At 35.2% G+C, this 60,948-nt stretch overlaps 3 protein-coding genes and 1 long non-coding RNA gene across 6 annotated transcripts; 2 read left to right on the top strand and 2 right to left on the bottom strand.

Moving 5' to 3' along the window:
• Nucleotides 1-4,048: 4,048 nt before the first annotated feature.
• On the bottom strand, nucleotides 4,049-6,218 carry LOC108203589 (uncharacterized). Of its 2 annotated transcripts, XR_010284182.1 has the most exons (5): nucleotides 5,896-6,218; nucleotides 5,351-5,715; nucleotides 5,141-5,230; nucleotides 4,696-4,761; nucleotides 4,049-4,512 (listed from the first exon to the last, which is right to left on the bottom strand). It is a non-coding gene; the product is annotated as an uncharacterized LOC108203589 (long non-coding RNA). The 2 variants fall into 2 exon arrangements; XR_001803441.2 differs by having other exon boundaries at nucleotides 5,351-6,216.
• A 2,053-nt stretch (nucleotides 6,219-8,271) lies between these two features.
• Nucleotides 8,272-16,496, top strand: LOC108192938 (uncharacterized). The gene is made up of 17 exons (XM_017359476.2): nucleotides 8,272-8,411; nucleotides 8,627-9,373; nucleotides 9,467-9,548; nucleotides 9,688-9,754; nucleotides 10,080-10,265; nucleotides 10,406-10,466; nucleotides 11,119-11,634; nucleotides 11,717-11,798; nucleotides 11,924-11,993; nucleotides 12,226-12,420; nucleotides 12,521-12,584; nucleotides 13,886-14,293; nucleotides 14,383-14,464; nucleotides 14,578-14,644; nucleotides 14,871-15,044; nucleotides 15,148-15,211; nucleotides 16,054-16,496. Exons 2-17 carry the CDS (start codon nucleotides 8,662-8,664, stop codon nucleotides 16,263-16,265), a joined length of 3,042 nt encoding a protein of 1,013 aa, XP_017214965.1. The 5' UTR covers nucleotides 8,272-8,411; nucleotides 8,627-8,661; the 3' UTR covers nucleotides 16,266-16,496.
• Nucleotides 16,497-16,614: 118 nt separating this feature from the next.
• Nucleotides 16,615-17,484, top strand: LOC108192939 (psbQ-like protein 3, chloroplastic). Its single transcript, XM_017359477.2, has one exon. The coding sequence runs from the start codon at nucleotides 16,763-16,765 to the stop codon at nucleotides 17,294-17,296; it is 534 nt and encodes a 177-aa protein (XP_017214966.1). The 5' UTR covers nucleotides 16,615-16,762; the 3' UTR covers nucleotides 17,297-17,484.
• A 21,395-nt stretch (nucleotides 17,485-38,879) lies between these two features.
• On the bottom strand, nucleotides 38,880-41,234 carry LOC108226512 (transcription factor TCP5). Of its 2 annotated transcripts, XM_017401478.2 has the most exons (3): nucleotides 41,135-41,234; nucleotides 40,891-40,983; nucleotides 38,880-40,400 (listed from the first exon to the last, which is right to left on the bottom strand). In XM_017401478.2, exon 3 carries the CDS (start codon nucleotides 40,360-40,362, stop codon nucleotides 39,238-39,240), a length of 1,125 nt encoding a protein of 374 aa, XP_017256967.1. In that variant the 5' UTR covers nucleotides 40,363-40,400; nucleotides 40,891-40,983; nucleotides 41,135-41,234; the 3' UTR covers nucleotides 38,880-39,237. The 2 variants fall into 2 exon arrangements, with proteins under 2 accessions (XP_017256967.1, XP_017256965.1); XM_017401476.2 differs by lacking the exon at nucleotides 41,135-41,234 and having other exon boundaries at nucleotides 38,880-40,390; nucleotides 40,891-41,116.
• Between the last annotated feature and the right edge of the window lie 19,714 nt (nucleotides 41,235-60,948).

The following is a 60,948-nucleotide window of genomic DNA, read 5'->3' as shown; positions in this document are numbered from 1 at the left end:
TCCAAGACGGTGTATGGATGGTTAGTGTGAATGATAATCGGGAACAAGAACGAGAATAAGGGGCACGAGAGAATGGGTATCCAGCAGAGTGTAAGGAAAAATTTACACCTACTTCAATGGGATTGAGATTCCCATTCCACGTCACAAAATTGCTAAGGCAAAGACCAACACATAAGTTTGAGATTTCAATTTCCGTTGACCGGGTTCATTAGTCATGAACGAAGCACCTCCTAAATTTGGGACGTTAAGGCCCTGCTTCCGAGTCCTAAGTGTTTTTAGAATAGAAAGCATGCAAGTGAATGTAAGAGAAAACAAATAAACTTTCACTTTCATTCCACCTTTGGAGTGAAAGTTTTGGAATAAAATGTGTTATAATTTCATCCATTTTCACTTGGTTCCGTCCTTTTTTAAAAAATTGGGGAGCCCAAATAGGAGGGAAACTTATTTAACTTTACTTGCTCTCCACTTATTTTCCACCCTATTTATAACTCGGGAGCCGGGCCTAAGGTAAAATACCCTAATATGTAATATTAAGTTGGAGTATATTAAAATGCAAAATATATAAATTTGTATTGTCATATATAATCCGGAAGATGTTAGGGATTCCAAATTAGTTTTCAATAAAATTGCCGAATGACACATGTCACATTCTAGCTCGTTTATAAAAACAGTAAATTAGATTGATCCTCTCATATTTATACATTAAATTTGTTTTTTTACCACATCATCTTTGCCACATCATTCAGAGAATTCTTTATGAGAACTGATTTAGACTAACTAGCACTTACTCATAATGATCTTGTCCATCGATATAAAATCTCACAAATTTAGATATAATCTATACAAATTCTTTTAAAATTCGTTTGACCTAGGCGGTTTTTAAATATATATATATATATATATATATATATATATATATATATATATATATATAAAAGAGAAAAAGGGTATTACCTGATATAAGCATATTCCTTAAATCAGGTTAAACGATAAAATGCAGGCCTATTTGTACTAAAACACATGTCTTGATCATTTTTTACATTTGAGAAAATATATTGGGGCCGTTTGGGTTAGATTAAAAGAAGTGACTTCTTGCTTATAGTAAAGAAGTGGAGTAGAAGTGAGAAGTAAAGAAGTTAATAAAGTGTTTGGAAAAGAAGCAGAAGCTGTGAGATAGAAGCTAGCATTCTGAGCTTCTTAAAAGTGCTTCTACTTCTTTACACAAACGGGTCAAGAGAAGCAGAAGCCAGAAGCAGCTTCTGCTTCTATGAACCAAACATGCCCATTATCTTCTCAGTCACTTTTCCATCAAAACAAACAGATCCGTACATCTTTATCATGTAATACAGTTGATATGCAAAATCTGGCCACAAGCCAAATAGAATAGGGAACTTTTTCAGTATGAAGATATGTTTTTTTACCAAGATATGTACTACATTACAGTTACTGAACATTGTTACTCCTTACCAGTATCCTGCACTTCTTCATACTTTCTGACTCAACGTGATTTCTGCTCCTAGTTCTTTTGGTATTGGTGAATTGTTTTTTTGTACTGCAGTACGTCTATTAGTGCCGGTTTTGTAGTACTATAGTGGATTCCTTCATGTCATCTAGAAAGTTAAATATTGTTCTGCAATACTTATTCATTGTTCTTTTTATTTTTTTACGGTCACTTTGATCTATATTCCTTTTTAGCATCATGCACTTCTTCATACTTCCTCACTTAACGTGATTTCTATTCAGGGCCGGCTCAAGAGATTTTGGGGCCTTAGGCCAATCATTAAAGTGAGGCCTATTTTTTCAGAAAAAATCTAATATTTTATTAATAATATAAATACAAAATTTTGCGATATTTAAATATTACAAACATAAAATCACCCTCAACACATTATAATATATAATATTTTATACTATTAATTTTATTGATTATGTCTCTTAGTATATAAAATTAATATTTTTATTTATAATTTTAATATAAAAATGATTTAGATAATATATTAGAATTAGGCATTAATAAAATAAATAAATTATTCTAAATAAATATATATAATTATATTGAAATCAGATGCAAACACAATTAAATACTATATATATTAAAACTAAATTGATTATATAGTATTTATAATTTATATAATTTATTTAGGATTCCATTTCAAAATAAAAATTTGTATTTAATTATTATATTTTAATATTCAAAATTTAATTCTAGGGTTTTGATGTTAGTTGTTAAATAAATATTAAGGTTTTTTGAAATTAATAAATAAGATGTATAAATTAAAAAAATAACTTTTGGAGATAATTTTATTAAATATTTAGATAATTTCTAATAATGAATATAATTATGTCATTAAAATCAAAATTTAAAAGGTAAATAAACCGAAGTGAAATGAAATAAAATCTCTAATTTTTTTAACACCTATAATTAGATTACATCACATAAAACAATAATTTACATATTTTTAGGTTTTAGATTCAAGTCAAGTATTTATTAAGTTAGTACAGGAAACAAAACATGATTAATACTACTAATATTAGTATTTTAATTATTTTTTGATAAAAATTGATCACATAATTTTTTTTCTACAAGATTTAAATATAAATTTTAATTTTTTATAATATTATGAAATTATTTTTTTCTTGCATATACATAATTACATACTAAGATAAATTATGGGGCCTCTCACCCACGGGGGCCTTAGGCGATCGCCTAAATGGCCTTCAAAGAGCGCCGGCCCTGTTTCTATTCCTAGTTCTTTGTGCATTGGTGAAATGTTTTTTTGTGTATTGCAGTACGTTTATTAGTGTCCGTGTTGTACTACTATAGTAGAATCGCGTTTATGTAACCTAGAAAGTAAATATTATTCTGCAATACTTATCCATTGTTTTTCTCTTTTTTTTTCCTCACAGTCACTTTGATCTATATTCCTGTACAGCTAATATCATTGTTATGGGTATCTTCCAAATGATCCGGTAAAAAATGTAAGTCTTCTGGTATAGAATCACTGGATGATTAAGGTTTTCTAAATCAACAACTATTTCTCTGATTGATTATCTCGCATGTGTTGATCGTGGTATGGGGAACTGATATGATGTGAAAGTCATGTATTGTTTTCATAAAACATGGGTAGGTATTGTTTTTCATAAAACGTGGGTGGCTCGGAATTTCAATATAAAACTACATGTTTTTCTATCGTTTCACCTTATTTAAGAATATGCTTAGATCACGTTAATCTTATATCCTTTTTTCTCAAATAATATGTACTTCATCAAAATTTAATTTTTTTATAAATCTAGTAAATATCAATTAAATTCAAAGAATTTAATGTCCTAATTAAATATTTTATAATAAAATATTAAAATCTTTATAAAATTTTCCGATATTTCAAAACTTTCATAATATTCATTAAATACTACCGGATTTTAGCGGATATTTTCGAGTTATAACTAGTACTCACTCCGTTTCTATTTACTTCTCTCGCTTGATATGTCGGGACTATTCATAACATGAGATAAATTACTAATTTACGTATAATCTATAAGATTAAATATCACTACACCATATGTGGCCTATTGTAACAGCCAAAAAAGTGTGAATAAAGGCCAGAAAGTGTTGCTGAAAGTGTAAAAAAGGGCTATGGTAACACTTTTTCATCAAACATGATCGTAACTAAAATCGGTGCTACCATAGGGGTCTAGGGTAACACTTTTTCATTTTTTGGTGACACTTGGAAAAGTGTAACCATATACCTCTATGCCTACACTTTGTTTTGTTTTGGTAACACTAAAAGAGCTGTAACTATAGCTCTATAGTAACACCACTTGTGCTACTGTAACACTAAACTTTGAAAAACTAAGTTATCAATGGCAACATCTTGTTAGTTATAGTTACACTTTTATATAAACCTTTTCTACCTTTACCTACATTTTTTAAATCTTTACCAACAGTTTTTGATATTTAGCAACAGAGAAATATGAACCATTAACAATAATAGCTACACTTTACAGGGCTCTTTGCCAACACTTTATTGGAAAAAAAGGCAATATAGTATTTAAAAAATAGCTTTTCCCATTTCAAATTTACCAACCAATATTCAGCAACAAACACAATCCAAATACCAAAAACAAAGGTCCAAGCCTACCAACTAGCAACCATACCAGAATAAGTACTAGTGCATGAAACTAAAACTAATGTAGGTATTACTGGCTAGGTAAATATAAAACTAACTATACTTGGAAATTGAAATTCGGGCTTGCTTCCTCAATGTAAGAAGATTGCAATGTGTTCTCGACAGGTGTCCTCATCCTCTGTACATGTTGTTGCTGTTAATGTGGCTGTCTCGTCATAAACATATGCTCAATTCGCGTATTAGAAGAAGACTCGAAAAGAGCGAGAACTCTTACAGAAAAGGCTTCCTTTATGTCATAATAATCAACTGCTGAAGCCTGTAAACCAGCATTGGTAATAGCTTTCGGTATGGCTAGTGATGGAGCCGTAATAAATACCTCAGGGGCCTGCAAAGTTAGGGAGAAAAGTTATACCACCAACTTACAAGTAACAGGGAACTAATGCAGCTTCACCATCACTGTTTATGATGAAAAACTATCAAGATAGGTTGAAAAACAAGATGATGTCTGGAAGTTGCCCTTGAGACATCAGTGACAATGTAGAAGAAAACAGATAGGCAGAAAGAGAACCTTATACTAGAAGCATTTCCAGCAGTGACAGATCCCCGTTTGTCTTGAAACTTGGCCGTTGTGTGCCTTTAGATAAAATAAGGTTAGCAGTATTCATTTTATGTTAATCCAATGCAGAAAACAAAGTACATATTTCATTTAATCCAATGAGTTTATCTTGATTATGTGCGTTTAGATAAAATAAGGAACTCACAGAATTAACGTGTAATGCAATATACGACTGATATCAACTGGCATTAAACTAAACACACAATTTAATTCCATGGGATAACTCCATGATATAAATATATACATGAATGGATCTTATGCTGCAAACTTGTAAAAAAATCTGTTAGATATTTTAGTTAGATTTGGACTTTACTTGCTTTGGAACACATGTTTGCATCTTCTATTATGACATGTCAGTAATCGAAATTTTAGTCACTCGTAGTTTAAGTAAATGAACCTGCGAGTCAACATCTATGACATATGGAGCTTCCTGGCAGGTCCCAAATTGAACCCCGAGTTCAGAAGAAAAGGAGGACATGACAGAGTACTGTCAAATGGAATTTTTTAAGTTAGACATAACTAGAGCCTGTGAAAGCTACGGAAAGAAAACCATACAACAAAACTTAATCTGTTCAGTGCATATCAACGTGTGAGTGTGTATTTATACCTTATCTTCACTAAATCTATCGGCATTGCAAATTCATTCAAAAAGTTCCCCTTCTCCAGCATATTCCATGACTATGGTTAGATGGGTCGGTGTTAGCAGCACCTACATCTGCTAAGAATGAAAATTCAGCAGCTCACTTGGCCAAAACAAAAATAAAAAAGAAAACTACCTTTTCAGTATATAGTGAATTCATGAAACATTCAAGCAAAATTTATTATTGACCTGAAGAGATAACAAGAGTAGAGAAGATAAGAAAACAACACTTAACCACCGCCTTTCACATGTCAACACATACACACACAGCACACCTCAATATTCCTTTACACAATCACTTGACTTAAACCCCTGTAGCTTTGAAACAACATCTGTAGCATTTGCGATGTTATATGTTAAGCAATATTAGATGAAACAATACAAATGACACACAAATCACATAACCAGCAGGCCTACACAACATCATATATAATTTGAAAAAAGAAAGGAAAAAGTAAAAATAAATTCAAATGCATTTATTCGAAACAAACATAGGTGGGTGGAGTGTTCACCAAAAAAATGTTGCCGCTTGAATTGCATCTGGCCGGAGTCCAGCCACCGACAACCCCCTCCATTCTCGAACACTACCGCAGCTTAACACCGACGAACCCACCCCCTTATTCCTTTGTCCCTCTTTGGCATCGACTAATATCCACACCTTAGTTTCTCTACAAGTCAGCGGTTCTAGCTTGGTCGACTACCGAAGAACAGCCTACAGGCTCCAGCCATCCGCTTGCTTCTCCTTTAATTACACACCCAAATCTATATCCAAACCCTAACCCCCAAATCTGTTAAGCTAGACCCGTTCCTTTGTTTTTTCTCTTTTAAATCCTATAGTGCACAACTTTAGTTTTAAAATATCTATCTTTAGATTTCAAAAACAAAATATCTATCATTATAAATAAAATTCTGAGTTGCAAATTTCGAGGTATTAAACTATTTTTATGTGTAAATTGTGTTTAGAGTTTTGAAAATATTTTTCAAAATTATAATATATAAATCGTTTAAATGATTAAACAATTCCAAATCTCTAAAATATCTAAAAAGATAATTCTTAATATATTATATTCAAATTTTTTTTATTTTTCTATTTGAAAATTCATATTATTTGAAAAATATTTAAAATGATCATTTATAACATCTTATATATTCTTATAAATTAAAACAAATTTTTTAAATTAATTTAAAAACTTCAAATATGTTAAATAAATAAAATTTAATATTATAAAAAATTTTAGTAAATAATTGCTTGACCATTCTTTTTTAGCTCCAAATAATTAAATTAATCATATATAATATAGAAATATTTTTAAATAATTCAAAACATAAAATTTCACAAGTTGGATTACCTATAAATAATAAAATAATTACCTATAAATAATAAAATAATAATTTTTATAAAATCAAATTTATTACACAAACATATCTAAATCACATAGGACAAGGCACACAGCTATGTATTATTTCCCTGACATATATATTTTGTGTTCGATTATTTCCAATCTCCCGCCCGCTTGTTTTGATTCTAGCCGCTCAAACATTTCACTTTTCAGTTACACTTTTTTTTAAACCAACGGTAACACCAAATAAAATGTTACCATAGATGTCTCGTTACATCTACGATTACACTGACGTTTACTTATGGTTACACTAAAAAGCGGTGTAGGCATATGTAGATAAAATTCATTCTAAGGCACCAATGGTAACATTTTATCGTGTAACACGAAAATTATTTGTTACAATAGGCCACTTATGGTGTAATGTATATTCATGAGTGATCTTGTTGGATTCATATTTACGAGTACTTTAATACGTTGAATTTTTATATTAATACTAATACGAAATTAAAGATGTTAATAATTAAAATTTAAAAGTGTGTGATGACAAGTGTGCTAAAAGAAAATAGGAAAGGTAACTAAAAGAAAATAGAAAAAGTATTATGGGACGGACAGAGAGAATATATCAATTATTAGAAACCCAAACCAAATACACCCGCCGAATTTCAGCTTTAACATATTTAAAAATAAATTAATAATATCATGGACATTCTTAACAAAACAAACAAACAAAATCATGGACAATTGGACACCACCTTCAAGAACAGAACGGATTTCTAAGCATCTCTTGTAAGACAAGCAAAGTCACAAGTACTCGTGTACATCACTTTGCTTCATCACCCAAGATCTTTTTACTCTGACAATTTCAGAAGATCATCTTCATACATTTATCCCGCTATCCCCAAACGTAGAAAATAAGCTTAAAATAATGAATAAAACTCAATTATTTGCTTAAAAAATTAAAAGGAAGTGGTCCCACGTGTGGGCTAAGATATCTCAAAAATAATTATAAATTTAAAATAAATTTCATAAATATAAATTTTCACAAAAGTAATGTTTAGTGGATATCCCAAATTTTACTAAAAAAAAATGAATATCCCAAACTACTTTTTGTCCAAAATAAAATAAATATAAATATAGTTTATAAACTTTTTTCTAAAAATTAGCAAATATTAATTATTTAATTAATTATTCGATTAATCTCGTCTTCTCTCCGTCTTGTTAGAAAATTTATATACACTGTTTGCACGCATTTTAAGACTCTCGTAAAGCATAGTTCTATAAGATATATTTAATATTTTTTTTTTGAATAAAAATTTAAACTTCAAATTTTTTTCCAAGATCTCTTAAAAGATATATATATATATATATATATATATATATATATAATATAAGTATATTTTACAGAAATTTTAAAATAAATGTCAAAAATTAACATAAAAACACCAGACGAGAAGTATTACCATTTGTTGGTATTTATTTTGCATGTTAAATTCGATTCCGCTTTTTACAACATTGCTGGGCGATAAACACAATAACAACAGTATATACATATACCGTGAATTGTCATCGGACGGACGGAAGTCGATACAGGCCGCAGGTGTAACCGATTTATTCCAAATCAAGCGATATATACACACAGCTTCTTGTATCTACAATTACCCTAATTTACATTACTGCCGCAGCTCAAGGTACTAATCACTTGATAATTACGTTAATTACTTATACTAATGGTCTATATGTTGTGATTGAATCGCTGTTTTCTGTGATTTTGGTGTTGTGTGAATCTCTTGTTGCTCAATTGCATCAACGTTTATTTTCTGGCATTGACAAGTTCTGTATCGAGTTTTTGCTTAATTGATTGAAAGGGAGTGTTTTTGCTGAATTTACGGTGTTCAATTTGCAGTTATTTGTTGTTTTTGTCGCGTGATTTTCGGTAGAATGAGTGGGAAGGAAAGAGATTTTGAGATAGAGCATGCTGGGAAGAGGAGGAAGATGGAGGATACAGGTTCCGTGGTGTGCCGTGATATTGATCACGGTAAATGTAAACTGGTAGAGGATTCGTATGTTGAGAATGATGAGGACTCGGTCTGTGGGAGTGAATTGAAGGGAGATGGTGAATTAGTGCACCGGGATGGAGATTCGTGTGTATCGGGGAATGTGTGCAAGGACATTATTCCGTGTGGCTCGAAGAGTGATGGAAGTATTTGCGGTGATGGAGATCATAGAGTAACCTTCATTGATGCTGCTCGTGATTCTACTGTGGAGGTGAAGTCTGTTTCTGAAGGTTTGGGGAACGGCGGTCAGGTAGATGGTGATGATGTTTCTAGAGAAAGAAACAGTTCTTCGGCTGATCAGAGTAGCTGTATAGTCTCTGAGCAGACACATTTAGATAGTCCTACTAATGATTCGGCAGATCAAATCTCGGAAAGGAAGAAGCGAGAGACAATTACGAAAGATGAAAACAATGCCCAAGCAAAATTTGTTGAAACAAATAAAGATGGTAGGGAAGAAAAGCCTCATCTTTGCAAGGGAATAGATGTTAGAAAAAAACTTCTCGTCCTTGATATAAATGGACTACTTGCCGATGTTGTTTCCGCTTCGTCTGTGTCGGATGATTATAAAGCTGACATCGTAATTGGCATGAAAGCAGGTTACTCTTAATATTTTTTTTCCAAATTAGGTAAATGATTATATATATTTTTTTTATTGTTAAAATTTTAACGTAACTATCCTGTTTCATCAGTTTTCAAAAGGCCTCATTGTGACGACTTTCTGCAATTTTGTTTCGAGAGATTTAATGTAGGCATATGGTCATCAAGAACAAAGTATGAATCCAACCTTCCCTTGTTGTAATTTGAAATTTGTTTATCTATGTACTTGTACATTTGGAATATACTCAAAATCTTTTCAAAATGTCATTTTCAGTAGGTTGTAGCATCTTAATGTGGTTAAAAATTACTGCAGGAAAAACATAGATCCAATTCTTGAGCTTCTTCTGGGAGGGCACAGGTCAAAATTGGTATTTTGTTGGGTAAGACACACAATTGTTTTTGTTTATAATCTTTCTTCGTTAGTTAATTTTTTTTTCCCCATATGTTGCTTAGGACTTAATATCTATCTCATACCAAACTCAACTGTATTTGTTTTCTTTCCCAATATAATGAAGAAAACCTTTCCAGTAGCGTACATAGTTACATTGACATAATTGCAAGATACTGGATTGCGATGTTAATAAGTTCCTTTCAACTATTAAAACTAAAATACTTTGTCAAGTGTAGACAAAGTGTAAAGCAGATATGTTCTTTTAACTTATCTAATTTATACTTTCTAAGATATGATAAAAATTGCTTGTGCAGGATCAGTCCCATTGTACTCCTACCGGTTTCAATACCATTGACAATCAAAGAAAGCCTCTAGTATTAAAGGAATTAAAGAAATTCTGGGGGAAAGATTATCCTAGTCTGCCATGGAATATTGGAGACTATGATGAATCAAACACCCTTTTGTTAGATGATTCACCTTATAAAGGCTTGAGAAACCCTGTAAGTTTCAGTAATATATAATTAATTTTTTTTTTCCAGCATACGTCAAGGTATAGTATCGTAGTTTGTCATACTGCACTCTTTTAAAAATGATCATTCCTTAATTATCGTCTTGTAATTTCTGAGTTCTTGTTTTTCAGCCAAACACAGCAATTTTTCCCAATACATACGAGTACAAGAATTTAAATGATGATTCTCTAGGTGAGTTTGTGTTTCTTTGTTTTTTCTTGGGAAATATAGATGGATTTGCATCAGGTCAGTGAAGAGCCACATTGTACTAAAGCCCGATCTTATATTTTAAAAAATTATAGTATAATAATAATAATAATATACGTCTAGCCCACAATACCTTTTCTTGTTTAATAAGGGAAGGAAAAAGAAAGCGCCGCCTCTGAATATGTCTTTATTTTTCTAGATTAAAAGTTATAAATGAGGCGGCGAGTCTGTTCCACATTTAGCTATGTCTCTTGGAGAATTTTGGCATATTTAACTGGTTATCTAGTATTTTCTTGCTACTTAGAGGCTTCTTAAAAAAAGTGTTCAGAATCCCTAGTTACTATTATTGACCATATGACTTAATGTTTAAACCTCATTTTTGTAGCAATACTTAACATCGTATTCTCTTGTTGTAGCTTTTAGTTTTAGCATAGGGTTTTCTGATTATACTTATCGTGGTTTGTATGTAGGAAAGATGTCAAGTATATTGGAATTGAAATAATTTTTTCCTAATCTATCAACTGTCATATTAATATATTCACACCTGCTCTTTATAATGTGAAAAGTTTCCACAATTGGAAATGAGTTTATTGATTCCCTCGCATTTTAATTTATAAGAATGAATATTACTTTGCAGGACCTAAGGGGGATCTTCGAGCTTATCTGGAAGGACTTTCCTTGGCTCCTAATGTCCAAGAATATGTTGAGCATAATTCATATGGTCAACAACCTATTTCAAGATCAAATCCCTTATGGCCTTTTTACGCAAAAGTCATGGGAATCGACTATACTAAACACAAAGAACCTTCTTGTCAGAACGCATCAAAAGGTATAAATATCCGGCTGGAAGAAGAAGCTTACAGAGGTACCCGTGGTGACAATGCTCGCACCCAATATAGTGAGCGAAATACTCGATCTACAGCAAAGGATTCAGTTCAATTATCATCCAAGACGAATCAATTGTGGAATTGCAGAGCTGGCAGAACCAAAGAAGCTCGCTACCCACGGATTCAGCATACCCAGTTCGGAATGAATCGTGGAAGTTTTCGTAAAACGAAGCTTCTTATTCTGGATGTCAATGGATTGCTTGCAGATTTTGTTTCATATGAACCTCATGGTTTCAAAGCACACTCTATGTTAGGAGATAAAGCAGGTAAAGTTTGACTTTGGGTCGATTTCTTTGCACGTGATCAGTAATATTCTGTCTAAGTTCTACTGCTTTTGCTTTGTATCAGTTTTTAAAAGGCCGTATTGTGATGACTTCCTGCACTTTTGCTTTGAAAAGTTTCATATTGGTTTCTGGATGACAACTTCTAGGTGAATATATATCAACTTATTACCAGTTATATTTACATATATTATATACACACACACATGCGAAGCTTATATGGCATTTTTTAATAAGATTAAACTCCTTGTCTTGCATTCTTGAAATGTCACAGGAGGAATGCAGAATCTAATCTTGATTTATTGCTGGGGCAAGAACTTAAACAAAATGTGCTTTTCTCTTGGGTAAGCTATACATGGGTTTAATATAAAGTATGCGAACATTCACTTTTTATTGTATGTATTTAAACAATTGCATCCAAATTTATATTATAGATGTCCCTTATATTGGAAGATAGTTTTACATATTCCTTGTACTTCTGTACTTGAAACTTGAAGGCACATCGCTTACATTTAGTACAAGTCATCAGCTTTCAAGTTGTGAACAACTTCTAATATTCTGAAGTTCTTTGTACAGGACATATCCCACTGTTGGGGAACAAATTTTTGTACTCTTGAGCGAACTCAACCAAGAGATAGACATATTTATTTTAAGGAACTTCATAAAGTATGGGAAACAGATGAGCCAAATCTTCTACGGTTGAAATATGAATTCAATCAATCGAACACACTTTTGGTGGATAATTTTCCACACAGTGCCTTGCTTAATCCAGTTAGTATAAAATGATATTATTTTCTATATTTGCAGTCTCATCTTTTTAAGGATAGTGCATCTTATATGGGTTGTTTTCGATTTTTTTATGATTTTTCAGCCGCATACTGCGATATTCCCCCCAAGGTACCGGTTTAAGGATGAAAGCACTGACAATACATTAGGTTAGCTATCATTTCCATCTCTTTAATGATATCCTATGAACAATGTACTTTTTGTAGTTTCTTATAGAATTTGAAATATGACTTTTGTTAACACCATGAGCACCCTAGTGTTCTTATAGGCATCGTCTACCTTTTTGTATTTTTAGCCCCTAATGTTTCCACCTCTGGCATGTTTAAACTTTAAATTTAATAATAATTTCTCAAACTCTGGAAGTTTAGCTTTTGTCTCTTCTTAATGTTTATATGTGTGTGTGTAGATATATCTATATCTATATACTTGATACTCGTCCTCTGACACTGGATAACACACATGAGGAAATTACAATGAAGTTGCAATGTGCATAGAAAATGTGTTATAAGTGCAAATGAGGAAACATAAGGGTTATAAAGATTCAGAATTGAACATTAAGATGCTACAATACGATTGATAAACGGGCCTTCTCTTATTATTCCCTTATAAATCTGCTTCCCTATTCTATCTTTAAGTTTCAGTACTAGTCTATTTCTCATCAAAGCCTGTTGCATTTTCATCCTCGTTTTGTTTTTGTTGACATGCAGTATTTGTGATATATATATATATATGGGTGGGTTCTGGTACAAACTTACAAACTTTATGCGTTCAACACATATATAATTTGAGTTTAACATTTTCTTAACATATTTTGTTGAACATCGATTAAAATTGTGTTGGAGAAGTACATAAACTAATTTTTCAATGTAAGAACTAAGTTAAACGGATTATATAACTAATATTTATATTTCTAGACCCTACCCAAACCCCAGAGGTATAGTTTAAGCATCTTTATAGATATATTCAACACAATGATAATTAGTGTTCTACATCTGATGTTGAACCCCAGTTACAAATGTGTTGAATGCCCGATTTATTTATGCGTTATTTCTAAAAATTGTGATGTTTTTTTAAGAATTTTCAACATGGATACTTTCTATAACTAAGGATTAACACGACGGGAGAATAAAAAAAAATAAAAATCGCTATATGTAAGAAATCCCACAATGACTGATTTTCCACTGGATGACACTGTAGACCCCAGCATACACATCAGAAATTTAGGGTTAAGGCCATCCAGCGGAAAATACCCGCTCATAGTATGCTGTAACATACGTATGCCGGGGAACGGATTACACAGACACACAGATATATATATTAGTGCAGTGCCTCTATTAACTTTTCACTTTCAATTTGGTTTCATCCTGTATTTCAAGATTTGTGTCCTATATTACAATTATCATCATGTGATGGCTATAATAAGGTTGTTAAGCTAGCTTATGATATGCAGGACCTGAAGGTGATCTTCGAGTATTTCTTGAAGAGATAGCAGTGGCTGAGAATGTTCAAGAATATGTAAGGAATAAACCTTATGGTCAAAGACCAATCTCAGACGAACATCCGTCTTGGAACTACTATGTTCGTGTCATCAATGATACAAGGGCCCGTCAAAAACGTTGCTTAGGAAGATGGGGGACTCCGACGAATTTACAAAAAAATGAGCAACAACAGGATTGTAGAGCTGGTGTCACCGTTGTCCCTGCCCCATGGATTCCACATTCCTCTTTTGGAAATAGTCGTGAAGTTTCCTGTAAAAAAAAGCTTCTGATTCTTGATGTCAATGGATTGCTTGCAGAATTTGTTTCAAATTATGATACTAACAAATACAGAGAAGACTCCTTTATAGGCGATAGAGCGGGTAAAGTCTGAATTAGGCTAGTCGGCTTCTTTGCATTTAATTGATTATATTCTTTTTAACAAAGCTCTACTGTTCTTGTCTTGTATCAGTTTTTAAAAGGCCATACTGTGATGACTTCCTGAACTTTTGTTTTGATAAGTTTCATATTGGTTTCTGGTTGACTACTACTAGGTACTTATTAACTTATCTCCAGTCAAATTTAAATTATATGATATTATGCACTCACACATGCTTTATATATGTGTTTGTAATAATATTATGCTCCTTGTCTTTTTATTTTGCAGGAGAAATACATTATGTAACCTTAATTTTTTCTTGGGGAGCGCAACTAAGGATGTGCTATTTTCTTGGGTAAGATATTGACACATCTCATTTACGTTGTCCGGGTATCCACCTAGTCACTGTTTTTATTTAAAACAACGGTATCCACGAAGTATTATAAAGATCCCTTCTACTGGAAGGTAGTTTTACGTTTACCTAGTATCTTTGTACTAGAAGGCACATTGCTTACTTTTGTTATAAGTCATTAGCTTATTGACTGCGAGCTTCTTCTAATGTTGTGAAGTTGCTTGTACAGGACCTATCCCACTGTTTGGAACCAGGTCATAAAATGCTTGAGAGAAGGGATAGGCCTATTCTTTGTAAGGAACTCAAGAAAGTATGGGAGAATGATCGACAGTGGAGATTCAATTTTGATCCTTCAAATACACTTTTGGTGGATAATTATCCATCCACTGCCTTGTTAAATCCTGTAAGCTTAATACAATATCATTTTCCTGATTAGCAGTCTCATTTGTTGAAGGTCAATGTTATCTCATTTGGTTTGTTAACTATCTATATTCTTATTGTTTTAGCCACACACTGCAATATTTCCCCCAAGGTATAGTTACAAGGATGAGAAAACTGATGATTCATTAGGTGAGCTATCATTTCCATCAAGCTTCATGTGGTTTCATTATTTGCAGCTCTTGTTGCCTCCGCTTGATTGTGATGTTCCAAAATGTTTTTTTCACTGATGTTTGATTGAATCATGAGTTCCAAAGTGTTGTATTTTCCTCTAATCTTGTATGACATTATGAATTTTTTGTACCCTATCATAGTTTCCTATTTCTATTTTGGTTGTAGTTCCTTAAGGATTATATCATTTGTGTTAGCACCCTGATTGTTTACTTTTGTATTGCTAGTACCTACTGTTTGCACATTTGTATATCTACCAACTTTCTAGTCAATATTTTAACATATTTACCTTGCACATCACCTTTGCTGCCTTCCTCTCATGCATAGAACTATACAATCACCATTCTTTCTCTTGGGGCAAGCTCAATAAACATCAGAAAATTTCAATTAACTGGATAGAAGAGTGCTGGGGTACAAGTGAGGAAATACTAATGCTAGAGATACAGCCGTAAGCATTGGGGTTCTACAAAACACAATTGATCAAACATGATGGTGTTATAGGCATCTTTTGCATTTCATTTTTCTGTAAACCTGATAGCTTGCCTTTTCCATAAGAATACTAGTATATCATCTTTCCTTCTACATTAACCGCTTTTGTCTCTTTAATCTTATAGTTGCCATATTTGTGTTTTGTTCTCAATACAAATGTTTCTTCTATTTCTTGCTGACATGCAGTATTTGATATATACATATATAAGTGCAGCACCTCTTTTCATTATTGACCTTCATTCTTTTTTCCTGCTAATTACACTTTACCTTCGCGTAATAAATAAGTGGTTGTTAAGCTATCTTATGATCTGCAGGCCCAGGAGGCGACCTTCGAGTATTTCTAGAAGGATTAGTGTTGGCGCACAATGTTCAGGATTATGTCAAGCACAATCCATTTGGTCAAACCCCTATCTCGGACAATATTCCGGCTTGGAATTACTATTCTAAGGTGATTGAAGATGTAAAAGCTCGTGAAAAAGATTGGTCGGAATGGGCTCGAAGAAATGACCATAATAGAACATGTTAATGTTAGGTTAATATTCCTTATTTATTTATTCTTTCCAAGCCAACATTAATGTGCTTGTGTTGTACTTTATATTGGGTGATAGGGGTGAATTTTAACAAACTGTATAGTAGAAATTTTCCGGATGGTTCCTTGAGTTTGTACATTGTAGACGTTGTTTCAACTTTGTAAACAAATCTTTCGAAACAAGCAATGAAACGAAAAACAGAGAAGAGAACAAAACAGGTCTGTCTATCTCCTGTCTTAGCCTAGCCATACAAGTGCTCCTCGACACTGTACAGGTATGAATGTGTTGAAGCACAGAGAAGGGTCAAATCCTGTAGCTTGGCTCTTCTCCGTCCTTCAATTTATACAATGTTGAACTGTGTTCTTGCTGTCTAAAGTTTGTTACATATATCAGTGCTTAGCTTTTCATTTCCCTGTTGAAGAGTATTCTACTTATTAGACACAGGTATAAGATAAAAAGTCTGGGAACCGAAACACTAGACCAGAGATAAGCCATGTCACTCCACTTCCCAGACCCAACAAAAACAATCCATTCTCAACCATGCATTTCCAATCCATCTTTCTTCTCAATTCCATTCAAAAGACCAATGCATTCCATTCCCACAAGAAGATCAGCTCTCTTCCTTCCACTCCTCTTAGTACTCCCCTCGACGACGCCCTTAGAAAAGGCGAATGCATTCGATTTCTCTCTGACAGTGCCTGACCAGACACTCGAAGAAGCCGAGGCTGGAATCAAACCCCATGCCCAGAGTTTGTTACAGGTGAAAGAAGACCTGGAGCTGGAATCCTGGAAAGAAGCTCAAAGGGAACTGAGAAAAAGCTCTGCACTTCTTAAGCAAGATTTGTACACAATCATCCAATCAAAACCTCCAGTTCAAAGGCCTCAGCTCAGGAATATGTATTCCATTCTGTTCAATAGTGTAACTGAGCTAGATTATGCTGCAAGGGACAAGGATGTGACACGTGTCCGGGAATGTTACGATAACATTGTTGTAGCACTCAATAAAATCTTTTCTGCAATATATTGAATTTTTAATAATTTTTTGTTTGTATTTTATTTTTTTTTTCTTCGTGTGATGCCCCATATTAAGGCGTGCCATATTTTATCCCCACACGTAGTACAGCTGAAAATACTTGCAGAGACAAGATTCGTTTATGCCAAATTGAATTCATATTCATCGCTTTAATTTATTATAAAACTTTAATTTTGATTCTATTTTACATAAGTATATTCTTTTTTTGAATTCATTTTACATAGGTATATGTTTTAAGACTGAGGTTTAATTTGAAAATTTGAGCTTTGACATTTCTTCAAAAGACATGTTTAAATAAATAAAATTTATAACTTTGGATTTTATTTGATTCAAGACATTTTAAATATTAGTATAACATTGATAATTTAAAACGAGGACATATTATATTATCTTTGAAATCTTTTTTTTTGAGGGATTTCGAAATCTATAATTAGAAATGTACTATGTAATTTTAAACACGTTTTCGCTAAAATCCGCGTCTCTCGTTTTCAAAATCTTTCATTATAAGAGTACACTTTTAATACTTTTTCCTTTTCAATTTTGCAACTTTTTAGTTACATCTAATTTATATCTGAGAAATATTTTATTCTTTCCGAATAGATATAAACTCTTGTGTTCTTTTCTGAAACGGAACAAATTGAGTTTGATTTAAAGTTAAGTCGGATGAATAAATGGATAGAGATAGAGCCCTAATGTACGGTCCTTGGGATCTTATAGAAAAGGATCGCACGATCTAAACCGATCTTATCCGGATCACCTCAATTCAAGATGAGATTAAATTAGTAAAAAATAGTTGTCCATTAAATGGAAAAAACCCTGTTTAAAAATAAAAACAGAAAATTTAGACCCCTCTTGCAAAAATGGACTAACAGGATTAACTAGTCAGCCAATTTTCATGATTAAATAATTTTTAGGTCACTCAATTCTTTTTTAGGAAATTAAGGTCATTCCTTGCATCTTTTCGCAGGGCAGTATTTCCATTAAAATAAAAAGTTAACATTACACGACATCTCTTAAAAAAAATAAAATAAATTTACACCACACTGAATCATTTTAAATTGAATGGAGCATTAATTTTTTGATAAACAAGTGATTTTATTTAACATAATCAGTATAGGAATCAAGCCGGACAAACCCCAAAATGTCAACTACAACCTGATTGTGAATAAAAACAAATGACGGTTTTGTTTTCAGATCGCTTAACAAATACTTATCCAAATTTTTTAAAATATATTTTAATGACGTTTTGAGCAATCCAAACTAGATCGGCCGTAAAAATAGTAGCATCATAATTGGCCTTCGCATAAACATCATGTTTAGTCCAATTTTCAAAGTTATTAGTTACATCAACTGATATTAGAGAAACGAATAACTTTTTGTTGTGAGAGGTGAGCATTTGCGATATCCTCTGCCCTCCCAGAAACGATGCGATTCATAAAATCCTAAAATATTATATAAATTTTTGTCAGAAAAATCCTCAAACTTGTATATCAATATATGTATAATTTGATAACAAAATATTCGACAAGATCTAATAAATATATATTAAATTTTGATTTTATGAAAAACTAGGAATAAAAAAAGGATGATAGAGTGAAAGGGGACTTAACCTATGAGCGGACGAAAATGTGAAAATAAAATAACAAATAACTAAAATCCTGAATACGAAAGTCTTTTTTAATACACTTGTCCATTTATCCAAACCAACATTAATCCGAGTGGTTGCATATTGTTTGGCTCTCTCACAGCATGTTATAACTATTCGAGTCACACGTGTTTGTATGCAAATGGGTAAGATTTCTTACTCGAACTTTCGAACTTTCATCAAGATAGTCTTTCTCGCTCCTGAACTCTGCGGCGAGTTCAGTTGGGTTGAATTTGCAAATGATTAATTTATTGAACTGTAAAAGCTTACTTGGGTTGAATTTGCAAATGATTTATTGAACAACAACAGCTTACAATATTATAAGTTTATAAATCAAATCTTGCAACAAGTTATACATCTCTTAAATCTTATTGACTTTTAAATTAAAATATATAAAAACGCTATGTTATGAGAGGCTTTCCATCAATGTCACAAGGGAGTTCCCTAAATATATAAGAGTAAAATTCACGGTAGTGGTCGGAGAATGTAGATTGTTACAAAAAAGTAGCTAGACTTATAAAATAGCAAATATGTGACTAGACTTCACCTCCTTCTTTTAGAAGGATGGCGCTCGTCAAAAAGACACTGGAAGTAACGGAGCTGGGGTAAAAGTGGGTTTTAACAAAAAACAATGATCATATTGTTGGTGTGTATATATGTAGTGCAAAACACCACCTGAATAAAATCCTATCAAAATCTTTCTTTCTTTCTTCCTTCCTTCCTTGCATTCTAATCTGAAATAGCCGGAGACATGGAATATTGTCATTGTGCCTGAACAGATGCAAATGCTGGGAAGCGTTTCAGAAATCACTAACTGTTTTGGTTTTTTTCAATTGGTGGATGCTCCTCTTTGCAATCAAGCTAAAGTTGTCATACCTGTACTGTCGAGGAGGTTAAGAACTATGGAGGCTGAACATGAGAAGCAAATTATTGAGCTCCAAAGAGGGAAAGAAGAAAACGGATGTTTCGAATGGTGTTTGGCTATGCAATTTTCTTTGTTTTATTATGTATTTTGTGGCATAGTGGAGTAATGTATCTGCATAGGGTTGGTGGAATGTTGTTGGTGTAATGAATTTTTGTAGATGGGAGTTTACGTTTATAGGTTCAACTGTAATGAATTATGGTGTAAGTTAGTCTGTGTTTGTGCAGGGCATTGAATGAAATGGTGAACGTGATAATTGGATGAAATGGTGAATTGCGTTACTGAGCTTTTGACAACTGCACTTTATTGTAGATAACTTTAGTTCATTATTTTTGACTACAAATATCAACTGAAATTAAAGAGATTGAAAATAGTGGATAATACATTCAAAAGTTATATTCATAACACTGGTCCATGTCAAAAAAAAATTACATAATTGTACAATGTTTCATGTGAAGCAAGCTTACTATCTAAACTTAATAAATGCCTTGAGGCAGCAAAAGAAATTAATGCCTTAATAAGTTTTGGCTTACAAAAGATGCAATAAAAGCCCTTTCATAAGATTTGGTTAACAGGAAACAAAATACTGCCATGAAATAGGCAATCATTGATACTTCCTATTAACTTTTTTCTACCTTGTGCTCCTTGCCCTTAGGATTTCTTCTCTCGTAGTGATAATTTTCTTCTTCTTTTTCCATGTCTTTGGAGTCAATTTACATGTAGATGGTCCTTATGTTGGTGGTGATGGAGGATGAGAACCAAACACACCACCCTGACTGTGAACTGGGGTAGTGTGCATGGTTGGCTGAGATTCCCCAGGAGTGAACTCCTTCGGGTTAGCTACATTGAGTCTCCTACATGAGCTTCTCCTGTTACATTAAAATAAAAGCAGTTAGTACATGTGAAATTAGCATTTACAATTACATGTGGAATTAGTACCGGATTACATATGAAATTAAGGAGAATTTAACACTTAATAAGCATTAGGTGGTGTGTACCTTTTGTTTGTCTGATATGAAGGTCCATGGACCATTTTATTTACTATATTCAGGTCTTCCTTGAGCTTTTCAATGAACCACAACCAGTTATCTGTGTTTTCTGCATCCACTACAGACCATGCAACAGGAAACATACCATCATTTGGGTCCATGCCTACAGCTATCAATAATTGACATCCAAATGGGCCTTTGAGATGACACCCATCCAGCCCAATTATTCGTCTGCAGCCAGGCATAAAAACTCTTTTCGCTTTGGTCCCAAACATATGTAAATCCTTTTAAATCTGCCCCTTTCTTGACCAGGTTCAACCTCTTCCAATGCAAGGGCCAAGTTACTATCTGGCATAACCCTTCTTACTTCATGTCCATAATCCCAAAGTTGTGTAAAAGATTCTTCATGACTGCCATTTATATGTTTCAGTGCTAATTTCTTAGCCCTGTAGCACATTGACTTGTTTACCTGACATCCAAGATCATTGACAACCTTTTTCTAAAAGGCCTCACCTTCCCAGTTCGGGTTCATTCTTATCTCATCCATGTACTTCAAGGCAAGCCAGCAGTAGTAAGTTGTTTTTGATGGCAAGTTAATTTGCAAGTATGATTCTCTCTTAGTGTCCTATCTGGTAGGTGTCAGACCCTTTGACATTTTGAAGCATAAATTTTCTGAGGACATGGAGGCTTACACACATATTGGATTTTACTCCCCATATTTGGTTGCCTAGTCATAGGACTTATCTCAGAAATTTCGTTGCTCTTCATTGCTCTCCTTAGCACATCAGCACTACTAAACAACATCTCAAGCTCAAATTTGGGTTCAACAAATTAGCTTCATTGAATTCTGTAAATGTGGTATATTTTTCATCCTCACTACTTACAGTCATATTTTTAATCTTCACTGCCTTTGAACACTTCATCATCTAGTTCAATGTTAGCTTCCCCTGCCCTGTAATTCACCTCATCTCTAGTTTTATTACTAATATCACCAAATTCCTCTTCTTCAATTGAATTCCTAACATTGGAGCTGTCTGGATGCCACTCCTCATCATCACCATCTTTTTCATTTATCCAGTAGCCATTGCCAAATCTTCAAAACCAGCCTCACTTAAGTTGTCTCCATCAACAAGTTCTCCATCATCACCAGCCTCACTGAAATTGTTTGCAGCTTCCTCATTCACACCCTTTCCAGCTCCCTCATTCAAGCTCTCTCCAGCACCCTCGTTCATATGTTCGCCAGCGTCCTCATGCAAGTCTTCATCACCACCCTCATTCCGATTATTGTCAGATCCCTGATTTAAGTTGTCATCAACACCCTCATTCACATTCTATTCACTTCCATGATTAAAGTTCACATTGATATTGTCTTCAACATCAGCTTCATTACCATCATCAGCTGCAAATGTAGGCCTCTTTGCCCTTTTCTTTCTTGGTGTTGGCTTCCCACCAACAGACTTGACTCTCTTCTTCTTAGTCACACTACTTTGCTCAATGTGGCTCCTCAAATCAGCACTACCAGAACAGTCTGTAATTGAATTAGACCTAACTGAGTTTTGCACTTCATCAAAGATCTATAATAGGGGCATTAGCTGTGTCTTGCTGTCCTAAAGACAACCCTACCAATTCAATTGTCTCTACAATAGAGATGGCAATCGGTCGGTATGGTTCGGTTTTGACAAAAACCGAACCCGAACCAAATAGTATTTTTCAAAACCGAACCGAACTGAAAACTGAAATTCAAAAAACAAACCCGAACCACCGGTTTTCGGTTCGGTTCAAACCGAAATCCGAAAATTATATAAAAAATATTAAAATACTATTACGAGACACTATGTTCTATGATATAATTCACAAGTAGAACAATAATCTTAATGCTTGTTAAAGTTGAAATATATTAATGATTAATTGATAATTTGTTTAAGTGTATTTATAAATGATAAAAAAATTTACAGTCAAAGATATTATATATGATTAAACTAAAAACTGTGAATGGTACTCCAATACTCCAATATTATTGTGTACTCCATAGAATTTGACCTATATTATATAATAAATAGAATTATACTATCGGGTTCGATCGGGTTTCGGTTTGGTTCGGGTTTGGTCTGGTTTCGGATATTCGGGTTGGGTTTTGGTTCAGTTGGCATAAAAACCAAACCCGAACCAAATTCAATCGGTTTTTAAAAATAAAAACCAAACCCGTAACCATACCATAAAAATCGGGTTCGGTAAAAACCATTCGGATCGATTCACATGACAAAAATCAAAGTAATCTATTTTTTATTCAACTAGCTTGATATTGTGGTTCTCAAAGTGTCCACCATGATACATTTGTATAGTAAAAAAAGGAAAGGTACTCTGCCCAGCAAATAGCAAGCAAAAAGGGTTTTAAATTAGGGCAAACTAGGAAGCAAATAGGAGACATAAAAGGAGATTCAGGACCACATGAATAGTATTACACTCGAATAAGCACACATGGTCATACAGACAGACAAATTATCAAGATTTAGGGCACAACAAACTAACCTTTGTAATCTGGACATTCAGCATCACCATATTTGTGCATCTCCTTGCGGGGCCTCATGAACCACTCCATTTCTCTTTAGCACAAGATATCAATTTATAAATAATTTAGGTTTTTACCGAGTATTTAGGTTTTTACGAAGAGGGTTAGGGTATTCAGTAAAGTGGAGTCAAAAGAGGTGTGACATTTCGCGGGTTTAGCCATCGAGGATATATAAGGAGGGTTGCTTTGTCTGAAATACCCTATATTCATTTAATTTTATATGACTTAACGGCGATAGACTAACGGCACTTGATGGGTGCCACCCTTCTAAAATGTGGAGGTGAAGTACAGCCACATATTTGCTATTTTAAAAGTCCAGCCAGTTTTTTGTAACAACCTACATACTCTATCCACCACCCTGAATTTTATTCAATATATAATAAATAATTTCATTTATTTAAAGTAAAGATTTTATATGAATTAACAACTTTAACAATAATTCTTATTTTTGTTCCATATTAGTATTATGCATAATATTGATTTTAACTTTCAACGAAAAGGTAATTAAAATGTGAGAAACAATGTGCAAAAAAATAAGTTAGTGATTACCTATTTATGGAGAACGAAAAATGGATGATTATATTTAGGGAATGGATAGAACTATAAAGACTCTATAGAATGAATTTTTATGCATAATTCTCAAAATAATAATTTAGGACAAAATATAGTTAATGTGCTGAAAATGCTCTCTTATATTCTCATTGTAATACCCATTTACTTAATAACCCGCAACCATAATAACCCGCAACCAAACCCAACCCAATCACATAATTACCTCGACCCGACTTATTTTATCCCAATAAACCCATGTTTATATATCATTTGTACAAACTTAAATCTTTACAGACCCATATCATCTCGTAACTAAAATGATGAATATAGAATAAAAATGAAAAGGAGAACACGAAGAAGAATGATGATAAGCAAAGCAAAGATATTGAAATATAAATTTATTAAATCGATTACTTAATTTGTCATGTATTCTAATTAGGTTTACATATTCAATTGACTTTCTATATTTATGTAATTGGGGTTTAATTTTTTTTTCAAAGTTCGTGCATGTATATAGAAAGTAATCTTATGCATCAACAGTGTTATATGTAGGTCACTTGGTCCACATTCTTTGGTTCAGTTTCAGGGTGAATTAATTATAACTACACCAAGATGTTAATTTCAAAACTATGACGTCGAGGATGTGAAGGTACAGGTACAAGATGTTGCTATAGAGAGCATGACTTTCTTTATTGTAAAACCAGTAGTAGGTTAAACTGTTTGCTACTGAGTCTATTTGGCAACTGATTGATTTTGCTAAATTATCACAAATTTTGCCTGATTTTGTTAATATACTGTGAGAGAGCATAACAGAATATAAATATCATTATTCACTTGTCTTTTCTTTTTACTTTCCTCTATTTTTAAAACTTTTATCTAGCTACTTCCCTTCATTTTTAATAAAGAGTGTGGAACAGTGGAAGAGAGAGCCTTGCCGTTTTCTCATATTATTAGGTCACTCCATTCTTTTTTCGGAAAGTAGGTCATTACATTCTCTTTCTCAACCAAGACTGAACAATAACTTTTTATCCCAGTAGGGCAGTATTTCCATTAAAAATAAAAACTTTAAATTTACTCCACATTAAAATCACACTTTAAATTATGTGGGCGGCAGTGGTTTGGATCGATCTCACACAGTTTGGTATGAGTAAGAGGCTACGAGGGTATCTTTCTTTGGTGCTGAAAAGATATTATATATGTAGCAGTAGGACCACTACTGATCGGTACTGCTACAAAGATGAACCCTAGTAGCAGTGCAAGTTGTTGATGTTTCTTGGATCTGCTGACCGATTTAACCACTCATCGCCGATCCCCAGGACTGCTTTTATCTCTCCTTTCACTTTCGTATCGGAATTTACATATACGGCTTGATTCTTTGCTGTCACCGTCTCTTTTCTGCTGTATTCATTATTTCATTGTGATCTAGCCACCCTAGCTTTTCGACGTTATATTTTTATATGAAGTCTTTTTTTTTTTTTAGTCTTTTATAAAAAGCATGGTTTCATAATATTTTTTAAATTTTCTTTTTAAATAAAAATTTGACTTTTAAAGTTTTATTCAAAAAATACGATTAAGACATTCTAAAATTATAGTTTTTAAAAGTATCAAAATATGTGCAAACTGTAAATATAAACAACATGCTAGGACCGACGGAGTAAATACTTGTGTACAAAATATAAGGACACGTTCTGGGATAAGACGGCCAAAAGGAATCCGAGAATTTCATTTATATATATAAATATATAGAGTCCTACTCCAGTACAAATCAAATTAGCCTAAAAACTAAAAACCAGTTTCTGGTCAGTTTTTTATTACTATTTTTAATTACAGAAATCACTAATTTGTACATATCATATCACTAATTTAAATATAGCATATCTTGCGAATATATGCAACGTATATGACCATCATCTTCACCCGAATCGTAATAATGGACATCTTACCACCATTACCGGACGTTTCCATGACTTGTCACCATTGTCTACCATCACCAATAGTCGCATACACTTTACATCATAACTTACCAAAACTAACGAATATTTACCATCATCATGCAACTTCTCTTGCGGCTTGCTGCCAAGAACCTTCCTACGGATGAAATTGATCATCTATAATCGATTATCAATAGTTTAGATAAGTAGATATTCTCAATTTTAATATGAAAATCGCTGCTTATATACAGTATAAAAACAGTGATTAGTGCAGTATAAATTAGTGATACTCGTAGTTATAAATAGTGGTAGGGAAACTAGTTTTTAGTTTGTATTCGAGAGTTGGTTTGTATTTGATCACTTGCCTAAATATATATATGATCACTTATTTAAGTGGGATGACATATCAATATAGTTTGAAAAAAAAAATGTAATAAGATGTGCTAAACTTTAGAAGGAATTGAATTTTAAATATATTTTTTTTTGGCAGAAGAATTTTAAATAATTTAAAGTTTTAGTATAAATAAGAAAAGAGCGTCTAAGTCTTTGAACACCCGGTCCAGGTACCACACCATTTTTATTTATTACTCCCTCCGTCCCTCTCGGTTGTTTACATTCACTATTTGTACGTATTTTAAGACTCATGTGAAGTATAGTTCTATAATTTTCTTAAAATTTTAATTTTTTGAATAAAAGTTTAAACATCAAATTTTTATTGAGAAAAAAAAATTAAAAATATATTATGGAACTATACTTTAAATGAGTCTTAAAAACATGTCAAAAAATAACATAAAGAACTAAGAGAGACAGAAAAAATACAAGAGATTTTGTTTATTATTAATTTCTTAATACAGATTCCTTATAAGTCATGAAAATGGGTCATAGGATATGTCTATGGCATAAATGTTATGCCATAGGCATATCCTATTTTCTTAGTTATCTCCTATTTTTTTTTAAAATTCATACTAATAATTAATTACTTTTCCACAAGTAATTATCTTCTCTCTAAAACGTGGAAAGAATCTATTGTCACGGGAAATATCTCAGAAACGTGGAAAGAATCAACTGTCACTGAAAATATCTCTAAACGATATCTCTTAAATCATAAAAGATATTACAACTTGAAGATTATATCAAACTAAAATCTTTTAATTCAGCATTTAACATTAGGCCGCCTCTTTAATGAGCCTCTACTAATTTGAAGATATATGAAGACTTGAGGGCTCATCATTCTGCTAGGCCGCCTCATTAATGAGCCCCCACTACTTAGAAGATATATGAAGATTTAAGGGCTCATTCTCCAGCTAGGCTCTCAGGCCTCATCATCTATACTGCAAGTTGGCCTCATCGGAGGGGTCACCCATTTTTTTACTAAGTCCCTTGTGGGCTCTCACTATGGCTACGCACTCTATCTCGGGCTCCCTCGCCCCATAGAGGATGACGGGATCCCTCGCCCCATAAGAGGATGATCGGGCTCCCACGCCCCATAGAGGATGACGGGCTCCCTCGCCCCATATGACGGCGGCTTTCACGGTCCTACGAACCTGGGCCCTGATGGACCGGACTGACAACTAGCCCGTGCTAGGAAGTTTGGCCCGAAAGAAATACGTGGGTGCTTGAACCCCTATAAATAGGGTACGTAGGCCTCTTGTGGCGGATAACCTGATTCTTGCTGAGAAACGCCTGAGAACACTTTCTCTCAAGAATCAAACCACAAGATCAGCTACATCTTCCATCACTCTCCGTCCCATGTTCTTCGAATATTCTTCGTACAATCACATAAGTGCCCACATCTGTTGTTAACCAATTTCTCCCGTTAACAATTTGACGACCACAATGGGAGTTCAAAGCATCTTAGGGAGAAAGATGAGCCGTAGGGTGAACAGATCCAAGAGAGCAGGGAGGGCCTCTAGAGGCCCCGTGGAGGAAAGCAGTGCGGTCCCCCATACTGATAAGCCTGGAAGGGGACCCCTAAACACTCCTGATGACGAGACCCCTACATCTGATCCCATCATTAAATATTTGCAGGTTCTCTGGGGAGATGAAGACAATGATATCTAAGATGGCCAAGATTGAGAAGCAATCGACACTACAAGAAAAACAGGGATATACAATGGTTTTTCACCGTTGTCTGTCATCTCGGGATCCCGTTGAATATCGAGGCGATATCTGATAATGTATCAGACAACGGGAATTTAACTATTGTTGAACGATAACTACAACAACAGTTTTTTAACACTTGTTGAAGAGCTAGTGACACAATAGTTCTGAGAACTCAACCAAAGTTGTAAAGAATTACAAACAATAGTTTTTCAAAAAAAACCAATGTATGAAAGCATACCACACAACGGTATTGGCAAATTAGAATCATTGTTGAAAATCATATGAAACAACAATTTTAGGATACAAACCTGTTGTGTGAAAGAATACATAACAATAGTTTATGAACATATCAATTTAAGCACCATTTTAGGAAATAGTATATACAACAGTTTCTAGTTTTTGAATTGTTATCGTTCTTCATTTAGGACAATGGTTTTTTCATTTAGTTTTTACAAGTCATTGTCATATTTTCTTACACACAACACATTTAATCTCACATATAAAAACATCTAAAGTAAAAATATGCTCACAATATATTTGAAAAAATTTGTTCCAAAATCTTGGACAGTAAATGCAAAAAATATATATAAAACTATGACACTAACAAGAGTCACACACCCTCTATAGATTTCTCTCCCTAAACTTAACAGGCATTAAACACCTGCCTTTTGATCATTCCCCGCAAAAGATCCCTCCTTAAAATCGACACTGATGGCGTCCTTGGGTAAGGGTTGTGAAGGGAAAATTGCACTGCATACAAGATGTTGAAAAACTGTCAGGATGCCACTCACGAGGTTCAGCTTCTGGTACCTTTTGGTAAGCAATGTAGTTGATTCCATTAGGCTCTAGGAGTGGCGGTGTGCTAAGTATGTAAATTGAAGACTGCAAGAAGGTATATCCATTCTTCTCAGACCGAAGAAACTACACATCTGAATTGGGTGATTGCTGATCCCTACAGCTGATCATCTGTTGCTTCTTCGTCGTCATTCCTTACTACAAGAAAGATTATATGTTTCTTCTTCGTCGTAATCCCAGAGATTCTGCATGAAACAATACATGATACTTCGGCAAAGATGAAGCACAACTAGCAAACATGAATAAACTAACAATCCTTGGATAAATCAAGTAAAAAAGTTTTATCCAGAACAAATACACTTATAGTTCACCAAAGGCACATGGAGATGCATTTTCAAAATCAACCTTAATACTGCCAGCATTGAGCATTCATAAACATAATTAGTTTATAAGAGTCTAAATGTAAAATTTAAATAGGAACAATGGCAACTCAAGAACCCGACAAATTCCTACTATTGCTACATTGGAGCAGGATAAGAAGACATTCACAAAATAACTAACTTATTAAAATGCCAAATACATCAGTTAGATACATATACTAGACGGACTGATAATAAGCCATGTATGCACATCTATCAAAAATATTACTAAACTAGCCACCTTTTTAGATTACAAACCTAATGTTAATAATCCTGCACTTCATCATCTGAACTGAAATTTTTTTAACAGTGGCATAGCTTATCGGAAACAGCAAAATCCAAGACACTCATATGTAAAAAAAGTAGAATAATCCTAAAAAGTAACCCAAACTGCCAGAGTCTCGGTTCTTTATCCAGCTTCTATATCCTCAAAGACTCGCTTTCATTTACTAGCTATCTGATAGATAACCACAATGGTCGAAATCTAATAATAATCAAATCTTTAAGGACATGAAGACCAATTTAGCAAAAATAAAATATAATGTGATCTGCTAAGATTAGTTTTTTTTCTGACAAGAACATATCACTTTGTAATGGGATTTTAAGAAGTACCCAGTAAATTCATAGCAGCACAAAGGGTGTCTGCGGTGGCAATTGGTGAAGAGCAAACCAACATAGAAGCTTCCGAGACAAAGCAAGAGAGTCTTAACTCAGAGTAATAACACTAGTGCTTCTTGAACAACATGTTCTCTGTATCTCCGAAAGCCTAATGAAAACATTAAGATAGAATTTTTTTAATATATAAAAATTAACATAATAAAAAAAACTAAAGTGTTTGTGTGTTGCTACAGAGAAGATGAAAAGAGTGTCTGGCCCTAAACACAATCTCTTATCAAGAGTGCGTAACCAGCCTTTAAATCAACTTGTGAAAGAGCACAAAACCAGGTACGCCAACAACTGATGCCGATGCTTTTATAATTGAGGAGGCGAAATAAATCAAAAAATATAATAATTAGTCACAATAAATCCCAAAAACACAACAATAAAAAGCCCTTTCAAGAAATCACCATCTGAGCTTCGAATTAATACCACAGTCACAAAATCGAACTATAGTGTGATGAGAATATAAAATCAAAGACAGTGAAACTCAGCACATTTAGAAAGAAACAAGACAAGTGTATACCTTTAATCGAACAAATCTAGCTATGGTTTGTGTTTGTGAATCGAGCTTTTGAAGGAATCGACTTACTCATAGTGCTTATGACTTGAATTAGGACTTGAATTAGGATTGAGAGAGGGGAGAGGTTAGAGAAATGAACAAGTTTGAGGTGGATAAATTTAGGGTTCATAGAGAGAGACGGCGGAGGCAATATTGGGAGAGGGGGGAGGATTTTAGAATTTTATTAATGGGGAAGTGTGAGGTTGTGGGGGGAAATAGCAGAGAAAGAAGGGGGAAAGGAAAATTGGGTGAAGCCCGGGAATGAAAAAAGATGGATTTTAAAGTTTAAAAATGATAAATAATTAATTCTTTTATATATGTGTATCATTATATAATTATTTTACTTTCTACTATATTTTGGTGTAACATAATTAAAATCATTATAACTTATAGTCGGTATTCTTAAATCGTCGAAAGAAATATTATTAGATCAATTCATATATATATATATATATATATATATATATATATATATATATATAATTAACTAGTTTTTAACAATTTTACTATTTTATTTAAATAAAAAATTTCGAAGATCCATCCATACGAATATATGGTAATACCCACTTATTTTAGTCATGTAAAAAAATAACCAAAAAATTATAAATTTATCTTGTATTACTTTTTAATAAAAATCTAGTATAATTACTACACTCCAAAACGGGACTCGTGCCATATGAACTGAAATATTTTTTGAAATAAATTTTTCAACGATCCAACCGTAGAGATGTTAATACCCACTCATTTTAGTCATGTACAAAAATAATCAGAATATAAAAATTTTATCTTGTATGACTTTTTAATATATATCTGTAAAAATACTAGTCCCCAAAATAGGATTCGTACCAGATTAACTGAAATATTTTTTGAAATGAATTTTTCAACGATCCAACCGTATGGATGTTAATATCCACTTATATTAGCCATGTACAAAAATAATTAAAAAATAATAAATTTATCTTGTATTACTTTTTAATATATATCTAGTAAAAAGACTAGTCCCCAAAACAGGATTCGTACCACATTAACTGAAAATATTTTTTTAAATGATTTTTTCAACGATCCTACCGTACGGATGTTAGTATCTACTTATTTTAGTCATGTACAAAAATAATCAAAAAATAATAAATTTATCTTGTATGACTTTTTAATATATATCTAGTAAAATTACTAGTCCCCCAAAACATGATTCGTACCATTAACTGAAAATGTTTTTTCAAATAATTTTTCAAACGATCCAACCGTACGGATGTTAATATCCACTTATTTTAGTCTTGTACAAAAATAATCAAAAAATAATAAATTTATCTTGTATGACTTTTTAATATATATCTAGTAAAAATACTAGTCCCCAAAACAGGATCTGTATCACATTAACTGAAAATATTTTTTCAAATGAATTTTTCAACGACCCTACCGAATGTTAATATCCACTTATTTTAGTCATCTACAAAAATAATCAAAAAATAATAAATTTATCTTGTATGACTTTTTAATATATATCTAGTAAAAATACTAGTCCCCAGAATAGGAGTCGTACTAGATTAACTGAAAAAAAAAATTCAAATAATTTTTCCAACGATCCAACCGTACAGATGTTAATATCAACTTATTTTAGTCATGTACAAAAATAATCAAAAAATAATAAATTTATCTTGTATTACTTTTTAATATATATCTAGTAAAAATACTAGTCCCCAAAAAACATGATTAACTGAAATATTGTTTGAAATAAATTTTTCAACGATCCAATCATTATCGATGTTAATATCCACTTATTTTAGTAATATAAAAAAATAATCAAAAAATAATAAATTTAGAAATTTATCTTGTACGAATTTTTAATAAAATGCTGGTAAAATTACTAGTCCGTAAAATAGGACTCGTGTCGGATTCGTTGAATTATTTTGATAAAAATCCGTTGTTCGATTAATGAACCTTCTAGAATAAGGTCTAAAGACATAAGTTATTTTATTAATGATTGCTGTGTCCTCTTTCCGAAAGTTCTAGAACAAGGCTTTTAGACAACGATTTTCTATGAGAAAATATTGTCTGAGAAAATCTGTGACAACATTTCTTTTGACAAAAACCATTGTGTAAGCGTATCAACGTTTTTTAATCTGACGACTAATTTTAAATCTCCTTTCAATCAATGGCTCTCATTGCGCCATCTCAGCAATCCAAGTGACAATCTTATGACTAATCATATGGTGCCACCTCATCATGTGTGTCCATTGAAATTCTAAAAGAGTTATTTCAGACAACGGTTTCATCCCGTTGTGTGATATTGTATAGGACAATACATTCGAAAAACCATTGTACAAACTTTCTAAGTTGCACAACACAGTTTCAAAAAGGCTTGTCTAATTCATTAATTAGACAATTGTTTTGAAACAGTTGTAGTGATGTTTATTAGACAATGTTATTTTTTTAAATGAAATGTAACCGTTGTTTGAATTACACAACATTGCGTTAAAAACCATTGTCTTAACCATCTAGATTCACAACGGTTACTGGACCATTGTGTCAACAATGTCACACAACACTTTCAAAAATAAAGCTTGTCTGTCAAGTTTTGAAGATGACCACATAGACAATAGTTTGCATAACCAATGTCTGTTCCGCTCTCAGACAACGGTATGTTAAGGAAAAATATTTCACCGTTGTATTTCGGATTGGCACAACGGAATTTTTCCAAACCGCTGTGTAATGTGTGTTGTCTGAGGCTGTTTTTCTTGTAGTGCGAGCAAGAAGACTATAGGCTACAAGAAGACTAGTCGCTTCTTAAAAGGCAGGATAGCCTCAAAAATGACCGCCAATAACATGGAGAATGATTTTGAACGAGAGCCCGAGGATGAGAGGAAACTTAAAACGGACGAGGTGCCCCCAAGTCAAGTGAGGGGTGCCCCTGAACCTTCTCTCTGCGGCCCTACTCAATCTGAATATTTGACCACAAGTGTACTTGATCGTATTGGATAAAAATTAATTGATCGTGATTTGAGACTCAACCTAGAGAGGCTAAGCAAGCAACAAGGAGGAAAGGGAGCGCCAGTGCAGAGAGGAGTGACCCTCCTCTCATTATGACGAGAGAAAGCGGTCTCACCACTTGAGGTCATGACGGGAGAGATCCCCTCCTTATCATTTCCGCCAACAATCTGGGTTGTGAAACAATGAGGATGAGGGGTAATCTAGGATTCAAGGTAGCAGGAGAAATGATCCTCACCCTTCTCTCCATGACGATAATTATAAGCGTGGTCCCCTTAATGACGACGATCGTTTGGTGAATGACTTGAGGAGGATGCTGGTATAAATGGAAGAAGAAAAGAGGTTCCCTCCAACCATTGCACCACGTTCCCCCTCATCTCGGACCATCTTAAAGTCGCCTCCTCCTGTCAACATAAGCCACCATCCAGGGCTCACTTTTGATGGGGTTGATAGCGCCTCAAAGCTGGCGCGGGAGAGCCCAAGTGCCCCGAGCTAGTGTTGGAGATGCGAAGTGCCCATGCATAGCGTGCATGGGAGAGCCCAAGTGACCCAATCTAGAGGCCAAACAATTTGTAAGGAGAGAAAAAATTTGCAAAAACTTTGTAAGTTTGTATCAAAACCTTCCCCATATTAGAAATTAGTTGTGATCAAGTATATTAGGTGTTATGACCAAATCTGGTTGTTGCCTTAAGACAGAAGGCGCGCCTCTTCCGGGTCTGTCCCGAAGGGCGCGGCCCTTGGCAGAGGTCTTTGGCTACATCATTTTTGGGCTAAGCACATGCTTTAGCTAGGTTGCAAGGACGCGTCCTCCGCGTCGGAAGGAGGGATGCGTCCTCCAGGTCACACGTGTCCTATGAAGAGGACGCGTCCTCCGAGTCACAAGGAGGGACGCGACTCTGAAGGATGCTGAAAGGAGGACGCGACCGACCCTTGAAGCCTCCAATCTGAACGGAAGGACGCAGCCCTCCGTGACGTGACTGATCCGTCGATGTTGCGTGTCCTATGAAGAGGACGCGTCCTCCGAGTCACAAGGAGGGGCGCCTTACTTGAGAATGTTGATGGAGAGACGCGACCGACCTCCGTCCACCCATGTCGTGTAATCTGTGGAGGCGGGCGCGCCCTCTTCGGAGGTGACCAAGGGCGCGCCTTTAACGGGGTGTCCCCGCCTCCCCGGGGGCGCGACCTCATGTTAAAGAAGGACATGTCTGATGTGTTGTTGGAGTGGTCGATGGGACAAGACGGCGAAGGCAAGGGCGCGCCCTCACGGGTCGCTCCCACGTGTAAATATATTGAGTGAGAGGATGAGTGAGTCTCAGTGACGACCCTTCCGAGGGATACGAAGACTTACCCTTCCGAGGGAGACGAAGACCACCCCTCCGGGGATAGGAAGACCTACCCCTCCGGGGGATATGACGACCCCTCCGGGGGATACGACGACCCTTCCGAGGGATATGATCAAGACTAGTTACCAGGCTCATCTGGTAGTTATCAGGCTCATCTGATAGTTCCCGGGCTCATCCGGGCATGATCTACAATCCTCAATCCTGCTATCTGCCGAGTTAACCCTCGTGTGGGGGCTTGAGGTGGTCATGGCTCTTGAAGGCCCTCCGGGGTAGCGTGAAGGCCGATCATATGTCGGGATCCTGTATTCTGGTGAGTTAGCCCTCATCGGGGGATTGTGACGATCGTGTAATTTGGCTCCTTGTTTACCTTGCTTGATGATGAAGACCTCACCGGGAGGTGAGGACGCGTCCCTACACCTCAGGAAGCGGTCATAGCTCTCCCAGATGACTTCTCCATAAGGGTCGTGGTAGATGCTATCTCTCGTAGTGGAGATATTGTCGAATCCGTGATCTACTTGGAGTAGGAATCTGAGGTAGTCAGCCTTAAGACTAATTCTAACTGGAGTGGGACTCTGAAGGCGTTGGACGTCTAAGAGATAAGTCACCACCCCAGGGTTGGTCTTATCCCCAAGAGGCCTAGTCCTGATCAAACTAGGAGTCTTGGTTCAATAGAACTACGTACGGCTTGATCCCCTATAAATATAGGGGTACGTAGGCACATTGGGGGATCATGAGTTGAGAGCACGTGAGACCAACTCAAAACCCTAATCTCAGCCATCCCCTAAAACACACAACCACCGCACTGCGGTGACCAAAACCACCGTCGTAGATCTTGATTCCGGCGATGAACCTCATCTTTGTTGATTACAAAATTCCTCCGTCAACATTAGGCAGTGGCTTGGGTCCGAAGGATAGGGTCAATGTGAAAACTTCGAAGTACTTAGATTGTGACTAGGTACTTGTACTTGACACGCGTATAATTAAAACACAATATCAAAAGATTTGATGTCCAAAGAGTTAATATAAATTGATAACAACATATTGTGATGAGTAATGCTACGACGTCCACACAGGAATATGTCATTCATTTTATATTAATCTGTATTAACTTGTTTTTTCTTTTAGTTTTGTATTATGCTCTCCTTTTTAAGCTTTGAGTACGTATTCAAGTCTACCCCCTACCACTACTATTTATTATACGTATATATAGGTTAATATATTTTTCTTCTATTATCCAATATAATATAGAGTTAAGTTCTATGGAGTACAAAAAAAATTGGAGTATTGGAATACAAAGTTGGATAAAATGTAATCTAGTCATCTAAATTTCAATTTTTTTGTCCAATAATATTTGTAAATATTTGACAACCTGCATCGTAATCAAATGGTAGAATAATTACTTTTATAAATCATAGGAGTCTATATTCAATATAACTAATAAGCAGAACAATAATCTTAAAACTTGTTAAAGTTGAAAGATATTAGTGATTAATCGACAATTATGTGCAAGACAACTTATAAATGATAGATTATATCAAAATTTGGATAATCAAAGATATTATATAGGATCAATCTAAAAAATTATGATTTGTACTCCAATACTCCAATGTTTTTGTGTACTCCATAGAAATTAACTCATCCAATATATATATTTATTATAATATGTATTATCATCTTTATAATTTAACATTTGTTTTTAAAAGTTTCACATATATATTTTTATCTATATAATGACATTTATTGTTTTACAATTAAGATATTGAATATTATAAATTTTAAATTTTAAACATCAATTGTTTATCAAAACAAATTTTGTTTTATTATACATCATAAATATTGATAAGTTTACAAATTCCATAACAAATAATATTTGTAATTTTTGTTTAAATAGTACAAAATTATTTTATTTACAATAAATTTGTTGTTAAAATTGATCATGAAATAACATAGATATTTGAAATTTTTCGAGATATGATGAAATGAACTAATTTCGTACGATATATATAATAAAAATATTAGCTAATTGAGAGGAATACAATACTTTAATATAAAATAATTACAAATATGTATGTTTAAATATAAATATATTTACTATATAATGTAAATAACTAGTTTATTTCATATTTCAAAACAATTCAAATACTATGACACTATATTTGTGTATATCTTTATAATCATAGATTCACCGAAAAAGATATAATCATCTTCAGAGCTTATTTCCCCGTTAGAAATCTCTTCAATGGTAACGTATACTACGACCTCTTCGCCCTCAATATTCACATCAACAATCAGGCTTTCGATCCTGATTTATTTAATCAATTAAAAGAAGCAACTTGTTTTTTCAAAGATTGATTTAAGATCAGGATATCACCTCAAGATATACCTTCGCATTTGATATGGTCATTATGAAAATATGAAATCACAGTATTTGAACTTTTTTTGATATATGAAATAAACTAGTTTCTTACAATATATAGTATATATATATATATATAAACATTTTTATTTGTATTTATTTTATATCGACATATTGTATTCCTCTCAATTAGCTAATAACTTTATCATATATAGTACGAAACTAGTTTAATATTACAAGAATAAAAGGTCAATTATAAAGATTTCAACTATAATATAATAATATGAGTAAAATTCAAAATTGTGGTCAAAGTTTACGCCGATTTTTAAAAAGTTGGTTAAAATTTTAAATTCTCAAAAGGATGGCCAAATTTTGGCTCCGCTTTTTAAACTCTAGCCAATGTTTTGAAAATCGATCTAAATTTTGGTCACAATTCTGAAGTTTACTCTTATAATATATAGTTGATAATAGCAGTAAAAGAAAAATATTAACCCATTTATTTAAAAAAGTATTAAAAATATAAAAAAAGTATTAAAAATATAATGTATGTGTATAATAAAAAGTAGGTGTAAACTTGAAGACTCAAAACCACAGAGAAAGCATAACAGACTACAAGCTAGAAGAAAAGAACGTAATACAGACGGAGTGGAATCCATGTCAATGTCAATGTCATTATAATGTCATCATGTACATATTTTTGTATATCTTTTTCGGTGAATCTAGTATTACTCTACTGTAATAGCAGATTATGCATGCATGACTTTTATTTTAAAAAAACTGAATAAAACCGATCAGTAAGAAAAAAGTGTCGGGATAAAACTGACCGTCACCAATCGGTCAGTTTTAACAAGAACGACATCGTTCTGTCTTGCTGTCAAGACTTCGACTTAATTTAACCGACCAAAATGAACTTGGTCGGTTTTAGAGCTGACGTGTTCGAATCATAATCGACCAATTTTTCGATCGATTAAGTGTTTGTATATTTGTAGTCAATTTTCTAATAATTTGTTAGTCAAAACGATGTCATTTTATTTCTGAAGACAAAATTGACGGGCCTTCGGTCGGTTTTAACCCTATTTATATTTTTAAATATGTTTATATATTTGGAAAATGGATAGAATATACCCGACCAGCACGATTAAACCACTACTCACGATCAAACTTTTTCACCAACCGAGGGACAGTCGGTTTTAACACGACAAAACCCATCTTCTCCTGTCCTAAACCCGACCAGCTTCGTTGAACCGACCACGGCCGGTCGGTCGATTATGCTCAGAAAACTTTAGACCATTTTTGGTCAAACATTTTAACCAACCGATGGTGGTCCGTTATATATACACACATGACCCTTGCGTCCATGTGGCACCTGCTCGAAATGTAGAGTCCGAATCAGCGAGTTTTTGCAACTGCAAAAACCGACCACCTATATGATCGGCTTTATACGTTAAACACAACCAATGTGTCAAAACCGACCAGGTTAAAATCGACCACCGTGTAGTTGGTCGGTTCTAGGTCTAAAACTAACCGTTATTGGACGTAACCGACCATATATGACGGTCGGTTTTGTCCTGTTTTTTTAGTGTTCTATGTACACCGCAAAAGAGTCTGCCGTTCCGGGCCGAGAATAATATAAGGTTAATTGCAATTGGGCCCATCAGAACGAATAGAAAACAACAGTTTTAGACAAAAATCTAGGACAACAATGTCAGAAATGATTCAGTTTAGGAAACTAGATGTAGGCTATGAATATAATATGGAAGGAGGTATATACTGTAATTAAGTTCACAACTTACATGTTTGAATTCGCGCGCCCTCTGCATAACTAGGCTAGTTCGTATAGTCATACAATGTAGAAGTGTCTTCTGTATACTTCACACCAATGCAGCAAAGTGTCTTCTGGATGCACACACTCACACACACAAAATAAAAATAAAAAAAAACAGAAACACTCATACAGATATTATGTAGGAAGGTATATAGTGTCTATCCGGTGTTGATCGAGAGGCGATCATCCACAGTTCGAAGAATGTATGTAGCAGTAATATAGAATTACTCATAATAGCTACATGTAGTTTTAAGAAACAATTTAGTATAAGCAGTGTGCACCTTACTTGGCTGTATCGTCATTGTTTTGCGAATTCTCCTTTGTATTAATATTGAAAGGATTGATGAATCGAAAAGGTGACACAACAGAACTAGGGGCAATATTCTGTGTACCTGAGCTAAGGAACGGGAAGTGGTTAGCATGTCTCGGATCATTCTCCATCGAAGAAGTACTTGTGAAAGAAGGATACTGAGGGGAGAATAGTGGCGTTGGCGGTGGATAGAAGATAAGTTGAGATGGAGTTGGATGAGCCACAGGAGGTAATGAACCTGAAGGAGTGGAGCCTTGGGAATGAACTTGTGAAGGAAACACTTGAGTTCCGAATTGGGATAGAGATAAACTTGGAGGCTCCCAATTGTACGCCGCCATGGTGTTGCTTATGAGGCTCGGAAAGGGAAATTGATTGACCAATGGGAGAAAATTTTGAGCTGAAAGTTGTGGGTTGTAGCTTACACTATTATGACCACCTTCAGTTTCTTGCATGTTTGCTGGAACATTCCACTTGTTGATATTTTCTCCTTCAATCTCTTTGTTTTTTGCTCTTGAATCAGTATCCAAATTAGGCCAGTATTTCGACTTTCTTGTGGTATTGCTTTGACCATCCTCATTACTGTCATTGATTCTGAGTTCTTCTTTGCCAAATACTTGATTTCCCCCATCTTTCACGAATTCTGAATTCGTACTAAAAAAGGGAGAGAGAGAAGACGGAGGGATACTATTGATCAGCTCGTGATGAGGAGCTAGGGTTTGCTGATAGAACTGAGTAAAGTCTCCCGGTGGCATCTGAAGTGGTGGAAGTTTGTCAATATCATCTTTCGTGACATCAAGAAGCCAATCGACAACTTTGCTTGGTTGATTGAGTCCGAGCCTGTCTTGTAGATCATACAGCTGAATTGCAGAAGGCACTGAAAGTCTAATCCTTCTGTCTCTTAGACCCCTTATGGTGCACACTTTGCTATGCCTGTCTTTCCCTCCAAAAGAACGTGAAACACGTACGATTCTTGGATTTTTAAATCCAGCCCACTGCCTTGAACTAGATGTGATAGTGGTACTCGATGATTTGATGTCATTGGTTTCAGCTTCTTCTTGCTTGGCTCGCACATTTTTTCCCCTTGAACTGTTTATCATCTTCCTTATCACACCATTGATTTATTAGCTGCAATAAACTAATAAACCCAACATCAATTTCCTACTAACAAATTTCAGAAATATTCTAGGTTCTGATTTTAAATAAATATATAGATCAAAGACTCTAAATGACCAAATAAATGTAAATCCTTATTCTAAAGATGATTACTTCATTTTGGAGACTTTGCTGAAGAAAATTACTCTTCAATTTTTTAAAGCTATATGTATATGTTATAAGGTTACCCAAGAAATTATGAATGTGATCCACAATTAAGAATCCATAGAGGCATCAGATCAAATTTATTATGTAATCATTTTTATCCCCAACCCTTTTTCGCAATTGGATAAGAAAAAAGTGACGACGTTTAGGAATATTAGGCACCAAAGATCGATACTGAAGATGTACTGACCATGCTTATGCAGCAACAAAATGAAATTGACCAAGTTTAAGAGGATGAAAAATGTATGGATAATATGTATCTGCAATTGCTAAACGCTTATCGTCAAAAAGAAAGTAAGGCAACTCACAGTAGACATAAACTTCATGTATGAATTCGGCTTCAGCTGACCCTAATTGATATCTAATCAAGAAGCAGTACTTTAGGTCTCTGGCCTGAGGATCTGTAGATCGATAACGCAAGTCTTCTGTAAGTTAACTCTGGAAACCACTGAGTTAGCTAGGAGAAGAGTTTGATAGTGAAATATATCTGATATATATTATTGGTATTGTATGAGTAAATAGTCCAAAAATTAAAAGATGGTAGAATCTTACTCTGCCCTGTTGCACGCGAAAGGAAAAGAAAAAGGAATGGCATCTTTGCAACCATGTGGCATCTTTATTATCGACAGGTTATGTGGTAGATATTACAGATATTTATCATAAACGCATTCAAATATATATATGTATCAGTATATCACATTACACAGAATAATCTCCATCTTGATCAGTGATTAAGTACTCGATCACTTCCAATCTACATTATGCACTTTAATTACAGACATTTGCCCTTAACCAGATTACATATACTTAAGTAGGAGAAAGATAAATTCAGGGGGACCATCCTATATAAATATTACAAAAAGAATTGAAAGCTTAATGCTTTAATATCGACAACAACATATAAGTAGCTTTATGGATAATTAACCAAGCTTCAATTCTCAGTTTAACAGTATTGTGCCCTTATATAAGACAGATTCACTGTAGTAAACTGCAGTGATTTGATCTGTCATTTTTAAGGCTAGGCGGTTAATTCAATTAAGGTCCATGAAAGGTTTAATAATTTTGAAATGATCATCAAATTTACAAGATAGGAAGATTAATTGATTGGATAAGTTGAAGTACATATGTGGCTCCCAACAAGTTGTGGTGTCATCAGTAATACATTGAAGCTCCTTATTGTGCAGCAGCTGGATGATATTATAATTGTCTGCATGCTGCAGCTAACTTGTAGATGATGGACCAGTTTTTTAGGTTCTTAAAAGCATTTCACATACTAGTACTAATCAGAGGACCACCACTATATGGCAGTGAGATTTTCAAATCCCAGGACTACTGGAAATCTACCATTATATAGAAATTGAAGTCATATATAGCGATAATTTCCAATTTTTAATTGTTTTTGTTAATTCATAATTCAGAACCAGTACATATGCAGTCATTTCCTCTTCCTTCTTTTCTTTCAAGCTAATTCATAGCAGCAATTTCTCTGTTCTCCTATGAAGATTCGGATTACCTAGAATTCATGGCAGCAATTTCAATCTCTTTTATATACATAATTCATGTTATGTATTTGCAATTATTCATAGATAAACTATGGATTATCTGTTTATATATGTAGGTCCGCTCTGAAAGAGAGTGAATTCTTGATTTAAGACTGTCCATTTCTTCCCTTAAATAAAATGTGAGTTGACAGAAAAGCATGCGCAGGTGGAAGCAACGGAGGATATATATAAAAGATGATGCATGTAGAGATAGGGTTATGCAAGCCCACATGTTTAGTGTAATTGAAAGATAATAGTACTCTGGAATAAGGGATGGAAATGAACTTTATTTATATTCATATACATTTAAGTACTCAACAACTGTGTACAAATTAACTATAGGCGGAACAAAAGGGGTTAACCAAGCTAAAGCTCGGCCTAAACCTAATTATATTGTAGTAGAGTTTTTTTATTTATGAATCCTGAATTGTAGCTAAAAATCATTAGAATTTATGTTTTAAGCCTCGGCTAACATTCAAAAGTTAGACATAATTCATTTGAACCTGACTATTTCAGAATTCTGGTTCCGCCACTTTGTATAGAACTGCTGTTAGTTATAAAGCGTAGCTAGATTCTTTTTGACTAATTAAATATTGAATGGGAGTAATCAAATAGAGTATTAGGGTTACAACCAAAAAGATGAGATTCAGCATTTCAATAGTTACCGAAAGGTCTTGTGCTGTGCCTGCAGCTTTCATGGGGAGCTGCAGTTGCAGTAGTAAAAGCTGATCACTATTGTTTTATCGTTATCATGTCAATCTTTCTTCAAACAATTCAGTACTAGTATAGGAAAATTGTATGTAAAAATTACAGATCTTAGACTGCTACTTTTGCGACAATTTATTTTCTCTTTGGCCTTCTTCCTCTTCAACTGGTTGTGGCCTCAAATCCAGCACCTATATCACTCAAGTAGCTAGGAGTCTAAATATAATTCTGAGTCCGGTTTGAATTCTATCAGAGCTCGATTCGACTAAAAAGTTTCAGGATCCAAGTTGAGCTCGAGTTCAGCCACTATCTAGCTATATTTTAAACTCAAATTCTGTTTAATTGAAGTTTGAAAATATTGAGTTTGGCTCGAAAGCTCAAGCCGGATGAAATATTAACAAAAACTTGAATTTAATTACGCAACAAAATGATTTTCGACCTATATAAAAGAATAAATATAGCTTATAAAATTAGAAAAATGAATCTGGCTCAAAGCCCCTCTAGCTTATAACCGAGTGAAATGATCGAGCTCGATTTGATTATTCTCGAGTTGAATTCATGCATGTACTTCACTACTTGAACTCGACTGCTTACAAATAAATTGACTCATCTGAACCATCAAAGCGTGTCTAAGCATGTTTAACAATTGAGATAGAACCACTGAGAGTGACATCCTGCAGGGAATTTTCAACAGCTATTCCAAATTTGAGGAATAAATATAAACAACTATACTTCTGTATACAAATTCAACACACATTTTATTCTTTCCCTTACACAAGATGCCCCTAGCCTTGCCTAATTAAAGATGTGCTATGGTTGATACTGATAGGGCAAGAGTCCTAATTTTATGGCAATCGACGAATACTATACCTACTCCCATATTGATCCATCACATATGTAGTCATATCGTCTGAAATGAGATGGTGGTCCAGCGGCAGGAACTCTAGTACATAGCTAGCGAATCTAGTGTGGACGACACTCCCTTCTTTATATAATGATACCCTCAAGGACTATAAAATTGAGACAGGATCGATTGGGAAACTTGTGATCTAAGTCAAGTTCATATCCTCAGATCTCTTCAAAAGCTCCCAATTTCCTGAACTGTTCTACAAGTAACTATATATTGTGAATTACTCTAATTATTCGTCGACAATTTAACTGGCGGATCACTTGAACCCTAATCGGATCTGCAGGTCTGGAACGTATACCTCTACATCTTGTTTTGATCGGATATATTGGTACTTTCACAAACCAGCTCTTCTATCAGAGTCGTCCCTTCGACATCTCTGATACTAATTCGGTAATAAGTCCTCTAACCGGATTATTTAGCAAGTCACTATACATGAGTCTGCAGAGACGACTGGTCCAATTAATATATGAGTAAACCTTAATTAACAAGCCTTGATTAATTGTTTGCTAGCTAGTTAGTTAATTAGCTCGGGATATATAGAAGATATTTATGAGCACTGAAATTCTCAAGTACTAATTATATTTTGTAGATATATGATGAGCTTTCTATATCTTATATTGAAGTCACCTAACTATATAGTGAAGTATTATGGGTCTCAGATATGTGGTTTATTAATTTTATGCATCAGCTTAAACCATTCTTATAGATGTTTGCAGTTCATTAAAATTAATTAGTTTTTATATGTTTGCAAACCCTAATTGCAGATGGCGGTTATACATCACTATAATGAATTTCAGGCATAATTAGCTAGCTAGGTAGCTAGGATAAGATTATCTTTGCCTTATGTACGTCGTTTCATATGTATTTTCTGATTAGGTTTGCTTGGTGACCTTATGTTTCTTGAATCTCCTGTACTTATCGATCGATTTCACTCGTTTCAAATATATTGCGTAGCTAGAAGGATTTGTTAATAATTAGATGTTCTTCCGGCGGGAAATATAATGATCACGAGATGGGCCTACTCAGGGTCTAAGTGGGGTTTAATAGAATCGGAGTGAGATTTAATGGGGCCGTTATGAGGCCAATTAAGTATGTGTGCCGAGCCTTGTCGAGGCTCTGATGGGTCCGGGATGGATTGAATGTGCATGGCAAAGGATGGACCAAGGGTGACGGCATACAAAGGATGGTCGATGTGGTTCGGGGTGGATTGAATGTGACAGAAGATGGACCGTGGGTGATGACATATAAAAGATGGTTGATGTGGTTTAAGTATAGTTTCTCTTTTGTTTTGTAGTTTAATTTATATTTTAGTAATTTGTTTTCGAGAAAGTGCGTTTATATATAGTTAGAATTAGAGGCCTATTTATGAAAAATAAAATTTGCTAAACTCTTTTTCAACCAAACTTCACTATTTTATGCCAATGTGCATGGGAAACACTTAATTAGTACTCTTTTCATTTTATTTGAGTGGTTTTTTTAACTGACAAAGAAAAGTGATTTTGAATATAAAATGTGTTTGAGTGAAGTGACAATTCAGAGTACTTTTATAAATACGTATAAAAATTTAATTTTGGTCCTCCAGAATTTTCGCCATTTATCACATCGTTCTAAATAAAACTGAAGGATGGCCAAATTGTTCATAAATTTGCCAGTGATTGAGATATTGACAAGTATTTTCAGATAAAAACCGGTTCTGTCGAATGGAGGATTTAGGGAGCAGGATTGCATATTCCGGTTCCCACATATAATATGTTGATATGAAGAAATAAAATGAAAAGAAATACATAGACGCGTAGGTAATGAAGTCGCACCTGAGCACCTCCCTAAGTTAGACAGCAGTAGCACAGAGCATCTTGGTGAATTATTGTAAGTACTAGCAGTGCAGTACATCGTCATTAGAATGCAGCACGTCTGCAATTTTCTCATGCATGCATGTCTGTCTTCATTAGAGCATGCAGATGATGCATAGACCTCATCATCACCCGAAAGCGACTTCACAAGAAAATGTATTCATCAATGGATGCTTCCGGACACGCACCATGCGAGCCATAACTAGGGGTATATATATAATCGAGCTGAGTCGAGTCGAACATGGTCAGGCTTGGCTCGAACTCCATTAAAAAGTTTATGAGATTTGGATTGAGTCAGGAGATATTCACAAAAACTCGAAATATGATCGGTTCGACTCAAATTCGATTCGACTAAATATATAAAATATATAATGAAAAATTGATTAAATATTTTTATAAAAATATATTTATAATAAAAAATTAAATTTCATGAATTTTACGAGCCGAACAATTTGATGCTCGAGTTCTAACTTGGTAAAATATTCAAATTTTGATAAATAATTTAACAGTTCGGTTTCGATCCGGTTTAAAACCGAACAATTGGCCACCTCTCGATGCAAACACAAACTTGTCTATAAGTTGAGTTGAACAAATCTCAAGATCTAGCTCATTGTCAAAAGATGCCAAATGGGCCATGGTTACACTGAGAAAGAATTTAAGAATTGATTGTGATAGTCAGCTCAGCTGTATCTATATAATTTTGGGGGCTACTATCTTAAATGGAGTACTAACAGTTTGCTAGCTAGCTAGCTGTATCCGTATGCAATAAATTTAATATTTACTAACACACTACTCACTCGTATGCATGCTAAACCTCACATTTAGTGTAAGATTGCGTATTTTTATTAGCATGGCTTTTTTTTTTTATAGCTCATCTATCACTGTTTTGTCTTTATTCACAGGGTCTTTAATTTTTAGAGGAAACTTCAAAGTTGCTGTCAGAGTTTACACTGATTTTCATAAAATTAATCAGAGTTCTAAATTTTTAAAAAAGTGATCAGACTTTGACTCTAATTTTTAAAAGTGTGGCTCCCGTTAAATGTCACTAATGGGAGTAACGAACCGAGGGTAAAAATGAGTTTCAAATTCTCAAAAAAGTGACCAAACTTTGGCTCCGTTATTCAAAAATGTGGCTCCCGTTAAGTGACATTTAACGGGAGCCACACTTTTGAAAAGCGAAACCAAAATTTGGTCACCTTTTTTAGAATTTGGAACTCTGGCCAAATTTTCGAAAATCGGTATAAATTTCAACCACAATTATAAAGTTTACTCTAATTTTTAATATCTGCTCATGGGCACGCACTAATAATGAGATCAATCAAAATTCACAAACTAATTAAAAACTGATTGTTAGTATGTGTCATGGGCACACTAGAAAGCCCGTTATTCATACACGAACACATAATCAAACCGAAATTGAAGTGAGAAATTGAGATAATTAAGAAAACCAAATTGTAGGCAATATTTGCTGTATGTGAAAGAAACCTAGACAGGTCAGGTAATCAAAATCCATGAATCTGAGGAAAATGTCGGAAATTTACGACCAAACCTTTGTTGATCACTTTTGTATCATGTGAAATAATCAACTAATTATCTAAAATCTAAAATCTTAAACATAACCCTAAAATCATCACATATGTAATACTATTGCAGCAGAACGAAATGAGACAATATTTCAAGCAGCTTTGTCATAAACAAGAAATAGTTAAAAGTTGTCTGAAAAAGGTGAAAAGACGCTGTACTGTCTGGAATCTCTGGACCATTCGTTCATAAATAGGAATATTGATTGTGCGTATATGAGTGATGAATATGGTGGCCTACGTCTAATTCTATTGATTTCATACACTAAAAAATTTTAAGTATAAAACCGACCGCAAAAAACGGTCGGTTAAGATAAAAAACGGTCGGTTTTACGTCTAAAACCGACCGACCGACCGAAATGGGTGGTCGGTTGTAACCTGGTCGGTTATGGCGAATTGGTCGGGTTTAAGGACTAAATCCGACCGTCACGTCGGTCGATTTTCCAGATTAAAGAAAGTCCCTGCTCTGGGTCTTACACTGCCATCTGGAGCCACGTGGACGCAACTGCCACGTGTTAATTTATAACCGACCACAATCGGTCGATTATAATGTTTGGCCAAAATGTTGTCAAATTTTCTGAAGACGTTATAACTGACCGACTATGGTCGGTTATAAGAGTTTGACAAAAAAAATCAAATTTCTTCAGGGCATTAAAACCGACCAAGGGCGGTCGGTTACAAGAGTTTGACAAAAAAAAGTCAAATTTTTTGAGGACATTATAATCGACCGATAGTGGTCGGTGTGATGTGGTCGGTTAACGAGTAGAACGCCTGCAGGGATTAAAACCGACCACATATAACCGACCGCCTCTACCACGTATAACCGACCGTCCTGGCCACATAACCGACCACTATTGCTGTTAAAAAAGCCTGGCCTTATAACGACCGATAGTGGTCGGTTATACATAACCGACCGGGTGATGTGGTCGGTTAACGAGCGGAACGGTTGCAGTAGTTAAAACCGACCACATATAACCGACCGCGTTTCCCACGTATAACCGACCGGCTCTGTTGAACTCGGTCGGTTTTCTGGCATTTTTAATGGTAACAGTGGTCGGTTATGTGTCTGGCGGTCGGTTTTATGAATTGTCTAATGGTAACAACGGTCGGTTTTGTCTATATTCGGTCGGTTTTCTGAGTTTTCTTTCAAAAAAAATGTATTTGCTGTTTCTATATATTGCCATTACCTGCTACCAACAACCAACAATCCCAATATCAATCCAAATTAACAAAAACCACCATATATAACAACAATAACAATTACCATAACAACTAACAATCCCAAACCATTATCTACACAAACGTCAAACAAAAAATTGTCTACAAGGGCAAACCAAAAGCCCTTCACAGGCATTAACCAAAGTTCAAATCCAAAACACAATATTCAAAATCCAAACTAATCTAATGTAACATCCGAATCGGAAGCAGCTCCATCCGCAGCGGCACTAGCACCCGCTCCGGTAGCAGCACTAGCACCCGCTCCCTAAGCAGCACTAGCACTAGCACCCGCATCAGCACCGGCTTCGGAACCACCGCCTTCCTCCTACGACAGCTCCTCTAGATCAGTATAATCCTTCTCCGTTGCGAGTCTGCGTTCCTTTTCCTAATTGCACATATAATAGACAATGACAACCAATAAGACAATAAGCATACTCGATCAATACAAGTAGATAACATATATGAATTCGTACCTCTTCAACCTTCCTTTCCATTTCGAGGAGTATATCCTCGACCATCGACCCCACAATGTGTACCATCTCCCCACCACTCATAGAATTCCATTGAACCCTTGCACTTGGGTCGGCATTTGGATCGGAGGCCTCTAGTGAGGTCTTTTTAAACTTCGCAATATCTTCTTCAGACATTTGTCGCTGAAATTGAAGGGGGTTAGCACGGACCTCATTGAGCACATTGCCCACGACCGAGAGGTACACATTGTCGGGAATGATGGCTTCTTGTCTACGACTGGAAGATCCATCGGCTTCGCCTCTTGTTGAATTCCTGTAACGTGAGGCGAGAGTTGGAATAAGTTGACTAGCACGAGCCTCGGGAAAAACAACAAGGTTGTCCTTCTTAGGTTTTTTGCCTTGGGGAACTCCGGTAGCTGACAACCACCATTCCAAAGGCTCGTCTCTATCCCCTGTTTGTGTAACCGACACCGGCATGCTTTCTAGAATAGAAGCATATCGTGTCTACAGAGAAATGTACATCAATTAGTACATCAAACAACTTAAAAAGTAAAATGGACATTGAAACTTTAAAAAGAAATACAAGAAAATAATTTAATTACCGTTATGGCCATCGCAGTCGGCGTGGTATACACGGGGTGGGCGAGATCACTTCCAACCCTTGTATGCGTCCGGTTCCATACTTCGAGGCGAGTTGGATTCTTTCCTCGTTCTTTCCTTTTCATTTCCTTCCAAAAATAATTCAAATCATCAATGAAATATATATGTGAATTAAATCTTAATTAAGAAATTAAGGTGCGTATGACAGATATTTATATATACCTCCTTCACTTTATTAAAAGATCGGGCACCGGCACTATGCAACCGCACCGCTCGACGTTGCTGCGGTTCGTAGATCCAACGGATGTTCCCCTTTGAGAATTCATCAAAAACTCGAACTTCATTATATCTGCTACGATTCAGTCCCGACTGCCCCAAATATGGTCGTGACCAAATTCATATATCTATAGGGACCCATTTATGTGAAAATATCCAAAAAAACTTCTCTGTGAAATTTTCATGAAATTCCCGTGTACTAGCCCCTTTGAGAATTCGTCAAAAACTCGAACTTCATTATATCTGCTCCGATTCAGTCCCGACTGTCCCAAATATGGTCGTGACAAAATTCATATATCCATAGGGACCCAATTATGTAGAAATATCAAAAGAAACTGCCCAGGGATATTTTCAAGAAATTCCCGTGTACTAACCCCTTTGAGAATTCGTCAAACACTCGAACTTCATTATATCTGCTCCGATTCAGTCCCGACTGCCCCAAATATGGCCGTGACCAAATTCATATATCCATGGGGACCTATTTATGTGGAAATATCAAAAGAAACTTCCCAGGTATATTTTCGAGAAATTCCCGTGTACTAACCCCTTTGAGAATTCGTTAAAAACTCGAACTTCATTATATCAGCTATGATTCAGTCCCGACTGTCCCAAACATGGTTGACCAAATTCATATATCCATAGGGACCCATTTATGTGAAAATATCAAAAGAAACTGCCCAGGGATATTTTCAAGAAATTCCCGTGTACTAACCCCTTTGAGAACTCATCAAAAACTCGAGCTTCATTATATCTGCTCCGATTCAGTCCCGACTGCCCCAAATATGGCCGTGACCAAATTCATATATCCATAGGGACCTATTTATATGGAAATACCAAAAGAAACTGCCCGGTGATATTTTCAAGAAATTCCCGTGTACTAACCTTTTTGAGAATTCGTCAAAAACTCGAACTTCATTATATCTGCTACGATTCAGTCCCGACTGCCCCAAATATGGCCGTGACAAAATTCATATATCCATAGGGACCTATTTATATGGAAATACCAAAAGAAACTGCCCGGTGATATATTCAAGAAATTCCCGTGTACTAACCCCTTTGAGAATTTGTCAAAAACTCGAACTTCATTATATAGGCTCCGATTCAGTCCCGACTACTCCAAATATGGTCGGAACCAAATTCATATATCCATAGAGACCCATTTATGTGAAAATATCAAAAGAAACTTCCCTGGGATATTTTCAAGAAATTCCCGTGTACTAACCCCTTTGAGAATTCGTTAAAAACTCGAACTTCATTATATCTGCTACGATTCAGTCCCGACTGCCCCAAATATGATCATGATCAAATTCATATATCTATAAGGACCCATTTATGTGAAAATATCAAAAGAAACTTCCCGGTGAAATTTTCATGAAATTCCAGTGTACTAACCCCTTTGAGAATTCTCAAAAACTCGAACTTGATTATATCTGCTCCGATTCAGTCCCGACTGCCCCAAATATGGTCATGACCAAATTCATATATCCATAGGGACCCATTTATGTGGAAATTTCAAAAGAAACCGCCCAGGGATATTTTCAAGAAATTCTCGTGTACTAACCCCTTTGAAAACTCATCAAAAACTCGAACTTCATTATATCTGCTCCGATTCAGTCCCGACTGCCCCAAATATGGCCGTGACAAAATTCATATATCCATAGGGACCTATTTATATGGAAATACCAAAAGAAACTGCCCGGTGATATATTCAAGAAATTCCCGTGTACTAACCTCTTTGAGAATTCGTCAAAAACTCGAACTTCATTATATCTGCTACGATTCAGTCCCGACTGCCCCAAATATGGTCGTGACCAAATTCATATATCTATAGGGACCCATTTATGTGAAAATATCCAAAGAAACTTCTCTGTGAAATTTTCATGAAATTCCCGTGTACTAGCCCCTTTGAGAATTCGTCAAAAACTCGAACATCATTATATCTACTCCGATTCAGTCCCGACTGTCCCAAATATGGTCGTGACAAAATTCATATATCCATAGGGACCCAATTATGTAGAAATATCAAAAGAAACTGCCCAGGGATATTTTCAAGAAATTCCCGTGTACTAACCCCTTTGAGAACTCATCAAAAACTCGAGCTTCATTATATCTGCTCCGATTCAGTCCCGACTGCCCCAAATATGGCCGTGACCAAATTCATATATCCATAGGGACCCATTTATGTGAAAATATCAAAAGAAACTTCCCGGTGAAATTTTCATGAAATTCCCGTGTACTAACCCCTTTGAGAATTCTCAAAAACTCGAACTTGATTATATCTGCTCCGATTCAGTCCCGACTGCCCCAAATATGGTCATGACCAAATTCATATATCCATAGGGACCCATTTATGTGGAAATTTCAAAAGAAACCGCCCAGGGATATTTTCAAGAAATTCTCGTGTACTAACCCCTTTGAGAACTCATCAAAAACTCGAACTTCATTATATCTGCTCCGATTCAGTCCCGACTGCCCCAAATATGGCCGTGACAAAATTCATATATCCATAGGGACCTATTTATATGGAAATACCAAAAGAAACTGCCCGGTGATATATTCAAGAAATTCCCGTGTACTAACCTCTTTGAGAATTCGTCAAAAACTCGAACTTCATTATATCTGCTACGATTCAGTCCCGACTGCCCCAAATATGGTCGTGACCAAATTCATATATCTATAGGGATCCATTTATGTGAAAATATCCAAAGAAACTTCTCTGTGAAATTTTCATGAAATTCCCGTGTACTAGCCCCTTTGAGAATTCGTTAAAAACTCGAACTTCATTATATCTGCTACGATTCAGTCCCGACTGCCCCAAATATGATCATGATCAAATTCATATATCTATAAGGACCCATTTATGTGAAAAGATCAAAAGAAACTTCCCGGTGAAATTTTCATGAAATTCCCGTGTACTAACCCCTTTGAGAATTCTCAAAAACTCGAACTTGATTATATCTGCTCCGATTCAGTCCCGACTGCCCCAAATATGGTCTTGACCAAATTCATATATCCATAGGGACCCATTTATGTGGAAATTTCAAAAGAAACCGCCCAGGGATATTTTCAAGAAATTCTCGTGTACTAACCCCTTTGAGAACTCATCAAAAACTCGAACTTCATTATATCTGCTCCGATTCAGTCCCGACTGCCCCAAATATGGCCGTGACAAAATTCATATATCCATAGGGACCTATTTATATGGAAATACCAAAAGAAACTGCCCGGTGATATATTCAAGAAATTCCCGTATACTAACCTCTTTGAGAATTCGTCAAAAACTCGAACTTCATTATATCTGCTACGATTCAGTCCCGACTGCCCCAAATATGGTCGTGACCAAATTCATATATCTATAGGGACCCATTTATGTGAAAATATCCAAAGAAACTTTTCTGTGAAATTTTCATGAAATTCCCGTGTACTAGCCCCTTTGAGAATTCGTCAAAAACTCGAACTTCATTATATCTACTCCGATTCAGTCCCGACTGTCCCAAATATGGTCGTGACAAAATTCATATATCCATAGGGACCCAATTATGTAGAAATATCAAAAGAAACTGCCCAGGGATATTTTCAAGAAATTCCCGTGTACTAACCCCTTTGAGAACTCATCAAAAACTCGAGCTTCATTATATCTGCTCCGATTCAGTCCCGACTGCCCCAAATATGGCCGTGACCAAATTCATATATCCATAGGGACCTATTTATATGGAAATACCAAAAGAAACTGCCCGGTGATATTTTCAAGAAATTCCCGTGTACTAACCTTTTTGAGAATTCGTCAAAAACTCGAATTTCATTATATCTGCTACGATTCAGTCCCGACTGCCCCAAATATGGTCGTGACCAAATTCATTTATCCATAGGGACCTATTTATGTGGAAATATCAAAAGAAACTGCCTAGAGATAATTTTAAGAAATTCCCGTGTACTAACCCCTTTGAGAATTTGTCAAAAACTCGAACTTCATTATATAGGCTCCGATTCAGTCCCGACTACTCCAAATATGGTCGGAACCAAATTCATATATCCTTAGAGACCCATTTATGTGAAAATATCAAAAGAAACTTCCCTGGGATATTTTCAAGAAATTCCCGTGTACTAACCCATTTGAGAATTCGTTAAAAACTCGAACTTCATTATATCTGCTACGATTCAGTCCCGACTGCCCCAAATATGATCATGATCAAATTCATATATCTATAAGGACCCATTTATGTGAAAATATCAAAAGAAACTTCCCGGTGAAATTTTCATGAAATTCCCGTGTACTAACCCTTTTGAGAATTCTCAAAAACTCGAACTTGATTATATCTGCTCCGATTCAGTCCCGACTGCCCCAAATATGGTCATGACCAAATTCATATATCCATAGGGACCCATTTATGTGGAAATTTCAAAAGAAACCGCCCAGAGATATTTTCAAGAAATTCTCGTGTACTAATCCCTTTGAGAACTCATCAAAAACTCGAACTTCATTATATCTGCTCCGATTCAGTCCCGACTGCCCCAAATATGGCCGTGACCAAATTCATATATCCATAGGGACCTATTTATGTGGAAATATCAAAAGAAACTGCCCAGGGATATTTTCAAGAAATTCCCGTGTACTAACCCATTTGAGAATTCGTTAAAAACTCGAACTTCATTATATCTGCTACGATTCAGTCCCGACTGCCCCAAATATGGTCGTGACCAAATTCATATATCTATAGGGACCCATTTATGTGAAAATATCCAAAGAAACTTCCCTGTGAAAATTTCATGAAATTCCCGTGTACTAGCCCCTTTGAGAATTCGTCAAAAACTCGAACTTCATTATATCTGCTCCGATTCAGTCCCGACTGCCCCAAATATGGTCGTGACAAAATTCATATATCCATAGGGACCTATTTATATGGAAATACCAAAAGAAACTGCCCGGTGATATATTCAAGAAATTCCCGTGTACTAACCTCTTTGAGAATTCGTCAAAAACTCGAACTTCATTATATCTGCTACGATTCAGTCCCGACTGCCCCAAATATGGTCGTGACCAAATTCATATATCTATAGGGACCCATTTATGTGAAAATATCCAAAGAAACTTCTCTGTGAAATTTTCATGAAATTCCCGTGTACTAGCCCCTTTGAGAATTCGTCAAAAACTCGAAATTCATTATATCTGCTCCGATTTAGTCCCGACTGTCCCAAATATGGTCGTGACAAAATTCATATATCCAAAGGGACCCAATTATGTAGAAATATCAAAAGAAACTGCCTAGGGATATTTTCAAGAAATTCCCGTGTACTAACCCCTTTGAGAATTCGTCAAACACTCGAACTTCATTATATCTGCTCCGATTCAGTCCCGACTGCCCCAAATATGGCCGTGACCAAATTCATATATCCATGGGGACCTATTTATGTGGAAATATCAAAAGAAACTTCCCAGGTATATTTTCGAGAAATTCCCGTGTACTAACCCCTTTGAGAATTCGTTAAAAACTCGAACTTCATTATATCAGCTACGATTCAGTCCCGACTGTCCCAAACATGGTTGACCAAATTCATATATCCATAGGGACCCATTTATGTGGAAATATCAAAAGAAACTGCCCAGGGATATTTTCAAGAAATTCCCGTGTACTAACCCCTTTGAGAACTCATCAAAAACTCGAGCTTCATTATATCTGCTCCGATTCAGTCCCGACGGCCCCAAATATGGCCGTGACCAAATTCATATATCCATAGGGACCTATTTATATGGAAATACCAAAAGAAACTGCCCGGTGATATTTTCAAGAAATTCCCGTGTACTAACCTTTTTGAGAATTCGTCAAAAACTCGAACTTCATTATATCTGCTACGATTCAGTCCCGACTGCCCCAAATATGGTCGTGACCAAATTCATTTATCCATAGGGACCTATTTATGTGGAAATATCAAAAGAAACTGCCTAGAGATATTTTTAAGAAATTCCCGTGTACTAACCCCTTTGAAAATTTGTCAAAAACTCGAACTTCATTATATAGGCTCCGATTCAGTCCCGACTACTCCAAATATGGTCGGAACCAAATTCATATATCCTTAGAGACCCATTTATGTGAAAATATCAAAAGAAACTACCCTGGGATATTTTCAAGAAATTCCCGTGTACTAACCCCTTTGAGAATTCGTTAAAAACTCGAACTTCATTATATCTGCTACGATTCAGTCCCGACTGCCCCAAATATGATCATGATCAAATTCATATATCTATAAGGACCCATTTATGTGAAAAGATCAAAAGAAACTTCCCGGTGAAATTTTCATGAAATTCCCGTATACTAACCCCTTTGAGAATTCTCAAAAACTCGAACTTGATTATATCTGCTCCGATTCAGTCCCGACTGCCCCAAATATGGTCATGACCAAATTCATATATCCATAGGGACCCATTTATGTGGAAATTTCAAAAGAAACCGCCCAGGGATATTTTCAAGAAATTCTCGTGTACTAACCCCTTTGAGAACTCATCAAAAACTCGAACTTCATTATATCTGCTCCGATTCAGTCCCGACTGCCCCAAATATGGCCGTGACAAAATTCATATATCCATAGGGACCTATTTATATGGAAATACCAAAAGAAACTGCCCGGTGATATATTCAAGAAATTCCCGTGTACTAACCTCTTTGAGAATTCGTCAAAAACTCGAACTTCATTATATCTGCTACGATTCAGTCCCGACTGCCCCAAATATGATCGTGACCAAATTCATATATCTATAGGGACCCATTTATGTGAAAATATCCAAAGAAACTTCTCTGTGAAATTTTCATGAAATTCCCGTGTACTAGCCCCTTTGAGAATTCGTCAAAAACTCGAAATTCATTATATCTGCTCCGATTCAGTCCCGACTGTCCCAAATATGGTCATGACCAAATTCATATATCCATAGGGACCCATTTATGTGGAAATTTCAAAAGAAACCGCCCAGAGATATTTTCAAGAAATTCTCGTGTACTAATCCCTTTGAGAACTCATCAAAAACTCGAACTTCATTATATCTGCTCCGATTCAGTCCCGACTACCCCAAATATGGCCGTGACCAAATTCATATATCCATGGGGACCTATTTATGTGGAAATATCAAAAGAAACTTCCCAGGTATATTTTCGAGAAATTCCCGTGTACTAACCCCTTTGAGAATTCGTTAAAAACTCGAACTTCATTATATCAGCTACGATTCAGTCCCGACTGTCCCAAACATGGTTGACCAAATTCATATATCCATAGGGACCCATTTATGTGGAAATATCAAAAGAAACTGCCCAGGGATATTTTCAAGAAATTCCCGTGTACTAACCCCTTTGAGAACTCATCAAAAACTCGAGCTTCATTATATCTGCTCCGATTCAGTCCCGACGGCCCCAAATATGGCCGTGACCAAATTCATATATCCATAGGGACCTATTTATATGGAAATACCAAAAGAAACTGCCCGGTGATATTTTCAAGAAATTCCCGTGTACTAACCTTTTTGAGAATTCGTCAAAAACTCGAACTTCATTATATCTGCTACGATTCAGTCCCGACTGCCCCAAATATGGTCGTGACCAAATTCATTTATCCATAGGGACCTATTTATGTGGAAATATCAAAAGAAACTGCCTAGAGATATTTTTAAGAAATTCCCGTGTACTAACCCCTTTGAAAATTTGTCAAAAACTCGAACTTCATTATATAGGCTCCGATTCAGTCCCGACTACTCCAAATATGGTCGGAACCAAATTCATATATCCTTAGAGACCCATTTATGTGAAAATATCAAAAGAAACTACCCTGGGATATTTTCAAGAAATTCCCGTGTACTAACCCCTTTGAGAATTCGTTAAAAACTCGAACTTCATTATATCTGCTACGATTCAGTCCCGACTGCCCCAAATATGATCATGATCAAATTCATATATCTATAAGGACCCATTTATGTGAAAATATCAAAAGAAACTTCCCGGTGAAATTTTCATGAAATTCCCGTGTACTAACCCTTTTGAGAATTCTCAAAAACTCGAACTTGATTATATCTGCTCCGATTCAGTCCCGACTGCCCCAAATATGGTCATGACCAAATTCATATATCCATAGGGACCCATTTATGTGGAAATTTCAAAAGAAACCGCCCAGAGATATTTTCAAGAAATTCTCGTGTACTAATCCCTTTGAGAACTCATCAAAAACTCGAACTTCATTATATCTGCTCCGATTCAGTCCCGACTGCCCCAAATATGGCCGTGACCAAATTCATATATCCATAGGGACCTATTTATGTGGAAATATCAAAAGAAACTGCCCAGGGATATTTTCAAGAAATTCCCGTGTACTAACCCATTTGAGAATTCGTTAAAAACTCGAACTTCATTATATCTGCTACGATTCAGTCCCGACTGCCCCAAATATGGTCGTGACCAAATTCATATATCTATAGGGACCCATTTATGTGAAAATATCCAAAGAAACTTCCCTGTGAAAATTTCATGAAATTCCCGTGTACTAGCCCCTTTGAGAATTCGTCAAAAACTCGAACTTCATTATATCTGCTCCGATTCAGTCCCGACTGCCCCAAATATGGTCGTGACGAAATTCATATATCCATAGGGACCTATTTATATGGAAATACCAAAAGAAACTGCCCGGTGATATATTCAAGAAATTCCCGTGTACTAACCTCTTTGAGAATTCGTCAAAAACTCGAACTTCATTATATCTGCTACGATTCAGTCCCGACTGCCCCAAATATGGTCGTGACCAAATTCATATATCTATAGGGACCCATTTATGTGAAAATATCCAAAGAAACTTCTCTGTGAAATTTTCATGAAATTCCCGTGTACTAGCCCCTTTGAGAATTCGTCAAAAACTCGAAATTCATTATATCTGCTCCGATTCAGTCCCGACTGTCCCAAATATGGTCGTGACAAAATTCATATATCCAAAGGGACCCAATTATGTAGAAATATCAAAAGAAACTGCCTAGGGATATTTTCAAGAAATTCCCGTGTACTAACCCCTTTGAGAATTCGTCAAACACTCGAACTTCATTATATCTGCTCCGATTCAGTCCCGACTGCCCCAAATATGGCCGTGACCAAATTCATATATCCATGGGGACCTATTTATGTGGAAATATCAAAAGAAACTTCCCAAGTATATTTTCGAGAAATTCCCGTGTACTAACCCCTTTGAGAATTCGTTAAAAACTCGAACTTCATTATATCAGCTACGATTCAGTCCCGACTGTCCCAAATATGGTTGACCAAATTCATATATCCATAGGGACCCATTTATGTGGAAATATCAAAAGAAACTGCCCAGGGATATTTTCAAGAAATTCCCGTGTACTAACCCCTTTGAGAACTCATCAAAAACTCGAACTTCATTATATCTGCTCCGATTCAGTCCCGACTGCCCCAAATATGGCCGTGACCAAATTCATATATCCATAGGGACCTATTTATATGGAAATATCAAAAGAAACTGCCCGGTGATATTTTCAAGAAATTCCCGTGTACTAACCCTTTTGAGAATTCGTCAAAAACTCGAACTTCATTATATCTGCTACGATTCAGTCCCGACTGCCCCAAATATGGTCGTGACCAAATTCATATATCCATAGGGACCTATTTATGTGGAAATATCAAAAGAAACTGCCTAGAGATATTTTTAAGAAATTCCCGTGTACTAACCCCTTTGAAAATTTGTCAAAAACTCGAACTTCATTATATAGGCTCCGATTCAGTCCCGACTACTCCAAATATGGTCGGAACCAAATTCATATATCCTTAGAGACCCATTTATGTGAAAATATCAAAAGAAACTACCCTGGGATATTTTCAAGAAATTCCCGTGTACTAACCCCTTTGAGAATTCGTTAAAAACTCGAACTTCATTATATCTGCTACGATTCAGTCCCGACTGCCCCAAATATGATCATGATCAAATTCATATATCTATAAGGACCCATTTATGTGAAAATATCAAAAGAAACTTCCCGGTGAAATTTTCATGAAATTCCCGTGTACTAACCCCTTTGAGAATTCTCAAAAACTCGAACTTGATTATATCTGCTCCGATTCAGTCCCGACTGCCCCAAATATGGTCATGACCAAATTCATATATCCATAGGGACCCATTTATGTGGAAATATCAAAAGAAACTGCCCAGGGATATTTTCAAGAAATTCTCGTGTACTAACCCCTTTGAGAACTCATCAAAAACTCGAACTTCATTATATCTGCTCCGATTCAGTCCCGACTGCCCCAAATATGGCCGTGACCAAATTCATATATCCATAGGGACCTATTTATATGGAAATACCAAAAGAAACTGCCCGGTGATATATTCAAGAAATTCCCGTGTACTAACCTATTTGAGAATTCGTCAAAAACTCGAACTTCATTATATCTGCTACGATTCAGTCCCGACTGCCCCAAATATGGTCGTGACCAAATTCATATATCTATAGGGACCCATTTATGTGAAAATATCCAAAGAAACTTCTCGGTGAAATTTTCATGAAATTCCCGTGTACTAACCCCTTTGAGAATTCGTCAAAAACTCGAAATTCATTATATCTGCTCCGATTCAGTCCCGACTGCCCCAAATATGGTCATGACCAAATTCATATATCCATAGGGACCCATTTATGTGAAATATCAAAAGAAACTTCCCGGTGATATTTTCAAGAAATTCCCGTGTACTAACCCCTTTGAGAATTCGTCAAAAACTCGAACTTCATTATATCTGCTCCGATTCAGTCCCGACTGCCCCAAATATGGCGTGACCAAATTCATATATCCATAGGGACCTATTTATGTGGAAATATCAAAAGAAACTGCCCAGGGATATTTTCAAGAAATTCCCGTGTACTAACCCCTTTGAGAATTCGTTAAAAACTCGAACTTCATTATATCTGCTCCGATTCAGTCCCGACTGCCCCAAATATGGTCGTGACCAAATTCATATATCCATAGGGACCCATTTATGTGGAAATATCAAAAGAAACTGCCCAGGGATATTTTCAAGAAATTCCCGTGTACTAACCCCTTTGAGAATCGTCAAAAACTCGAACTTCATTATATCTGCTCCGATTCAGTCCCGACTGCCCCAAATATGGCCGTGACCAAATTCATATATCCATAGGGACCTATTTATATGGAAATATCCAAAAGAAACTGCCCGGTGATATTTTC

The sequence above is a fragment of the Daucus carota genome, chromosome 6, assembly GCF_001625215.2.
Source record: "Daucus carota subsp. sativus chromosome 6, DH1 v3.0, whole genome shotgun sequence".
NCBI lineage: Eukaryota > Viridiplantae > Streptophyta > Magnoliopsida > Apiales > Apiaceae > Daucus > Daucus carota.
This window is presented reverse-complemented; position numbering and strand designations above follow the sequence as displayed.

Coding starts and splice junctions, on each gene's coding strand:
- LOC108192938 (XM_017359476.2), top strand. CDS start 8,662: ATGAGTGGGAAGGAAAGAGATTTTGAGATAGAGCATGCTGGGAAGAGG. Junction 9,549..9,687: donor ATATGGTCATCAAGAACAAA/GTATGAATCCAA, acceptor AAATTACTGCAG/GAAAAACATAGATCCAATTC. Junction 12,585..13,885: donor AAGCACTGACAATACATTAG/GTTAGCTATCAT, acceptor TATGATATGCAG/GACCTGAAGGTGATCTTCGA.
- LOC108192939 (XM_017359477.2), top strand. CDS start 16,763: ATGTCACTCCACTTCCCAGACCCAACAAAAACAATCCATTCTCAACCA.
- LOC108226512 (XM_017401478.2), bottom strand. CDS start 40,362: ATGATAAACAGTTCAAGGGGAAAAAATGTGCGAGCCAAGCAAGAAGAA.